The sequence below is a fragment of the Bidens hawaiensis genome, unplaced genomic scaffold (genome assembly GCF_021521415.1).
Source record: "Bidens hawaiensis isolate Kalapana, Puna unplaced genomic scaffold, B.hawaiensis_p1.1 tig00022146_1, whole genome shotgun sequence".
NCBI classification, from domain to species: Eukaryota; Viridiplantae; Streptophyta; class Magnoliopsida; order Asterales; family Asteraceae; genus Bidens; species Bidens hawaiensis.
In genome coordinates this window covers 70757-142845 of record NW_027493428.1, presented here as the reverse complement: position 1 = coordinate 142845, position 72089 = coordinate 70757, and the positions used below count along the sequence as shown (strand labels likewise).

The window sequence follows — 72089 nt, the reverse complement described above, 5'->3', positions numbered from 1 at the left end:
CGTATAGGCAGAAAGTGAGCACTCTTGGTCAAACGGTCCACAATCACCCAGATAGTGTCATGGTTCTTAGCTGTACGAGGTAGCTTAGTTATGAAATCCATGGTGATGTGTTCCCACTTCCATTCAGGTATCTCAAGCGGTTGCATCTTTCCATAAGGTTTCTGGTGCTCTGCCTTGACTTGCAAGCAAGTTAGGCACTTACTGACATAATCTACTACATCATTCTTCATGCCCGGCCACCAATAGTCTCTTTTCAAATCTTGGTACATCTTAGTAGCTCCTGGATGGATCGAATATCTCGACTTATGAGCTTCATCTAAGATTCGACCTCTGAGATCTCCATGGCGTGGAATCCACGTACGGTCAAATCTAGTCTTAACACCATGAGTGTTTTCCATCAACTCATCCTGCTGGCCATATATCCTTTCTTTCTTAACCAACCCTTCATCTACTAACACCTCTAACTGTACCTTGACAATCTCTTCAAAAAGACTTGAGTTCATAATCAGCTAGTATGACTTCACTGTTGCAAGGACTTCCTCATTCTTACGACTTAGCGCATCAGCGACCACGTTAGCTTTACTAGGGTGGTACTTAATCTCACAGTCATAATCCTTTATCAATTCTAACCATCTTCTCTGCCTCATGTTCAATTCTTTCTGCTCGAAGAAGTACTTCAAGCTCTTATGATTTGTATAGATAGTACACTTAGTACCATATAGATAATGTCTCCATGTCTTGAGAGCGTGCACTACAGCTGCTAGTCATGCGTCGGATAAGTACTCTCATGGACTTTCAACTGTCTGGACGCATATGCTATAACCTTCCCTCGTTGCATCAAAACGCAACCCAGCCCTTGATGCGAGGCATCGGCACAAACAACTAAATCCTTGTCACCATCGGGTAGAGCAAGGATTGGTGCTTGGCTGGGGTCCAAGGATTGGTGCTTGGCGGCAGCCCCTAGCAGGGTCCAAGGGGCAGAGCCCCTGGCTGGGGTCGAGCTGCCAGGTCAGCTTGGAAAAAATTTATTTTCGTTAACTGTCTTAACGCATTTCCTATTAGGATTTTAAGTTACTATTTTATTCACCTACTCATTCATTAGCCCGACTCGTTACCTTAAAATGCATGTTAAGCGAACTTAACTTAAGCGAACTTAAGACTCGGCGAACTTAGAGTCCAGCGAACATATGGTTCAGCGAAGTTGATAAGGTAGTCGAACTTGCTTGTAGCGAACTTAACATCAAGCGAAGTTAGCCAGCGAACTTGACTTTTGAACGAACTTATTTTCAAGCGAACTTATCTTGGCGTAGTTGGCTTGTAGCGAAGTTTAGCTACATCGAACTTATGCAGCGAAGTTATACAGTAAGCGAAGTTCGTGGTCTGCAGCTTACTGGTTCGCTTCGTCGTACATTTCACAACTTAAATACTCATTTTATGATTTGGCCTTAGCCCTAAACGTTCCCTTGACCATTTGCCGTCCAATCTTGACCCGTTTATAACATAAAGCACGAACCTTTATAGTGAACGTTTAGAGAATGGATCTAGGATTTCGTTTTAAACGAGCCGTTTAGGTTCGTGGGTTCGTTAGGTTCATTTTATCATCAAGTTTACAACTTTACGTTTCGTCTATACTCGATCTACTCCCGTTCTAAGTTTCAAGGCTAAACGGTTATAAAAACGTAAACTTTAAGATCATGAACATACCTTTAGTGCTCGTTTGGATCTCGTTTAACTTGGTTATGAACTCTAGATCTTGTATATAGCTCATGTGATAAAGATCTAATACATGCTAGCGTTCGTTTGGTTTCAAATCCCTCTCGTCTCTCTCTCGGCCGAATATGGTGTAGGATGTGTGTGTTTTTTTGAGTGTGTAGAGATTAAGATTATAAGAATGAGGATTTAGGGTTTTAGGATGCTTTAGGGGATATTTATATCCCTTAAAGCCCATGGACCTAAGGCCCATTCCCTTTAATCCATCTTAATTAATCCAAGTCCATGATCTTTATTAATACTAATTAATTATTCAGGCCCAATGACTAAACGCGACTTTCTTTTATTAAATACGATATTTTAAGATGTTACAACCGAATTCCAGCATTAATGATTTTAAATACATAGCTTGACCAAAATATAAATATTATCTTTGTTGCTTAATTTGTTCTTAACTAATAAATAATTAATATTCATAACATATATATTTCCAATTAAATACGGAATTTTACTAATTACGTACTAACAAACTTTTAAAGCTTTCCATATTCTTCAATGTCAACAAACTTTCTATTTGTTTATATTTGACCATTTTTAATTACGCATAAATGTTAAAATTAATGTCTAAAAATAAACCCCCAAATTAATAATTTCAATTTTCTATTCGAAATTCAAATTAGAATCATTATTGTAACTTACTTTTAATTTTAATGTTACTGAAAAAATTTAGTAAGCGTTGCTTAAATACGGAATTTGAGATAAATCATTTCGAATTTATATTTAAATTTCAAATTTCAAATAGTCACTATAATTGCTTAATTTATGGTTAATAGTCATAACATATTTAAATCCGATTAAATACGGAATTTTACAAATTAAATACAAGCTTTTAAAACTTTCCATAGTCTTCAATCTCAACAAACTTTCCATTCTTTTATATTTGACCATTTTTATCATGACTAAATGTAAAAAATAATGTCTAAACGAAACCCCCGATTATAATGCTTGAAAAATCAAAAACCTTTCCATAATTTTTTGAAGTTGACTAATTAATCAATTTTTTTTATATTTTGTAATTATTTTGAAACAGGTTGTTTTAATTTTAAAAGAATATCAAATTTGTTCGGTATGAATTCGTGTCATCACAAGTTACTTTAAGATATACTATTTTTTTTAACTAAAAAGACATATTCATTTTTCATATATAAATCATTTCGTAACCAAATTTTACAAAATATGAATATTCAAATTAAACCGAAACTGACACACGTTAATATTCAAATTTAATATTCAGATTTAGACAAAAACTGACATCATAATTATTTCTATCACATCCTTACAAAGTTTATCTAACATCTATAAATAAAAACCGTGTAATAATTTTGTCAAACAACTTCTATTAAAACGTATGATATAATGACTATCTCTATATAATTCTTATCATAAAATTCATTCTTTCATTCCAAGGATGTGTATAAAGATTTATGATTTGTTTATAAGCTTGTGAATTGTATTTGTACCTTTATTTCTCTTATTAACAATACATTGAATTTGATTTTGTGGTGATTTTAGTTTTCTTCTTTGGAAGTATAAAAATTACAACACATTTCTTTCTATTTCGATGATTGTTTAATAAACAAGACTTTATGACTTCATATATCATGATGTAGTATTTATTGATATATCTTTTTGGCCTCATGGTTTAAGTTAGAAAGATGTTTTAAGTTGGCAATTTACTTTGTATGTTATTTTGTTTTACTAAAAACAAACCTTCTAATGAATGTAAAATTATTTGTTTTTATAAATATTACACTATCAATTTATTATTATTATTACTATTATTATTATTATTATTATTATTATCATCATCATCACCACCACCACCATCATCATCATCATCATCATCAATGTCGCTATATATATTTAGGTTATTGACCCGTGGGCGTCACGGGTGGAAAAATATAAATAATGTAACATACACACTTTTCTAGCATCAAGTGAAATATGAATAATGTAAAAACATAACATTCAACTAAAATAACATCCATTTTACAATTACAAATTAGTAAATAGTTTCTTATAAACCACATTTGTAGTTTTATTTGTAACTTATCTTCCTTGTTCAATATCTTTCAATGGCTAGCAACATGTGTATCATATGCGTGAAAATTGTATATAAATATATATAGCGACATTGATGATGATGATGATGATGACGATAATAATAATAATAGTAATAATAATAATAATAATAATAATAATAATAATAATAATAAATTGATAGTGTAATATTTATAGGAACAAATAATTTTACATTCATTAGAAGGTATTACAATGTTGTTTTTAGTAAAACAAAATAACATACAAAGTAAATTGCAAACTTAAAATATCTTTCTAACTTAAACCATGAGGCCAAAAAGATATATCAATAAATACTACATCATGATATATGAAGTCATAAAGTCTTGTTTATTAAACAGTCATCGAAATAGAAAGAAATGTGTGGTATTTTTTATACTTGCAAAGAAGAAAACTAAAATCACCACAAAATCAAATTCAGTGTATTGTTAATACGAGAAATAAAGGTACAAATACAATTCACAAGCTTATAAACAAATCATAAATCTTTATACACATCCTTGGAATGAAAAAATGAATTTTATGATAAGAATTATATAGAGATAGTCATCATATCATACATTTTAATAGAAGTTGTTTGACAAAATTATTACACGGTTTTTATTTATAGATGATTTAGATAAACTTTGTAAGGATGATAGAATTAATTATGATGTCAGTTTTTGTCTAAATCTGAATATTAACGCGTGTCAGTTTCGGTTTAATTTGAATATTCATATTTTGTAAAATTTGGTTACGAAATGATTTATATATGAAAAATGAATATGTCTTTTTAGTTAAAAAAAATAGTATATCTTAAAAATAACTTGTGATGACACGAATTCATACCGAACAAATTTGATATTCTTTTAAAATTAAAACAACCTGTTTCAAAATAATTACAAAATATAAAAAAAATTGGTTAATTAGTCAACTTCAAAAAATTATGGAAAGGTTTTTGATTTTTGAAGCATTATAATCGGGGGTTTAGTTTAGACATTATTTTTTACATTTAGGCATGATAAAAATGGTCAAATATAAAAGAATGAAAAGTTTGTTGAGATTGAAGACTATGGAAAGTTTTAAAAGCTTGTATTTAATTTGTAAAATTCCGTATTTAATCGGGTTTAAATATGTTATGACTATTAACCAAAAATTAAGCAATTATAGTGACTATTTAAAATTTGAAATTTAAATATAAATTCGAAATGATTTATCTCAAATTCCGTATTTAAGCAACGCTTACTATATTTTTTCAGTAACATTAAAATTAAATGTAAGTTACAATAATGATTCTAATTTGAATTTCGAATAGAAAATTGAAATTATTAATTTGGGGGTTTTAGACATTAATTTTAACATTTATGCGTAATTAAAATGGTCAAATATAAACAAATAGAAAGTTTGTTGACATTGAAGAATATGAAAAGCTTTAAAAGTTTGTTAGTACGTAATTAGTAAAATTCCGTATTTAATTGGAAATATATATGTTATGAATATTAATTATTTATTAGTTAAGAATAAATTAAGCAACAAAGATAATACTTATATTTTGGTCAAGCTATGTATTTAAAATCATTAATGCTGGAATTCGGTAATAATGCTGGAATTCGGTAATAATGCTGGAACATATTTTAGGCATCAAAAATGCTTTAATTTTATACGTATTTAATCTTGATTAATTATGTCATAAATATTAAGCAAAATTTAACAAACAAAGACTTGTATTTTAAGTAAGATTTTAAAGAAAAGTCAAATGACTATCTTCATTTGAAATTTAAATATCAATTGAAGTCATTAATTTGTATTTTAAAAGGTAATTCTGTAATAAAGCTGGAAAAGGTTTTATGTAAAAAGCATATTAAAAAAATAATGACAATCATGTTTAAAATTGATAGAAATTTTCTATAACATCCACGCATATTAACAATCAAAACATGTTTACAATTAGTAGAAATTTTCAACAACATCCACACTCATTTGAGACAATTTGCTAATTCACAATCTTGGACCACCAAAAGCTGAAATGAAAAAAATTAAATTAATGTTACATAATAATTTTATAATTTATATATACTAAATTAAAAATTAAAAACACATATTTTGGTTTAGCAAGAACTAACAGTGGATTTAACCGGAATATGTAAGACAATAATTCTAATGACCACCTAAATCAACCATATCTAAGAGAATAATTGTAAATAGCACCTAAATCAGTTTAGGAATGCAAGGCTTCCTTACATAGGCTTGCATTCTGTTGCCCTGCAAATTATTATTAAGATTAGTAAAAGTTGTAAGAATAATATAGTAAATTAATGAATGTGTTAACAATACCATTTCGTCTTGAACAATCATTTCGATGGACCAATATTGCCCGGGCTTTGAGTTGTCCTTCAGCCGCCAAAGTTTCAAAATACAGACCTTTAGGATACACTCACTGTTAAGAACATCAAGTTGGTTCAACATGGTGATATTTGTTGGCTCCATCTTGCTAGAAAAATTTAACAAAAACACAAAAAAAATTAAAATTAAATAACAATAACACTTTTAAGCCTAAAAAATGAAATATGAAAATGGAAGATATATAAACAAAAAAACTAAAAACCTTGGCACAAAGCTACTCGTTTTTACTAAAGAGGCTTTGATAGTGTAAGAATTAGCCTATCAAATGTACATATTTATATGAAACGAATTAGGGTAGAGAAAATTATAGAAGGAATGTATAAATGTAATTGATTAGAAACATAAATTTAGGAAATTTCAAAAATTTTCAAAAAAATTATAGTAAGAAGGAATAGAATTGATATCGTAATTAATGGATTTTCAAATAATATGCAATCTTACATAATTAGATTCGAAATACAAATAATATATTTCTAAATTTTTGAATTTTATGTAATGGTAGTTCTGTAAAATGCAATGTTACATAATGTAAAAATGTAAGTTACTAATTATATAGTACGTATTGTAATTCATATAAGGTGTGAAATTTTTTTTTACTAATTTAGTTATATATATGTAACTCAATTGTTAATTAGTAAATCGTAATTCTGAGTCAATGTTGACAATAATAAGTGAATGGGTGAATGGGTCAAAAATGGATTTGTAACTCAATTGTTATTGTTAAACAATAATAATCAATGAATTTGTATTTTAATTCTTAAAAGTAAATGACTGTAATTAAATCATTGGGTCAATGGGTCAACTAACGTAATTATAGTAAAACTTAATGATTGTTAATTAAATAAAATTTACATTCAAATTTAGACCATAATTTAGACAATAATTAATTCAAATAGGAATGGTGGAATATCAAATTTACAAATCCGTAATTAAAACTTTCCTTAATGAAATGGGTTATCATTTCCTAATTTCCTTAATTTCCTTACGAGTTTGACAAATATAATTTAAATAATATAATATTTTAACAGAATTATAATATTTTAAATCGGTATCTCTATATATATATATATATATTATCCGTAATCTCTATATTAAATCCGTAATCTCTTCTATTGATGAAATAACAAATAATTAATTAAATTATTTATTATATATTATCTATAAAATTAACACAGGTGGTGAATGAAATCAACCAAAAAATAACAAAGGTGGTGAATGAAATCAACCAAAAATAATAAAATTCTCAAAAATAAATTTTGAATATTTCGTATTCAAACTATAGTTACGATTTTAAAATATTACATTTATTAGAATATTTGGTGTTGTTATTTAACTAATCTAAATTTACACTTTTAGCTAAATGTAATATTAAAATATTACATTATTACATTATTATTTAAGTATTCAAAATGAAAAATTAAAGATTAAAGGAAAGAGGAAAGATAATAATTAAAGAGGATTGATGAATCTTATTTTAATATATTATTGATTTATTTTATTCACTTGAAAATTAGAGAATGCATTGATATACATGGAAAGTATAAGAATCAACCAATAGGAATGGGGTATATGGACTTAAAGCTTATTGCTTTAATAGTATAGTTAGATATACAATTTTCACGCGTATGATACACATGTTACTAGCCATTGAAAGATATTGATCAAGGAAGATAAGTTACAAATAAAACTACAAATGTGGTTTATAAGAAACTATTTACTAATTTGTAATTGTAAAATGGATGTTATTTTAGTTGAATGTTATGTTTTTACATTATTTATATTTCACTTGATGCTAGAAAAGTGTGTATGTTACATTATTTATATTTTTCCACCCGTGAGGCCCACGGGTCAATAACCTAGTTTTATAATATACTTATAAAAAGAAATTTCTTATATATTGTTTATCTTTTAACATCTTTTAACATTGATGTGTAATAAATGTTTAAAATTGATGTGTAAATAAACACGGGTATTATCTTAGAGTAATAATCATTATAGTTATTGAATAGTAATAAATGTCTTAGATAAAGTTTATCTTTTGAATGAGATAGAAGTTTTGTTGAATCAACATTGTAGAATTGTTTTATTGATTTGGAGAGTAATTTCCTTTGTTTGCCTATTATTGTACTGATGGTATAAGTTATAAAATATTTTAACTTTTCATTTATCTTTGTTAGTCTTTGTATGTTTTTGTATTTGATTCAAATAAGTTATGATGTCTTATAATTCATGTAAAAATATCATTTATTTATAAGTACAACATTTGCATTTCATTAAATTTATATGATGTTACATATACATTAAATTTATATGATATTACATATATATTATGTTTTAAATATGTTCCACCATGTGTAACACGGGTACTATCCTAAATCAATATTAGAATTTAATGATATGTTTCTTTTAAGAAATTTGAATCACTAAAAGTTTGCTAATGTTAGAAAAGAAATGGCACATTTGGATTTGGAAAATAAAGTTAGTGAGAAGGTAAAATGGTTGTTAGAATGTGAGAACTATGAGTCAAATTTCGATGATCTTCTAAACTCTTTGGAATCTGAAGATTAAATTTAAGGTAACACTTATTCAATAACTTAGTTATGTTGTTGATTACTCTAAATTTTTATTCATTGTTTACTTTGTGTTTTCTATTTAATGTATTAGCTTAGTTCATAACTAGAAACTTCTAAAAAAGTACAATAAACTTCCATAATCGTTTATTTTGTTTGTCATGTTGTGAAGGTAATTTGTTTTTTTGTTGAAATTTTGAAGAAGTTGATGGTTGGTAAATTTGACTCCGACATGTTTAGATCTTCTTTTGGTCTCTTCTTTTTATGTGTATATTTAGTTTGTTTTAGTATTAAGCTTGTATTAAGACAATCTGAATAATCAATAGTTTGGTTACTAAGTTATGTTTATTATGTGTGTTTGTTTAATATGACAATGAAAAAATATTATGATTATGATGACCAGATTGTTGTATTTTTTTTAAAAAAAGCATCTGAATTTTTAAGATTGTAGTTATAAAGTTATGTTAAATTTTATGATTTTCTAAATGTTTTCTTGTAAAATTTTATGATTGTCTATATTTTTATGGTAATAATTACATTCACATATTTTGTATTTAGTTTTACATAATCTTTTGGGGATATTAATGTTAACGTAAACTCATTATAACATACATTAACATCTTAGTTTAATACTTAATCAGGTTGTTATTTTAAACACTGGTTGAAATTATATAATACAGTTTAAAAACTAATCGGTGACTCGATTTGACAGAAAATTTTGAAGTTCATACTAGGATAACACGGTTTAAATATTTTCATGACTTTGCTAATATAGACAAGTTTGTATAACTATTAACTTTTTATATAAATAATGTTACTCTCTAATATTTTGTTTAGACCATCTTAATGTTAATATATGGTTGTCTATTTATGAAAATTTATGATTGTCTATATTGATTTTATTATTTATCTATTTTCAACTCATGTGTAACACGAGTACTATCCTAGTATTTCCAATATTTGAATATATCCAACCTTAATCAAGATCCATAATCATTTTAGCCTTTAAAAATAAAGGGTGTACATGCCATTTTGATTCTCACTTTACAGCGTCACGTCAGCGCCACATCATACTCCACTCCATCATCTTTTACAAAACCATGGAAATGGTTACCAATTCACCACTCCCATTCATTTTCAAATAAAATAATTAATATAACTAAAATTTATTTAACATAAATAACAATATAGTTAATTTTATTTAAAAAAAATAATTATAACAACATGATATCACCATAAACTTGCACCCCAATCTGTTTTAGTATCTGTTGTTATATTAACTACAAAAATAAAACGAATACACTATATGAAATAACTGGGCCTAGATTAGTAAAAGCCCAACCATTGTTCTCAATTTGGCCTACTGTGTAGTCTATATAAACTCCTTTTTAACTTATCTTTGTATTTCAAAATGAGTCAAGATCTAGGGTTTTTGTTTCTTCTACGGCTCTACCTCTGTTGATTTCACCCAGCTTCTACCTCAGTTCGTTGGATAATAATATCAAAAAGTAAATGGGTGAGGGTTATTGGGCGGCAGTTTCATCACAACAATTTTACCGTGTTGTGAAGTTGGGCGGCACCAACAACACCGGGGTGGTGTTTGCCTCCGGCACCGCTCGCCACCTCAGCACTTCAGCGACAAAACGGGTTCCACACCTTATAGCCTAAGGACTTACGAGTTTGTTTCACCACTATTGTAAATGCTCATTTGTATACCATAGATGGGCCTTATATTTGGTAAACACATCTGTTGTAAATAATAATTGGGTTTCCAAACGAGTACTCTAATTCTTAAGTCACTACTAAGCAGGCTACATTTGAAGATGGAAACTTTTTTGTGACATGTCCAATTTGAAACGTTTAACGATCGAAATAAATTTTTCTATTCACACGCACGCACGCGAGCATATAAGGTGCCAAAACTAACATCCTTTTTGCAATCGCGGGGAATAGCGAAACTAAGTAAAATAGAGGCCCTGGTTTTCCATTTCGCTTTAGGCCTCCAAAAAGGTTGGGCCGGTGCTGGTTGCATTGTCTATGTCAGGAGTCACAGTTGTCGCATGAACTTTTATTTCACATTGTTTACATTTGATGGGTTGTGCATGTTTGAGCACGTGGTTTATTATTTTAAACCATTTACTTTACGCTTCCGCAAAACTTTAATTTGTATGGTTTGTTTTTTGTATTCTCATGTTTGAATGAGACCTAAATAATATTTTGAATATTTGAATTGGATGTTTGGTATAAAAAATGACCTAGGTCCTGGTATGTCACACGCCTCGCGGTTAAACTCCATTAGTCGAAATTTGAGGGTGTGGTATACAACAAAGGCAAATTCAAACTAAACATCTTTTTGTTTTTTTAACGAATTAGTAACATGTTGTGTATAATGAAAGAGTCAAAACAATTTAATGCTAAAAAGGTGGTGCTTTCTTTGTGTAAATCATAATATAACAGTCATTACTATAAGATTAATATTTACTTAATGTTTTTTATATTTTTCGCCCGTGTGTAACATAGGACACTATACTAGTAACTTATTATTTTTTTATGACTAGACAATCAATCATATTTTGTCAACGCAAATTTGCGACTAATGTATGAAATATTCTAAGATACATATGAAAAAAAGGTTGAGTAGTTACTTTTTGACGGGTAGATTGCAAAATAGTCCTTTGATTGTGAGAGGACGGTCCCTTCGCGTCAAACGTAAAATGGGTTCAAATCTACATTGTAAGACCATCGCCACCCATGCGGCTTGGGTGGGGGGCTTCACTTCATGGCAACCCTTTGACGCTTAAACAAGATCCATTTTTTTGACCGTTGAGTACGTTCCAAAGTATATTTTATTGTTTTTTTATTTATTTCAAATAAAAAAAAGTTTTAGGGTACTTGTGAATATGTGATATCATTGATTTTGTGATTTATAGATACTTGAGGGTTGAAATGAGGTGACTGTACATGATTGATCGGTGCTAAGATACTGCCCACGAGTGCCCATTTCCCCTCTTAAGTCCATCTTATCTCTATACATTTGATAATCCTTCAATGGATGAATCACCTTTTTTCTCTTTAATTAACCGTGAATTTCATTAAAACAAACCACACTCCCCTACCAGTCTACTACCAAGTAGCTAGTCGGGCAGGTAGAAAACAACATATAGCAATGTATATAGACAATATATCTATGCAAATTAAAAGTTTGCGGCGGAAATGCGTAGAAATTGTCAACGCATTCCCGACACAACCTATATTATCATGTAATTGTAGGACATAAAATACATAATTAAAATGACGTGTCGGAAATTCCAAAACACTTCCGACGTATTTTTGTATTTGTCAGAAATTTGTCAGAATAAACGACAAAAGAACTAGGAATTCGCTTTCCGTATGAAATATGTAGCAAATTCTAATGTGAAAATTTGCGTCACAAATTATTGTAGCAATGGTACCCATTTTCTAGTAATGAGAGTGTGAGAGCAATTCACTCAAATTTATGGTAAAATTAATATATAACTTTATTAATTAAAAAAAAAAGTTAATTAGAACAATACACTTAATTGCTCAAATATTTTAAATTGAAAATTTACTCTTGGGATAATATTGGTACGCTTGAATGACAAGGAAAATGATATAATTGATTGTGTGGAAATGAAAAAAGTAATGGTTGATTGCTAAATGGAATGAAATCATCAATTACACATAGAATTCAATTCCATTAAAACCATCCATTCTAACTCCCTTATTTTTTTCGTTCCATTTCTCCTTCACTTTATTTTCTCAACACCACCACCACCACCACCTAACAACAACCACCACCACTACCATCTCCACCACCACCTGACCGCCACTGTCGCCATCACCGCCTTAACCACCACAACCATTGTCACTGTTGTCGCCTAACCATCACCTCCACCACCACTGGTGCTGTCACCCTACCATCGTTATCACTACAATTCTACCACTGCTTGACCATTGCTAGAACCACCACCACTACAACCACTACCCCTGTCAGATGATTGACACCACCAACACCGTCGCCGGAGCTACCACCACAACCGTCGCCATTGTAGTTTTTTTTTGTAAAAAAAATTCATTTCATTTCCATAGATTAATCAAACAAGACAAATAAAAGGTAATGTTTCATTTCATTCCCCAGTTCACTCCATTCCTTCTCCTATTTCATTTCCCCTTCATTCCATTACCTCCAACTAAACGTACATTTAGTATGTTTATAGGGAAATTTCCCAAAATAGTCATATTTGATCAAAAATAGCCTAGGTTTACAAAAATCTTCAAAATAGCCACCTTTTCCCGTTGGATCAGACGGAATTTTTACACCGTCCGACAGAATTTTTGGACCTCTAAAATTGCGTCACGCGTCAAAATATTAATGGATCCGATGGAATTTTAGTGGGTGTGAGGGAATTTTTCATCTTTTAACTTTCAAACCCTAAACCTTCATAACCAACATGCATCTCCATCTTTCTTATTTCTCCACAAATCAATAGTGCAAATCATTTAGTTGGACAACACAACCATGGTGTTCAATTTCACTCTAGAGCTCAAAATAAAAAAAAACGAATTAAAAAATTTATGGTTCGTTGGACGAATTAAGCATTCGGATCCGACAGAAGCATGAAATGAACTATCAGATCCGACTGTTTATTAATACGTCAGTTTGTTTCATTAATTCGTCGGATAAAGCGGAAACTGTCGGATCCGACGAAATAATATGCTTCATGGCGCGTCCTGATAGGCTCATTATTCCATCAGATCAGAAACGATTTCCGTCGCATCCGACGGAATAGTTTGACTATTTTTGGAATTTGTTTTGTTCTTGTGCTAAAACTAGAAAAAGTGGGTAAAAAATGACTAGTTTATAAATTTTCCCATGTTTATAACCTATAATATTTTGGGACAGAAATGAGACTTGAATACTTTTGTAAGTCAAATACTCAGATGATTCTGATACGATTAGCTTGTATTGTTGATGAAACTCTCGCTTATTGAAGTTAAACAAAATAATAGTTGTATTATAAGTTATAAGGGTTTGTATGTTATTTATTTAAAGTATGTTTAGGTTAATAGTGTCTTTGTAAATAGATTAGGGGTCATTTATGTAATTATGTTGAAACGGTTATTGTTAAACGTCACGACTGTATTGATAGGGTTTATATATAACCCATCGATCCCTTTGAAATTGTATCAGACAATATTTATTATCAATAAGAATTCGTTCATCATCATCGTGTTCTTGTTCTTGTTATTATATTCAATTTTTTGATCACCATAGTTTACAATAGTGGCATCAGAGCAGTTTATCAAATTCGTTCTGGGAAAGTGCTGCCATCAACACAAATCTATCAGAAGGTTTTGTTCAAGAATAATCTATTAAACCAACAAGGAATTCGAATCATTGATCAATTACTTTGGTCCAACTGGAAGGGGATGTTTTAATTGATTGTTCAAGAACAGTAGCAGGCAACGCTAACAATCAATCCTATTGTTTCATCGTCAATTAATCAGGGCTGTTTATCATTGCAGAAATCAGCAATTGATTGGGGTTGTTTGTCATCAAGAGTTTCAAATCAGAAACAGAGAGAGAATAATCATCCATCAAAATAAAAGGTTTGATTGTTACTGTAGTTTTTTTTCTTCATTCGATTAGAAATTTGGTTTTGGTCAGAGGGGTTATTGGATTCACGAATAAAGGAATTGACAATTGTTTATCAAAGCAGCGGCTTATTGTTATTTGAAATTGTTACTGCACTTTTATTTGGAATTCATATTCGTTGGGAATAAGAAATAGACAGAAAGTTGGTGTTAGTTTGGTTTAGAGGGCATCATCAAAGTTTTTGTTATTTTTTGTGTTGACTGTTAAATCAAAAAAGAATAACAAAAGAAAAAAAAGTTTTGCCTTTTGTTTTCTTCGTAAGAAAAACCAACGGTGGAAGAATTTGAGGAAAAAGGGGTTTTGTTTTTCTCAACATCAAGTTAGTACAAGTCTTGATTATTGGGTAGAAAAACAAAATTGATAGGATAAGGAAACAAACGGTTAAGGTTTTTGGTCAAAGGGAATTGTGATCAACGGCGAAGAAGCGGGTTTGATTGTCAACAGCAGATAAGCGGGTTTGATTGTCAACAGCAGATTGGCGGGATTGGCATCAACAGCAGGCGGGTTTGGCTTTCAACAGCGAAGCGGGTTTGATCAGATTAGGAACCAAAAGGATAAACAGGTTTTGTTTTCTTAACATCTTGTACAAGTATTATCATAGTTGACTAGTACTTGTGGGAAGAATTGGTAAGTTTTTTAGTATAAGGGTTTATTAGTTTAGAATAGAAAGTAGGCACGCACTATGGGGGACGAATCATCTAACAAAGAACCGGTTGTGATTAAGGAAGGAGGAACGTCAATGACTTTCCGTCCAATTCTAAATTCCAAAAATTACACAATTTGGGCTGTAAGGATTCGAGCAATTTTTAATGTCCATGGAATTTGGGAAGTAGTGGAACCAAATGTGGAAACAGAAGCGGAAGTGGATGAAAAGAAAAATAATATGGCGATTGCATTTCTATACCAAGCACTTCCATAAAATATGGTTTTGAAAATTGCAAATCTTACTTCAACAAAAGATATTTGGGATGCATTAAAGGTTCGACACGTGGGGGTTGATAGAGTTAAGCAAGCACGCACTAAAACACTTGAGTCGGATTTTGAATAATTAAAAATGAATGTTAACGAATCACTCGATGTTTATGCCGGAAAGATTAGTCAAATCGCATCACAAGCAAGTAGTCTTGGGCACACTTTGGATGATAAAAGATTAGTTCGAAAGCTTTTGGGGTCTGTACCAGAAAAATACATTCAGATAGTAGCAGCGATCGAACAGTTTGCAAATCTTAACACGATGCCGTTCCAAGAAGCAGTTGGGAGGTTGAAGGCTTTCGAGGAATGCACTAAGAAGCAAACTAAGGTGGAAGACGTGTCAGGTAAACTTCTATTTACTAAAACGAATGAAAAGGAAATGGGCAAACACCATAAATGTGAGCATTGCGGTTGTGGGAACTCATATCGGGAAGGCTTTGGACGTGGCCAAGGAAAAGGTCGGGTCCGGTAGAAGTCGAGGCAATGGTCGAGTACAACAGGACAAGCGTCACATACGGTGTCACAAGTGTCATGAACTTGGGCATTACAAAAATGAATGTCCAACATGGGAAAAGAAGGAGGAGGCGAATCTGATCCAAGAGGAGGACGAGGAACCAACTCTACTTTGAAGAAGATTGAAGGCCTCACTTGAACGATATTTAGTTTAAGGGGGAGTATTGAAGTTAAACAAAACAATAGTTGTATTATAAGTTATAAGGGTTTGTATGTTATTTATTTAAAGTATGTTTAGGTTAATAGTGTCTTTGTAAATAGATTAGGGGTCATTTATGTAATTATGTTGAAACGGTTATTGTTAAACGTCGCGACTGTATTGATAGGTTTTATATATAACCCATCGATCCCTTTGTAATTGTATCAGACAATATTTATTATCAATAAGAATTCGTTCATCATCATCGTGTTCTTGTTCTTGTTATTATATTCAATTGTTTGATCACCATAGTTTACAACATCGCTGATCAATGATTAAGGTTGACAGTGGGGAGTTCGAATCTTATATATATTAATATTATTACTTCTTTGAATTTTAAAAACAAATATTATTCAATTCAAAGAACAACAGGCTTAGTTGACCACCACCATTCTTTAAAGTCCTACTCTGAATTTTCTCCATGCCAGTTTTTCTTCTATCTCTATATATGTTATAACATGCAACAACTCTCAACCTCTACAATCTTCACGGAACCATAATTTCGCAACTCGCCAACTCTATACGATTCAATCTTTCTTGAATATGAAGGAATCGGTACGCCTTTCATCTATTGTTATTAATCTTATGATCGTATTACTCGTGGCAGGCAAATCTGAGGGCGATCCCAGATCGCAGATCGTTAAATTAGTTTGTGATCAAAAGCAGGCCAACGATCAAACCATAGCCATCCCTAACTTTCTCCAAACCATGACAAATATAGTCACACAACTGCGATCATCACGCAGTGGAACAGCTGTTACAGGCACAGGCCCTGATGCCATGTACGGACTTGGTGAATGTTATGGCGATCTTTCAACAGATGATTGTATTTTATGCTATGCCGAAGCACACACTGTTCTTCCCACATGCTTTCCAGCATTTGGTCGAGTTCATCTTGATGGTTGTTTCATGAGAATGAACAATTATAGTTTCTTTGAAGAATACTTGGGTGTAGAGGACACAACATATTGTGGGGATACAATGTTAACTGGTGGTGTGTTTCAGGATTCGGTGCGACGTGCTGTCTCTAATGCTGTAATGGATGCACCAAAAAACAGTGATTTTTTTGCACGAGAGTTGTCTTCGTCTGCTTATGTGCTGGCTGATTGTTGGAACACCTTGAACGAGACCTCTTGTAGTGATTGTTTGCAGAGAGCATCTGAATCCATCTTAAAATGCTTGTCGTCGTCTGAAGGGCGTGCACTCTATACCGGATGTTTTATGAGATATTCGAATACTAATTTTCTCAATCAGGAATCAACTCCTGTCAGCAATGGAGGTAAACTTGAACATTTAATTTCCTCTTAACGAGTTCATATTTTTAGAAATACGATATAATTAAAATAAAAGAAAACCGCATTGTATTTAAAATAACACACGAACTAGGAACACTAGGATCCAGCATGCTCATATGTGTCATTTAGTGTCACATGCATATTTTATTTTATATTTGGTTTTGTTTATTTGTGAGAATTAAAGGAAGTAGTGGGTAGTTACACCCACGAACCCATGTTCACCATGTAGAGTAGGTTATGCATGTAGGTTAGGTTTTGCTTTCTGCACACGTACTGCATCCCTTTTAAAGGGGTTTTCCTTTCATTAATGGACATGAAGAAAATTGATTCCAAACTTCTCTTTTAAATTCTCTCTAGTTTCCTTATATATTTCTTGTCTCTTTACATGAACCGATCAAACCACAACAATGGTATCAGAGCCAAAGTTGATCCACCTCTATGGATACTCGAAAGAAAACCAATGCCGAGTTCCAACAAGAGACTAGCGACCGGTTGGCTCAACATGACTCGATGTTTGAGCGAATTCTAACCAAAATGAAAAGTCTTACCGCTGCGGTGCAAGCTCTACGGGAACAAAATTCTGGCCGATCACCCGGCTCGTCCTCCGGTGGTTCTGTGGTTAACACCACCAAGCCCTATCTCAAACTCCATTTTCGCAGGTACAGCGGAGGGGATCCGACTGGGTGGCTGTATCAAGCCGACCAGTTTTTTTATTTCCAAAAGGTGGCTCCAGAAGACCAAGTTCAATTGGCTTCATTCCATCTTGACGGAATTGCTCTACAGTGGCATCGATGGTTAACCAAGCATCGGGGACCTTTAACGTGGGTCGAATTTTCTCAGGCCGTATTAGCTCGTTTCGGGCCGACCGAGTTTGAAGACCCCTCTGAATCCTTATCCCGTCTCAAACAGACCACTACCGTAGCTGTTTACCAAGAGGCTTTTGAAAAGTTATCCCACCAAGTCGACGGGTTGCCGGAATCGTTTTTGATCGGTTGCTTCATTGGTGGTCTCAAGGAAGATATTCGTATAGAAGTGAAGCTCAACAACCCGAAGCAACTCCATAAGGCTATTGGAATAGCCAGGTTGGTGGAGGACAAAATGAATCTGGGTCGCGAACTTTCTTCCGCTAACAACACCTCGAATCCTTTTTCGGTTAACCAACTGGCGGTTTCCACAACACAAGGCATTTTGGGTCCAACTCCAACTCAACAATTAGCACTGCCAGCTCCTAACTCGGTCCGTCGGCTCTCAAGTGCAGAGGTAAAAGAAAGGCATACCAAGGGTCTATGCTACCATTGTGATGAGAAATATGTACCGGGCCATAGGTGTACTAAACCGCAATTGTTCATGATTGTCGACTCAAAGGATGACCCTGGTTTCCACCTTGAGGACAAGGTGTGTTCGAGTGGGGTGGAATGTTATGTGCCATTTAGTGTCACATGTATATTTTATTTTAATGTTTGCATATTTATATTTCTGCATATGTTTTTATTTGGTTTTGTTTGTTTGTGAGAATTAAAGGAAGTAGTGGGTAGTTACACCCATGAACCCATGTTCACCATGTAGAGTAGGTTATGCATGTAGGTTAAGTTTTGCTTTCTGCACACGTATCATATCCTTTTTAAAGGGGTTTTCCTTTCATTAATGGACATAAAGAAAATTGATTCCAAACTTCTCTTTTAAATTCTCTCTAGTTTCCTTATATATTTCTTGTCTCTTTACTTGAACCGGTCAAACCACAACACATGCACGAGGTCCATGGTTGTGTGCTTATATATGTTGGTCCAAACTTAGGCCACATACATTTTTATCATGCATTTATTCAAAGGCATGTTTTCATGACTCAGATGACAATAAACTTACCATTGCTCATTTGCTCCAACTATCGCTACTAAATTATATTTAGAATAAAAATTGAAAAAAGTTTTTTTTTTCTTTTATGTAATACAATAGTTTCACAAAAATGATAAGGAATTAGTAACACAAGAATACGAAAAGAAAAAGAAATCATTTGATCAATTGGAGTGTGGTAGACGCGTAAAATATAACAACAAATTTCAAACTGATTTTGAAGATTTCTTGAATTTTTATTTAATAATAAGATGTCACAAGCTCACTCAAAACATTAATTAGTTGTTGCATGATGAATATCTTAATTGTTGTATCATGTAATTTCGTAGCTGTCAATTTAATGACAAATACTAGCTAGATTCTTTCCTAACAGAAAAACCCTTAGTATAATTTAAATACAAAATAAATATATCATTTTCCATTTGAAAATTGCACGACATGATGGACTGCAATTTCTTCCTTATTCATTAAAAAAATCCCTAAACAAACCAAAATGATATAGAAAAGAAAAAACCTAATTAATCAGCCATTAACTGAGCTAAATAGTGTTCTTATGATGCGAACATATCATTCTTGCCATAATAATGGTGTATTATGTATTGATCAGATGGAAGTGCGAAAAGTCAATTGATCCAATTGATCTGCAAAAACCAGCAAGAGAACAATCGAACCAAATTCATCCCCAATTTTCTCAAATCAATGGAAGACATCAACACCAAAATGCAAACTTCACATACCGGAACAGTAGTTACAGGCACCGGACCTGAGAGCACCTATGTACTTGCACAATGCTACGGCGATATTTCCACAAGTGATTGCCTCTTGTGTTGTGCCGAAGCACGCACTTCTCTTCCTAGTTGTTTACCCAACATCGGGGGCAGAGTTTACCTCGAGGGCTGCTTTATGCGATTCGAGAATTATAGCTTCTTTGGTGAGCTTAAAGGGAAGGAAGATAGAGTTGTTTGTGATAATATAACACGAAAAGATGATGATTTTCAACAAGCAGCGTCGAAAGCTGTGCAACTAGCGATGGAAACTGCACCCAAAAAATGGAACCTGTATGCGGGGACCCAAAACGAGTCGGCATATGCAGCCGCTGATTGCTGGAGTTCATTAAGTGTAGAATCGTGTGCAGAGTGTTTGCAGAAAGCAGGTAATTCGATGCTAGGTTGTTTGCCTGGTTCAATGGGGTATTCCTTGTATACTGGTTGCTTCCTGAGGTATTCAGACACCAACTTTTTGGTGTTTACAAACCCTGATCGTAAAAGACGCTCTAAAGGTATGTTTTTGTGATTACTCTTAGTTTGTTTTATGTGTTCATGCATATTAGTTATACAAGTATTCAACAAATCTGAATAATATTCATATAAATCACCCTAGAGTTACAAAGGAAGTTAGAATATATTAGCAAATGATGTACCTTTTAGTTTTGAAATATCACGATTAAGACATGTTAATTTAAGTTTTTACACAAATAGCCAGTTGACTAAGTTTTTGTAAACATAATTACATGAAACAATAACACATTCAAAAGACGCATCCTGTTGTATCCAGGCAGGATGGTGTAGGTGGAGTGCAACCGCAAGTGTTTGTTGTGACAAGATCCCACCTAAATGGGGGGGGGGGGGGCATGGTTGTGATTCGACATGCTATGTTATATGAATCAGATTGTAAGAACATCATGAAGACACATATGCGTAAGCTGTAAATAGTAGGGATGAGGATCATGAGGTGATGTAGTGAGTATGCGGGCATGCAAGCTGGTTAGACCCAATAAGAAATGAAGTTTTTTTGGGTGAGATTAGGGGTGACTACGTACTATAGCAGAAAAGATAAGAAAGAGAAGGTTGAGATGGTTTTGGTGTGAATAGGAGACAGACCAAAAGTATAGGAGATGTAGAAACAAACCCAAATTAACGTGGGAAGTTATGTAGGTTTTATTGGACATCAAGGATATGGTCAAGAATGGGTCTTCGTGGAGATGTGAGATTATTGTTATGGACTTTTAGTGCTTGTGGTCTTTGCATATCATCTTCTTCTTGTCTTCATTTTCATATGATGTTTTATTCGTTACTAGTATACTTTAATCATATGTCTATTGTTGATAACTTGCTAATCTTATATTTTGAGTTTTAGTTGGTTCTTTTTGTTTCCAGTTCCTATGTTTCGATCTTACACACTTTTCTAGTCCCTATATGTTTTTTTTAAGAGCCCTGGTCTCCCTAGTAACAACATCTATATCCTTTGGGATGGATGTATGGTTTGCCCACATCTCACACTCCCGGCCCAAAACCTTGTCAATAGCTTTGCTATTGATGAGATTCTACTAGGTATGGTTGTTGTGGTGATGGTGGTTTGTGTAATCTTGAATACAGTTATTAACAATTAAAAAAAAGTGAATCTTTGATTTTGTTGATGTACACTTCAATAAAATAATTCACCTCTTTTTGGCCCGAGTAGGGAGAACCTTGATTATTGTATCGGCTATAAGTTCCATGGTAGCATTCATGGTTGCAAGTATTATGGTTTATTATGCATGGAAGCACAAAAATAAATCGAAAACAAGACAAGGTACGTGCCTTTACTTTAAAACTGCCACAACCAGAGTCAATAAAGTGTTACTAGTTTGTCTAATTTAACACCGCTCAACTAAGATTATATTAGCTATTTGGTCAAGAAACATTCTGAACTCCTAAATATTATAGGTTCTAATGACACTAAATTGTTGAAGTTCTTGAACACTAGTAGTTTGAATGTCAAATACTCCACGATTGAGAAAGCCACTAGTTCTTTTGATGAGGCTAACAAGCTTGGGCAAGGGGGATTTGGAGCGGTATACAAGGTAGCATTACACAGTCAACTGTTTGACCTTATTAAACCAAACTTCCATATTCATGTTTTTTTCATACTTTGAAGTTGCTGATTAGTTTATGTTGTTCTATGTTAATCATGAACTCGTTTTTGTATGACTAATAAATATTTTTTTTCTACCTAAATTTTTGCAGGGTGTTCTTCCAAACGGAAGAGAGATTGCTGTTAAGAGACTTTTCTTTAACCATGGACACAGAGCAGGGTACTTCTACAATGAAGTCAACATAATCAGCAGTGTTGAGCACAAAAATCTGGTTAAACTTGTAGGATTTAGTTGTTTGGGGCCAGAAAGTGCTCTCATTTATGAATACCTACCGAATAGGTGTCTTGAACATTTCATCTATGGTGAGCACTAAGCATAGTAATATCCTAAAATTTTCCCAAAAAAATCAGTTAATCATGAAAATGCATCTTTTGTTTTTAATTTTTTAACTTGAGCAGATCCAATTAAAGGCAAGGACCTAAACTGTCCAAAAAGATTTGATATTATAACTGGGATTGCAGAAGATTTGGTTTACCTTCATGAAAATAGTGAAACAAGGATCATTCACCGGGATATAAAAGCTGTTAATATCTTGTTGGATTCGAGGAATTGCGCCAAGATTGCTGATTTTGGGTTAGCTAGGTCTTTTCAACAAGATAAAAATCATATAAGCACCGGGATTGCAGGAACATTGTATGCACCATTTCATCGGTTTCCTTATTTTCCCAAAAATAAACTAATTTTAATATATATTTATATTCACTCTTTATTTCAATCACCACAGAGGATATATGGCTCCATAATACGTAGGCCACGGTCAGTTAACTGAAAAAGTGGATGTATATAGCTTTGGTGTGCTAATTCTTGAGGTAGTTACTGGAATGCCAAATCGAGGACCGCAAACACCAGAGTATACTCACAGTTTGGTTTCAATGGTAAATACGATTACTTCTGCATGTTTGAGTTTCAATAATAATTTCACATAAATTAAACTAATAATATTGGCTGCAAATTCGCATTGATATAGGTCTGGAGGCATTTTAAGCAAGGGTCAGTGGATGAGCTTTTTGACAAGAACTTAATGTTACAGAATTATAGTAATAATGACATGGAGGAGATAAAGAGTGTGGTACATATAGGACTTCTTTGTATACAAGAAGTTGCATCACTTAGACCAACCATGTCTATGGCCTTACAAATGTTATCCAAGAATATTATACCCCTACCTACACCTGCAAACCCACCTTTTACACCTGAAAGCAACATACAAGTGGATAATTTTAGTTCAAATCTAGGTTTAAAACTCAAATTAAACAATCATGTTTCTGTTCCTACAGTTTCTGACACTTCTTTTGGTCCGAGGTAGGTGTTTGTTAGAAAAATCAAGTATGAATTAGGGGTTACCAGATTTGGATGATGATAAAACATTAGGGGTCACTAGATGTGGATGACAATAAAACATTAGGGGTTGAAATTGTCTGTTGATCTGTTTAACATGTATTTGGATAAACTAAATATTTGATATATTGATGTATTTAACCATGAACAGTTAGTTTTGATATAGTTGCAGGGACCAACATTGAGAGATTGATCTGTTTTAGTCAGTCTTATCATCATTTTGCGTTTGATAGTCATAACTATAGGGGAACCTAGATCTCAAATTGATAAATTAATCTGTAATATACAACTTCTGAACAATCAAACCATATACATTACAAACTTAAATTAAGGCTTATGCACGACTTTTACAAACGTAAAGTGTACGTACTAGTTAATATATATCCATCAAACCGCTATATATATTTGTGTTTGTACGGTAATATATTTTTTGTGTTTGTATAGTGTTATCTCTACATTTTAGTAGACTAAGATATGATGCTTTATTAGAGTATTTTGTCAAAAACTTAAGTTAGATCATGATCAATAGACTGTAAATTAGTTTTTTTTTTCTTTTCCTTTCAAAAAAAAGAGCATGATCAAATAACTAAAAACAAAGATATTAATTTGGGATTTCTTTTACCACTGTACGACTACTCATGACTATAACTTTTAGGATAGAAATGTTACAAGAATACTATTCTAGAATCAACGTTATGATATAAGTTGGATTGTATTATGTTGAAAGTCATACATCAATACTTTTTCAAACCTACCAAACGTCAATGGTTAGCTTAATATAGTTGACAATGGAGACTCACTTAAACATATAATTAGAACATGACTAGGGGACTCCGTAATGCCTGTCTAACTCGACTACCATCTTTCACACTACAAAGTTCTATCCAGATTTGTTTCTTCATGTTAATTAGTCTTCTTCTAAATATCTGCCAACACAATCAAAATGTCATAATAGTATAATACCCAACAATTTTCAACTATCTTCAATCTTTCTTGAAGATGAAGGACTTGGTACATATATCATCTTTTGCTATTAATCTTATCATCGTATTACTCGTGGTAGACAAATCAGAGGGCGATCCCAGATCGCAGATCGTTAAATTAGTTTGTGATCAAAAGCAGGCCAACAATCAAACAGTAGCCACCCCTAACTTTATCCAAACCATGACAAAAATAGGCACACAACTGCACTCATCACGTAGTGGAACAGCCGTTACAGGCACAGGCCCTGACGCCATGTACGGACTTGGTGAATGCTATGGTGATCTTTCAACAGACGATTGTATTTTATGCTACGCTGAAGCACGCACTGTTCTTCCCACATGCTTCCCTGAATTTGGTCGACTTCATCTTGATGGTTGCTTCATGAGAATGAACAATTACAGTTTTTTTGATGAAAATTTAGGAACAGAAGATACAACATATTGTGGGGAAACGATGTTGGCTGATAGTGTGTTTCAAGATTCAGTGCGTCGTGTGGTCTCGAATGCTGTAATCGATGCACCAAAAAACCGTGATTTCTTTGCACGAGAATTGTCTTTGTCTGGTACTGCAAATGAGTCTGCTTATGTGCTGGCTGATTGTTGGAACACTTTGAATGAGACATCTTGTAGTGATTGTTTGCAGAGAGCTTCTGAATCCATCTTGAAATGTTTTCCATCATCTGAAGGACGTGCAACTTATACGGGATGTTATATGAGATATTCGAATACCAATTTCCTAAATCAGGAATCAACTCCTGCTAGTAATGGAGGTAAATCCTAACATTTTATTTTCTTCTTCAAACTAACTTGAAGGCTAATGTCGCTCACGGCTTCGGATAGGTACATGTAAAACCAAAACTGAACTTGATATTCGAAATTTTTTAGAAAACATAAACCCAACCAGAAGGTTTTTGGTTGGGTTGGGTTAGTTCGGTTCGGTAATGCAGGTTATTTATGCTATGGGCAAGTTAATTCGGTTTCATGCACACCCTACTCTAATATACACATACTCGCCCTACATGTATGTAAGAGACTGTTTCCAAGACTCAAACATATTATCTCTATGTCACATGATAACAACCTTACCATTTTTCTAAAGTCGTCCTTCCTAAATCATACCTTAAATCACATATAAAATAAAAGTTGGAAAAAATATCTTTGTGAAATACAATACTTTATAAAATAATAAGAGTCAAATAACCCAATTAATTAAGAAATCATTTACGTATTGGTGGGATCGAGTTGATGCGTGAAAGTGACAATAATATTAAATTGATTTTGAAAATTTCATTGAATACTTATATCTAATAATGCAATTGGGAGTTGTCACAAACTCACTTGATTCATTAGTTGTTGTCTTGATTTCTTAGTTATCGTATTTCTTATTTGTGAATTTAGTTACAAATGCTACTCTTTTTTCCCCCTGTAAAAGAAAGTTAAACTATCCACATGAAAATTATTCTCACAACAGTTATTACTCTACAAGTCTACATTTCTGTTTTCACCTTTGTCCTGCCTAAAACGTGGAGGATTTAATTCCTTACAAAAAAAAATTCCTAAATAATGGTTTGTATTGATCAGATGGGAGTGCCAAAAGCCAACTGATCCAGTTAATTTGCGAAAATCAGCAAGGGAACAATCGAACCAGACTCATCCCCAATTTTCTCAAATCAATGGAAGATATCAACATCAAAATGCAAACCTCACATACCGGAACAGTAGTTATAGGCACCGGACCAGAGAGCATACATGTACTTGCACAATGCTACGGAGATCTTTCCACCAGCGAATGCCTCTTATGTTGCGCCGAAGCATGCACTTCTTGTTTGCCCAACATTGGGGGCAGAGTTTATCTTGAAGGATGCTTTATGCGATTCGAGAATTACAGTTTCTTTGGTGAGGTTACAGGGAAAGAAGATAGAATAGTTTGTGATAATATAACACGAAAAGACGATGATTTCCAACAAGCGGCATCGAGAGCTGTGCTAGAAGCGGCGGAAAGTGCACCTAAAAATAGGAACCTGTATGCGGGGACTCAAAACGAATCAGCATATGCAGCCGCCAATTGCTGGAGTCCGTTAGGTGAAGAATCATGTGCAGAGTGTCTGAAGAAAGCAAGTGATTCAATGTTAAGTTGTTTGCCTGGTTCAATGGGGTATGCCTTGTATACTGGTTGCTTCATGAGGTATTCGGACACTAACTTTTTGGTGTTTTCAAATCCTGATCGTAAAAGTCGCTCTAAAAGTAAGTTATTGTGATTTCCCTTAGCTTGTTTTATGTATTTATACATATATACTTTACAACTCTGTAATAAATCTTACTGGCAGATTAAGATGGATAAAACTCATCCCCTAGAGTTACACTGGAAGTTAGAATAAATTAGCAAATGATGTAACTTTTTAGTCTTGAAATATCATGAGTGTAGACACGTTAACTAAAGTTTTTACACAACATGCGTGACTAAGTTTTTGTAAAATATATAATTACATTTAAGTATAGCACAATCAAAATTTGGCATGATGCTGCCACATGTCAAACCCCCCCCCCCCCCCCCCCCCGGTGCTGCCATGTATCATCATATGAGTGGAACCGAGTTATAATCTATCAAACTTGGTCGTTTTTGTAGATTTCGTATCACATGTCGTTTTTTCATTGGATTAAAACTTTTGTCTTTACATGTAATACTTCATTTTTTGGTCAAATGGTTATATGTTTTAAATGGTTGATCAAATGGCTAATTAGTACAAAAATAAATGGCTAGATACATATGTGTGTGATCTTAAACATTGTTACTAATGTTAGAAAAATGAATGTTTGATTTGGTTGATGGTGTATACCCCAGTTATTTCTAACAGATTCTACTATTTATGGCCTCTGTAGGGAAATCAATTATTATTGTATTGGCTGTTAGTTCGATGGTAGCATTCGTAGTTGCAAGCCTTATTGTTTTGTATGCACGGAAGAACAGAAATAAATCAAAAACGAGACAAGGTACATACATGCCTTCACTTTTAGTATTGCCAAAAACCAAGTGGATTATTACTCTCTTAATCGTAAATTTTGTTACCGACGCTAATTTCATGTCACTGTTAGCTTGATGATCAAGTAACATTCTGATTCCTGTATATTTTAGGTGAAGATGACACTAACTTATTGGAGACCCTCAATAGTAGTAGCTTGAACGTCAAATACTCCACGATTGAGAAAGCCACAGGTGGTTTTGCTGAGGCTAACAAGCTTGGCCAAGGAGGATTTGGAACAGTATACAAGGTAGCCTTAAAAAGTCAACCGTTTGACCCTATTATATATTTAAACCAAACTTCCTTGGAGTTGTTGCTTAGTTTATGTTGTTCTATGTTAATCACGAACTTTGTTATAGGGTGTTCTTCCAGACGGAAGAGAGATTGCTGTCAAAAGACTTTTCTTCAACCACCGACATAGGGCAGGTGACTTCTATAACGAAGTTAACATAATCAGCAATGTTAACCACAAAAATCTAGTCAAACTTGTAGGATTCAGTTGTTTGGGGCCTGAAAGTGCTCTCGTATATGAGTATCTACCAAACAAGAGCCTTGATCATTTCATATTTGGTAAGTACTAAGCAAAATGATTTCCTAAAATTTTGCAAAAAAAAGAATAATCAGTTATTCAATGAAAATACACTTCTCTTTAACTTGATCAACTTGTGTAGATCCAATTAAAGGCAAGAAACTCAATTGGGCAAAAAGATTTGATATTATAATTGGGATAGCAAAAGGTTTGGTTTACCTTCATGAAAATAGTAAAACAAGGATAATTCACCGGGGCATAAAAGCTGCTAATATCTTATTGGATTCGAGGCTTTGCGCTGAGATTGCTGATTTTGGGTTAGCCAGATCTTTTCAACAAGATAAAAATCATATAAGCACCGGGATTGCAGGAACAATGTACGCACCTTTCATTGGTTACATTATTTATCTTGCAACGATTGACTTTATTAGATACATTTTTGTATCACTCATTCTTTTTCCATATTGTAGAGGATATATGGCTCCAGAATACCTAGGCCACGGTCAGTTAACTGAAAAGGTGGATGTATATAGCTTTGGCGTGCTAATTCTTGAGGTAGTTACTGGGATGCCAAACAGAAGATCACAATCATCAGAGCATACACACAATTTAGTTACAATGGTAAATATGGTTTTGCATAACTATGTTTTAATTTAATAGCTGTATATAAAACTGACTAATTATGGCTGTGAATTTTCATTGTAAATAGGTATGGAAGCATTTTAAGCAAGGGTCAGTGGATGAGCTATTTGACAGGAACTTGATGTTGCAGAACGAGAGTTATGGTATGAAGAAGGAGATAGAGAGTGTGGTACATATAGGACTTCTTTGCATCCAAGAAGTTGCATCACTTAGACCAACCATGTCTATGGCCTTGCAAATGTTATCCAAGAATATTATACCCCTACCTACACCAGCAAATCCACCTTTTACATCTGAAAGAAGCATACTGGTGGATGAATCTGGTTCAAATGAAGGCTTTAAACTTATGTTAAACAATCATGTTTCAGTTCCTACAATTTCTGAGATCTCTTTTGGTCCGTGGTAGATGTTTGTTTGAAAAATCCAGTTTGAGTTAAGCGATACGTTTTGGATGACACTGTAACATTAATTAGCAAAGTCCTTACTTATATATATGAGGTATTAGTATGATTTGTAAAAAACTTAAAACATTAATCAGCAAAGTCCTTACAAATAATTCATAGTTCGGTTAGTCATTTTATTATTTATAAACGAATATATGATGTATGAGATCATTCTTGTTAGAAAATACATAAATAAAAACATATTTGTATGGTGATATCTCTACACTGTTTTTACAGCGTACAATTTTCACACTTATATCTTGTTAACAAACTAAAATTTGTATAAAAGAGACATAAACTAAAAACAATTTGTTTGCCAAATACAGTTTCTATAACTAGTATTAGAACAAATTTCTCTAACTTTATCAAACTTTGATATAACACTTTACTAACTTTCGTAAAAAGAAAATGAAGTTAGGTCATGATCAATAGACTTAATTAAACAAAGATTTTAATTTGGGATTTCTTTTACCGAGTAAGGATCAAATAGAAACCATTTTTTTAGAATGATAGGAACTAATGAGAAAATTACAAATGAAATTTAATAAATAAATGCTACAACGACATGATGGTACTATGTCAAATTAGTCAATGCAAGTTCTATATTTAAGCATGAAATCCGATCGGTCATAGAACACACTTATTTTATAACAACACTAGTTCATATAACAACACAATCATATAAAAACACAATAATTTTCTTATGTTAAACACTAGTTTTTATAACAACACAATCATATAACAGAATAATATTTCTAATATAAGAACACTAGTTTATATAACAACACAGTCATATAACAACACTTTTATTATATAACAACAAAATCATATAACAACACAATAATGTTTACTAGGGTATAGACCCGTATTACACACGGGTGGAAAAACATGTCAACAAACATAATAAATTTAAAGGGATATTGGTTTTTAATACTCCCAATTTTCCCTCATTGGTAGATAATACTCCCAACTTTTCATTTGTCACCCACAACTCCCAACTTTCACCCTATATATTTTACTGTACCACTCCCCGTCTAAATGAACACTAACCTCGTTAATGCTTTGGACTAAAAATATCATTCAAATTAGTTGAGGGGGTAAAACAGAAATTTTATTTTTAACACACAACTTCCATTTACGGTGACCTCGCTTTTCCGGCGACCTCTTTTTTTCCGGCGAATTTGAGTTTTCCGACTATCTCGTCTTTCATAAAATGGAGATGGTTCAGAGGTGTAAAAAGGTGATGGAGATCATGAAGATTGTGCACCGGTGGGGATATGATGAAGATGGTGCTCGCCGGAAATCTGCAACTCGATTTTCCGGCACGCAGGCGATCCCGGAAGGTGGCTGGGTGAGACACTGGTGGTGACGGGGGGCGGGGGTTGCGGTTTTGGGGCGGTGGGCGGTGAAATGATGGACACGGTGTTCGCCGGAAACCTACAACTCGTCGAAAAACTCAAATTCATATGTGAAGCTCGGTGAAATGATGGATATGATGTTCTGAAAGACGAGATAGCCGGAAAACTCAAATTCTTCGGAAAAATGTGGTCGCCGGAAAAACGAGGTCACCGAAAATGGAGGTTGTGTGTTAAAAATAAAATTTCTGTTTTACCCCCTCAACTAATTTGAATGACATTTTTAGTCCAAAACATTAACGAGGTTAGTGTTCATTTAGACGGTGAGTGGTACAGGAAAATAGGGTGAAAGTTGGGAGTGGTGGGTGACAAATCAAAAGTTGGGAGTGTTATCTACCAATGAGAGAAAGTTGGGAGTATTAAAAAGCAATATCCCAAATTTAAATAACAAATTCAAGCACACAAAACTTTTTCAAATTTCAGACCAAAACGTTAACTATTTACAATGTCTAGATATTAAAAGTTTAAGGTTACGATAAGTTAGTGTACACCAAACCACAAAATAACCTCAACAAAAGACCTAAACATGTTTTTTCATATTAAACCACCATCAAGTTCTTCAAATATTCTAACAAAAGAAACTCATTTTGCTTCACCACCTGAAAATTTAAAAAAACAATATTTTCCAAATTAAATATACTATTAAAATAATAACATGCTTAATAATGAAAGCCCGTGTTACACATGGATGAAAGTTATAATAAAAGTAAATATATATATATATATATATATATATATATATATATAACATGTAATACGTAAATTGAGTTATATTATATAATGATTTTTATTTATGTCTTTTATAATAAGTTTTTGATATATTTATACACTATTAATTATAAACTATAATTTGCAAACCAAACCTTGGTGTTTGATTTATTTTAAAACATAACATTCATACCGATATTATTATACATTCTATGTGTATAAAAATAATTTTAGAACAAACTGTTGTCACATATTAAAAAATGTATTTCTATAACGTTGGAAGAATTAGAGACGAAGACTCAAACAATAATTAAAATTTCAATATCTTTCAATGGCTAGTAACCAGTGTATCATATGCGTGAAAATTGTATATAAATATATATACTGACAATGATAATAATAATAATAATAATAATAATAATAATAATAATGAATTGATAGTGTAATATTTATAAGAACAAATAATTTTACATTCATTAGAAGGTATTATATTGTTGTTTTTATTAAAACAAAATAACATACAACAACAAATAACGTAAAATGGCAACTTAAACATCTTTCTAATTTAATCCATGAAGCCAGAAGATATACCAACAAAAACTACATCATGATATATGAAGTCATAAAGTCTTGTCTATTAAACAATCATCGAAATAGAAAGAAATGTGTTGTAATTTTTTATACTTACAAAGAAGAAAACTAAAATCGCTACAAAATCAAATTTTATGTATTATTAATAAGAGAAATAAAGGTACAAAATAATTCACAAAATTATAAACAAATCATAAATCTCTATGTACATCCTTGGAATGAAAGAATGAATTTTATGATAAGAATTATATAGAGATAGTTATCATATTATCATACGGTTAATAATAGAAGTTGTTTGACAAACTTATTACACGGTTTTTATTTATAGATGATTTAGATAAACTTTGTAAGTATGTGATCGAATTAATTATGATGTCAGTTTTTGTCTAAATCTGAATATTAATTTGAATATTAATGTGTGTAAGTTTTGGTTTAATTTAAATATTCATATTTTGTCAAATTTGGTTACGAAATAAATATGAATATTATATTTTTAAAGTGTGTAAGTTTCGGTTTAATTTAAATATTCGTATTTTATCAAATTTGTTTACGAAATGATTTATATATGAAAAATGAATATGTCTTTTTAGCTAAAAAATAGTATAGCTTAAAAATAACTTGTGACGACACAAAGTCATACCGAACAAATTTGATACTCTTTTAAATTAAAATAACACAATTCGAAATAATTACAAAATATTAAAAAAAAGGGTTAATTAGTCAACTTGAAAAAATCATGGAAATGTTTTTTATTTTTGAAATATTATAATCGAGTGTTTATTTTATACATTAATTTTGACATTTAGGCATAATAAAAATGGTCAAATATAAGAAAATGGAAAGTTCGTTCAGATTAAAGACTATGAAAACCTTTAAAAGTTTGTGTTTAATTTGTAAAATTCCGTATTTAATCGGGTTTAATTATGTTATGACTATTAACCATAAATTAAGCAATTATAGTGATTATTTAAAATTTAAAATTTAAATATAAATTCAAAATGATTTTTTTCAAATTCTATATTTAAGCAAAACTTACTAATTATAATGATGATTTTAATTTGAATTTCGAATAGAAAATTGAAAATAATAAAAATGGTCAAATATAAGAAAATGGAAAGTTTGTTGAGATTGAGGGCTATGGAAAGCTTTAAAAGTTTGTGTTTAATTTGTAAAATTCTGTATTTAATCGGGTTTAATTATGTTATAACTATTAACCATAAATTAAGCAATTATAGTGACTATTTAAAATTTAAAATTAATTCGAAATGATTTTTTTCAAATTCTGTATTTAAGCAAAACTTACTAATTATAATGATGATTCTAACTTGAATTTTGAATAGAAAATTGAAATTATTAATTTGGGGGTTTATTTTTAGACATTAATTTTAACATTTAGACGTAATTAAAAATTTTCAAATATAAACAAATGGAAAGTTGGTTGGCATTGAAAAATATGGAAAGTTTTAAAAGCTAGTTAGTAATTAGTCAAATTTCGTATTTAATCGAAAATAAATATGTTATGAATATTAATTATTTTATTAATTGAGAATAAATTAAGCAACAAAGATAATATCTATAGTTATAGAAGTTGTATATGATAATAATATGATTTTAAAATAAGTTAACTCGACAAATGTAAACATTGTTGATTGTATTCCCGTTTGAATATAATTTTAAAAAATAGTTATAGAAATTATAAATGATTATAATATGATTTAAATATAAGTTAAATTGAAAAATGTAAATACCGTTAATTTTGATAGGGATATTGGTTTTTAATACTCTCAACTTTCCCTCATTAGTAGATAACACTCCCAACTTTTGATTTGTCACCCACCACTCCCAACTTTCACCCTATTTTCCTGTACCACTCCCCGTCTAAATGAACACCAACCTCGTTAATGTTTTGGACTAAAAATGTCATTCAAATTAGTTGAGGGGGTAAAACAGAAATTTTATTTTTAACACACAACCTCCATTTCCGGTGACCTCGTTTTTCCGGCGACCTCATTTTTTCCGGAGAATTTGAATTTTCCGGCTATCTCGTCTTTCAGAACACCATATCCATCATTTCACCGAGCTTCACATATGAATTTGAGTTTTTCGACGAGTTGTAGGTTTCCGGCGAACACCGTGTCCATCATTTCACCGCCCACTGCCCCAAAACCGCAACCCCCGCCCCCCGTCACCACCAGTGTCTCACCCAGCCACCTTCCGGGATCGCCTGCGTGCCGGAAAATCGAGTTGCAGGTTTCCGGCGAGCACCATCTTCATCATATCCCCACCGGTGCACAATCTTCATGATCTCCATCACCTTTTTACACCTCTCAACCATCTCCATTTTCTGAAAGACGAGATAGTCAAAATACTCAAATTCGCCTGAAAAAAAGAGGTCGCCGAAAAAACGAGGTCACCGGAAATGGAAGTTGTGTGTTAAAAATAAAATTTCTGTTTTACCCCCTCAACTAATTTGAATGACATTTTTAGTCCAAAACATTAACAAGGTTTGTGTTCATTTAGACGGGGAGTGGTATAGGAAAATATGGTGAAAGTTGGGAGTGGTGGGTGACAAATCGAAAGTTGGAAGTGTAATCTACCAATGAAGGAAAGTTGGGAGTATTAAAAATCATTATCCCATTTTAATATGATTATATAATATATTTTTAATATCATTTGAAATGAATTTTCAACATACGTATGTGATTCGTATATGACTATCTAATTATATAACTATAAATAAAGATAGAAGTTATTATAAACCATAGATATGTTCAATATTATATACATAATTATGCATAAACTAAGGATCAATTAAAAATATTTTTTTTTATTTTATACATTCATTTTGACATAATTAAAAGGTTTTAATCTTCTTACCACTATTATATGCACAAATTAAGGATCAACGGTTTTTTTACTTTAAACCATAATTTTGTAAAAATTAAAGATTTTATTATAATCTTGCATTTAAATTCTAACAATATTATGTAACGATTAATTGATACTAATACGAGTTTTATTTTAACAATTAATTTTGGCATAATTAAAAGATTTAAATTTTCATTTTACCACTATTATGCTCATAACTATGCATAAATTAAGGATCCGAGAATTTTATTTTAAGCATCATTTTTGACATAATTAAAATATTTTAATATAATCTTGAATTATTCATATTAATTACAATGAATAATTATATATAAAAAAATGAAATAAATAATTACTGGGATATACCAATTTACAGTTCATTATAATTGACGGAAATATTACAATACCTACCAGAATTGGGAGTTTAGGATTTTAGATTATTATGTAGAAGAAATTCATCAAATTCAAACAATTTCAAACAACCTCTGTGATAAAAATAAAAAAATAATTAAAAATGTATAAACAAAATATAGAAGAAGATGATAACAACAAATAATCAATCGGAGAAACGGGACTTAATGAACAAAAAATTATTGTATAAACAAACATAAAATGACAATAAACAATCATAAAATTAGAATCGAACAATATGGGGGAGGATTATGGTACCGGATAAACGGAAGAAAATCTTCGGGATTTGATGATTGTTACGAATTGTGATTGATGTTTGGGAGAATTGGTTAAATGGCAAGAGGGAGAAGAAAAGAAGAATGTGAATTAGGGTTTCTAATATTATGGTTTAAATAATAGGAAGGAGGTGAGTTGACAATTGGTAAGATAGAAAAGTTGTGACATGACATCCATGTGGCATCTAAGTGGACACCTTAGTTGAATGACATGTGGACAATTGATCCTAGTTAAATGACATTTGTACAAATTGTATTGCTTTAATAGTATTTAAATATTATACAACACTAGTTCATAAGCATCATATAACATCAGTACTAGCACATATAATAACACATTAACATTTTTTATTTAACACCACAACAACACTCCCCAATCGTATAACAACACAACAATATCTTTTAGCAATTTATCATCACAAACGCTATTTTAATCAACCTAATTAGCTGGATACAAACCCAAAAAAGCACATAGATTTCATTGATTTTATACAAAAAAAAAAAAGAAAACTATATATTCTCTTTTTCCCCAAACATATGAAGGTCAGCATAAAAAAAAGTAATTATATGGAATTGAAATTTTGTACATATTTAATTGAATAAATCCATGTTTAAATTTTGAAATTAAAAAGAATGTGCCCATGATTTTAGTCAACTGATGACTAACCGTTAATGGCCGGTCTTTCAGAAAAAGTCTGATTTACTCTTATTTATTATTAAAAAACTTATTTTTAATTAATATTATGTAACCACCCTTTTTAGACCCTTGATTAATTAAATGAACATACCAGATTGTTTCTCACGTTTCTTATGAAAATATTGTTTTCTATAATAACCACTCACTCTAAGACTATTGATGCCTTGATGGCTACAAATCTTGTAATAAAAATGTTACAAGAATACTTTACTAAATCAACATCATGGTATGAATTGTATATTAGGGTAAGTAATGTTGACCACACATCAATGTTAGCCTACCCAAGTAGACATCGAAGGGTTTAATTCATATTCATATCATTACTCATGAATTATTTAAGAATTTTAATTATTATTAACTAAAGAAGAAGAGACTTATTCGAAATTTTGAATATGTATACAAATAGAACAAGACAAGGGGAAGCAGTAGCGCCTATCTTAGTCGACTACTCAATTGTGATTTTTTTTTCTCTCCATATCAATTTTTCTTCGATCTATATATTCAACGACTCTCAACATATACCGAACGAAGACTCACTTGCTACGCCTATCTTCACGAAACCATGATTTTGCAACTCTGTCCGATTCATATATCATATGTTGTTATTCATCTTATTATAGTTTTAGTCGTGGTAGGCAAATCAGAGGGCGATCCTCGATCCCAGATCGTTAAATTAGTTTGTGATCAAAAGCAGGCCAACACTGAGAATGAAATCATAGCCGGCCAGAACTTTCTCCAAACCATGACAAAAATAGGCACCCAACTGCGATCAGCACATAGCGGAACAGCTTTTACAGGCACAGGCTCTAGTGCCATGTTTTATGCTATGCCGAAGCACGCACTCTTCTGGCCACCATCTACCCTGAATATGGTCGTATTTATCTTGATGGTTGCTTCATGAGAATGAATAATAACAGCTTCTATGACGAAAGTTGGGAGGCAGCGGATACAGCAAGTTGTGGGGACACGATGTTAACTGGTGATGTGTTTCAAGATTCGGTCAGACGTGCAGTCTCGAATGCTGTAATGGATGCACCAAAAAACAGTGATTTTTTTGCACGAGAGCTGTCTTCGTCTGCTTATGTGCTTGCTGATTGTTGGAATACTTTGAATGAGACTTCTTGTAGTGATTGTTTGCAGAGAGCTTCTGAATCCATCTTGAAATGCTTGCCATCGTCTGAAGGACGTGCACTTTATACAGGATGTTTTATGAGGTATTCAAATACCAATTTTCTAAATCCGATATCAACTCCTGCCAGTAATGGAGGTAAATCCATAATATTTATATTCTTCATGAGTTCATGTTTTCTCAAATCAATGGAAGATATCAACACCAAAATGCAAACATCACATACCGGAACCATAGTTACAGGCACAGGAACTGAGACCAGTTATGTACTTGCACAATGCTACAGCGATATTTCCACTACTGAATGCCTATTATGTTGCGCCGAAGCACGCACATCACTTCCTAGTTGTTTACCAAACGTTGGTGGTAGAGTTTATTTAGCGGGCTGCTTTATGCGATTCGAGAATTATAGCTTCTTCGGTGAGGTCACGGGGAAGGAAGATAAGTCTTTTGCGATAATATAACAAGAAAAGATGATTATTTTCAACAAGCGGCATCAAAAGCGGTGCAACAAGCTGTGGAAAGTGCACCTAAAACATGGAACCTCTATGCGGAAACCCAAAACAAGTCAGCATATGCAGCTGGTGATTGCTGGAGTTCCTTGGGTGCATAGTCATGTGCAGAGTGTTTACAAAAAGCAGGTGGTTCGATATTAGGTTGTTTTCCTGGTTCAATGGGGTATGCCTTGTATACTGGTTGCTTCATGAGATATTCTGACATGAAGTTTTCAAATTCTGATCATAATATAAAAACGCTCCAAATGTAAGTTATTGTGATTACTCTTAACTTGGTTTACACACACATACACGTACTGGGGATATTTTGAGAACTTGATGAGTTATAACTTTAAAAACTCAATATGGACCAAACAGTGTGTGCCGAGAATAAATCTGATTAATAAATTAATCAAAAGAGAAAATAAAGATTTTTGATGATTAGACAAGTTTAAATGCTAGTTACATATGTGTAAAAAGTCGATTCGGTGTGTAAGAAAATACTGTAATTTTTTTACGTTACTTACACTTACATATTACATATATGTAAAAAATGTTTTATGTTGAGTTCTTTCGAGTTATTAAAACTCAAAGTGGTTCTAAAAAAATGATCAATCATATATACATATACACACATATATAGGGGAAGGTTAAGTACGTACAAATGAAATTAACGTGTTAAACATGAGAATCAAGTAGAGTAATTATATATACAAGTAGAGTAATTATATAATTACATCATAAAGTAATTATCATAGAGTAATTACATAATTACTCTACTTGTATATATAATTACTCTACTTGATTCTCACGTTTAGCATGTTAATTTCACTTGTATTTGATCCAAACCATATATATATATAGAGGGTGGGGTTATACTAAGAAGTGAACTGTGTCTAAGAAGTATATAAAGTAATCTGGTGCGTTAGATATGTTGATCAGATGGTGGATATAGAAAGTGTGTTTAATGTGTGGTGTGTTTTATTTTAGTTGCGGTGTGTTTTATTAGATTTAATGGTGAAAACACACTTCCTATGCAGCGGTTTTTGAACGTGGAATCTATTAATCACGTAACAATTATCAGTGTTCATGGTTCGGTTTAAAACCTCGAAACCATTTAAATTGGTCATCGGTTTGGTTTCCCGGCTGGGCTGTTTACTTTCTTCCTTTATCCTTTTAAGTATCATATTTTGACTTAGTTGGAATTGATGATATGGTTATATTAATAATCATTTTAAGCAAATTTTATTATCAAATCTTAAACTCTTAAACCAAACCAGAATCTGACAGTTAATAACAGTTTGGTTTCAATTTTTATTGGTTTAGTTTTTGTTTAAAAACAATCAAAACCAGCATTGAACGCCCCTACGTAACATATTAATTTTTTCAATTGAAAAAATTATAATAATATTATATACAAATTAAAGAGAATAAAATACTTTTTTTATGGTGCAATATTTTTACAAAAATATTAACGTATGAAAAACTTATTATCGTTTAAAAATCGTGAGTGAGAAATTGGTTTAAAGTTGAAACTAAAAACATGATATGGCTAAAGATGAGGGGGCAAACTTGTAAGTTGAGTGAATTGTGTTTAAAAGACAATTTTACCCTTAGTTACACATGTACTTCATGCTTTAAGTGTTGTAAATTACTTAAAAATGGGTGTCTTAATTTGCCCTTGTTTGGTTTATTATATAAATATATATATATATATATATATATATATATATATATATATATATATATATATATATATATATGGGAGGGTTATCCTAAAAATAAATAGTTTCCTAGGAAGACTAGGAATAAATCATAGTCATTGGATCATGTTAATCAATGGTTGAGATTTAAAATTACCAATAACCGACGTAGTTTCCTAAAATTACTCTTTCATCATTATAACCGACATAGTTTCATAGAATTGTTTTTTCACCATCATTTGTAATGTTAAATGTCAAAATTTTGTTGGTTCTTACTATTCCTAGGAAACTCCTTATTTTTATTTGAACCCTTATATATATATATATATATATATATATATATATATATATATATATATATAGGATCAGAATCATGTGAGAACTATTTTGAATTGAAAACTTTGAGAACTATTTTGGACCACAAAAACCCAAAAATTAAAAACAAAAATCATAAAACATAAAAAAACACAAAAATGAAAAAAGTAAAAAAATCAAAATTCTTATATGTGTGTGTGTGTATAGAGAGCAAGGTTATAATAAGAAGTTGGTTATTTCTAATAAGTGTAGGAAGTGTGTTTTTACCATTTGATCTAATAAACACACCGCAACTAAAATAAAACACACCGCATAATAAACACACTTTCCATATCCACCATCAGATCAACATATCTAACGCGCCAGATTACTTCTTACACTTCTTAGAGATACTCCACTTCTTATTATAACCCTACCCTATATATATGCCTAGGATATTTTATATATATATATATCCTATATATAGATATATATATAAATAAACATTGTTACTAATATAAAAAAATGAATGTTTGATTTGGTTTATTTACACCCTAATTAACCAATTCTCTTGTCTATAGCCTCAACAAAGAGAACAATGATTATTGTATCAACTGTTAGTTCTGTGGTAGCGTTCGTAGTTGCAAGTGTTATAATTCTTTTTGCATGGAAGCACAGAAGTAAATCGAAAACAAGGCAAGGTATGTATTTGCTTTCAAAATCAACACAACCCGTTTAAATAACTAGTTTCTTAATCATAAATATTATTATCATTCTATCTAATTTACTGCCACTCAATTAAACTTCGTTTTTTGATGAGCGTTTTGGTCATAATACATTATAATTTTTTAAATGTCCCAGATTCTAATGACACTAAATTATTGAAGCTCCTGAATGGTAGTAGCTTGAACGTCAAACACTCCACGGTCGAGAAAGCCACAGGTTCTTTTGATGAAATTAACAAGCTTGGGGAAGGGGGATTTGGAGCAGTATATAAGGTAGTCTTAAAAGAGTCAAATTTGTAACCTTATTAAAGATTTAAACCATAATCTACAGAATTTTTAATAAGCTCATGTTGTTCTATGTTAATCATGAACTTTGTTATAGGGTGTTCTTCCAGATGGAAGAGAGATTGCTGTCAAGAGACTTTTCTTTAACCATCGGCATAGAGCAGTTGACTTCTTCAATGAAGTCAACATAATCAGTAGCGTTGACCACAAAAATCTGGTCAAACTAGTAGGATTTAGTTGTTTGGGCCCCGAAAGCGTTCTCATATATGAGTTTCTACCAAACAAGAGCCTTGATCATTTTATTTTTGGTAAGCATAATAATTTAAAATTCTCATAAAAAGAATTATTCAATGATATATTTTTTTCAACTTGTGCAGATCCAGTTAAAGGCAAGGAATTAAACTGGGCAAAGAGATTAGATGTTATAATTGGGATAGCAGAAGGTTTGGTTTATCTTCAAGAAAACAGTAAAACAAGGATCATTCATAGGGATATTAAAGCTGCTAATATCTTGTTGGATTCGAGGCTTCATGCTAAGATTGCTGATTTTGGGTTAGCCAGGTCTTTTCAACAAGATAAAAATCATATAAGCAAGGGGATCGCGGGAACACTGTATGCACCATTTCATAATCTCTCTATTTACTCAAAATAAGTGATTTTTTAAATTTACTTATCATTAGCTTTTTCAAATACTATAGAGGATATATAGCTCCAGAATACGTAGGCCATGGTCAGCTAACTGAAAAAGTGGATGTATATAGCTTTGGTGTGCTCATTCTTGAGGTAGTTACTGGAATTCCAAACCGAGGACTAGAAACATTAGATTATACTCACAATTTGGTTTCAATGGTAAGGATGATTTCTACATGACTATGTTTTAATAAAATAGTTTCGTGTAAAACTAACCGAGTGACTATGGCTACAAATTTTCATTAGGTCTGGAAGCATTTTAAGCAAGGGTCTGTTGACGAGCTTTTTGATAGGAACTTGATGCTGCAAAATCACATTTATGATGACATGAGGAAGGAGATAGAGAGTGTGGTACATATAGGACTTCTTTGCATCCAAGAAGTCGCATCACGTAGACCTACCATGTCTATGGCCTTGCAAATGCTATCCAAGAATATTATACCCCTGCCCGCACCAGCAAATCCACCTTTTACACCTGAAAGCAACATACAAGTTAATGAACTTAGTTCAAAAAAACTTAAGTTAAACAATCATGTTTCAGTTCCTACAGTTTCTGACATTTCTTTTGATCCGAGGTAGATGATTGCTTGAAAAATCCAGCCGGAAAAGGGTTACCATATTTGGATCATAATAGAGCATAAGAATTTGCAAGTATGAGGGATTTAGAATGATTAGTAAAACAAAACTTGAGCGTTGCCAAAGTAATTTAAGTAATTTATGGATTCTTGTTGTTCGATTATAATTTAATTTGGAAAATTGGTTTTAAATACTCCCAACTATGATGTATTGGCAAATAACAGGCTCAACTTTACACTTGGCTGGTGATGGTCCCAACTAAAGGAGTATTTTTTTTAACAGTACGCGACTAACGGATTACTAACTCCGTTAGTATGATGCTGAGTTGGCCATCCTAGCTATTAAAAACCATCTGACGTGGAACGCTTACGTGGCTTTGAACTCTTTATAAACATTAGGTGACATCTTTGAACAAAATCATAACCCAAAAATCACCCAATTGAGAAAATGAAGAACCCTAAATGTTTATAAAGAGTTCACGGCCACGTAATCGTTCCACGTCAGATGTTTTTTAACAGCTAGGATGGCCAACTCAGCATCATACTAAAGGAGTTATTAATCTGTTAGTCGCGGAATGTTAAAAACAAATACCCCTTTAGTTGGGACCATCACTAGCCAAGTGTAAAGTTGAACCTGTTATTTGCCAATACATCATAGTTGGAAGTATTTAAAACCAATTTTCCTTTAATTTTAGATAGGTATAAGTATATGAAAAACGTGTGTGTGTGTGTGTGTAGTGTTTAAATAAAATGCAAATGAAATTATAAACATGAGAATCAAATATAATATTTATATATACAAGTAAGATAATTATGTAATTTAATCATAGAGTAACTATGTAATTACTCTATGATAAAATTACATAATTACTCTACTTGTATATATAGAATTACTCTATTTGATTCTCACGTTTAACACATTAATTTCATTTGTACGTTAACATTCCCCTATATATATAATTAACATGCAAAGGCCAAACAAGATTTAACAGGTATATGATCTAAAAATATAGAGATTTTTCTTTAGTTAGGGTGTGTTTGGGACTCCTTATTTAAGTTGAAAAGGCCTTTTTGTGATAAGTTGAAAATGACTTTTGATTTTCTAAGAAGGAGTTTCCAAAAGAGTGTTTGGATTAACTTAAAAAGCCAATAAGTTAATAAGTTGTTTTTTTAAAAAGTCTTTGGTTTAGCATATTGATGTAAGGGTGTAATGGTTAAAGAGATATGGGTGGAATGAAAGGTTGGAATGGAAATTCCAAACGTATAAGTTGATAAGTTGCCAAATCTCAACTTATTGAAACCCCCTTTTTTAGCCTTGTTAATAAGGAGAAAAGTAAAAATCCTTATGTGTCCCCAAACACTTTATAAACATAAAAAGGACTTATTAAACATTCATAAGTCATAAGGAGGAGAAAATAAGGAATCCCAAACACACCCTTAATATCCAAACATTACGGCCTTCAATAAGATTGTTTATTGTTACTACTATCAATCTACAGTTAACAAAAACTATTTGAATATACCAATCTCATCACTACATCAATCTACAGTTAACAAAAACTATTTGAATATACCAGTCTCATCACTACATGTATCAAGAAATAAAGCAACTCAGTACGTTTATACATTACAGTAAATTGTTTTACTTTATACATTTCAAGTAGTTATGTATATATCTATATCTATCTATAATCTATAATAAACAATCAATCAATCATACCCAGTAAAGTCCCGCCAACAGCAAAGTTATTGGTAGGGTCTAGGGAGGGTGGGATGTAGGCACACCGTACCTCTATCCAAATGGATAAAGAGGTGGCTTCCAGAGAGACCATCAGCTCTAAAATACATATATATAAAACAATACAGAGGAAATCCAAGTTCAACAGTAATAATATATATATATATATATATATATATATATATATATATATATATATATATATATATATATATATGGAAAGAATATACTAATATTATATATATGGGAAGAATGATACTAATAATAATAATAATACTAATACTATATATGTGGCCAAAAAAGGTAAATAGAAGTCCTAAGGAATTCCTTTCTTCCTAAAAATCCTTAACCTTAATTCTACTTCTCCAAGAGTTCCTATCTTCAACCATGTCCCCGGAAAGGTTTAAGTTTATCAAATCATGTTTAATCCTCTCATCCCACGTCAATTTAGGTCGTCTTCTACCCCTCCTCCCTTCTATAGTAATGTTTTCTACGGATCTAACAGGATTCGTCGTCTGTCCTCTCTTCACATGTCCAAACCATCTCAATCTCCACCTCTTATCTTGTCTGCTATGTTTGCCACCCCTAATCTCTCCCGAAACACAACGTTTCTTTATTTGGTCTAACCTTGTGTGCCCACACATCCAACGTAGCATTCTCATTTCTGCTACCTCCATCTTCCGCACTTGTGCCTTCTTGATGGCCCAGCAATCCGTTCCATATAGCATTGCAGGTCTAACCGCAACCCTATAAAATTTTCCCTTTAGTTTAGATGGGAAACTCTTGTCGCACAATATACCTGTGGCTGCTTTCCATCTACACCATCCTACCTGAACTCGATGGGTCACATCACTGTCTAATTCCCCATCACTCTGAACAAAAGATCCTAGGTACTTGAACTTCGTTACCTGCGGAACCGCCTGCCCCTCAATGGAGATCTGTACATCCTCGTTGTCATTTCCACCACCAAAATCACAGTGGAGGTACTCCGTCTTAGAGCGACTAATCCTTAAACCTTTTGTCTCTAAGGTTGTTCGCCACTCCTCAAGCCTCATGTTTAGATCTTGTTTTCTATCAGCAAGTAACACAATATCGTCTGCGAACATCATGCACCACAGAAGCGTCCCCTGGATCGACTTTGACAACTCATCCAAGACTACTGCAAAAAGAAACGGACTCAGCGCTGACCCCTGGTGAAGACCTACCTCTACTGGGAAGAAATCAATATCCCCCACTGACGCACGGACACTTGTTGCGCTCCTGGTATACATATCCATAATTATCTCTATGTATTTCCTTGGTACTCCTCTACCCTCCAAGCACTCCCAAAGCACCTGTAGTGATACACTGTCATAGGCCTTTTCTAGGTCAATAAACACCATATGCAGGTCACGCTTCTTCTCCCTATACTTTTCCATCAATCTTCTTAAAAGGTGTATTGCCTCTGTGGTGGAACGTCCCGGCATAAAGCCAAATTGGTTCACTGTAACCTGAGTTTCTCGTCTAAGTCTAACCTCAATCACTCTTTCCCATAGCTTCATAGTATGGCTTAGAAGTTTGATTCCCCGGTAGTTACCACAGCATTGGGCGTCTCCTTTGTTCTTATAAATAGGAACTACGACGCTACTCCTCCACTGGTCTGGCATCTTACCAGATTTGAGGATAATGTTGAATAGAGTAGTTAACCATATGACTCCTTCCTCCCCCAGACACTTCCACACCTTGATGGGTATGTTGTTTGGGCCAACCGTCTTAGCCATTCCCATCCTCCTAACAATCGTATGCACCTCTTCTCGTTTGATCCGTCGACAGTAGCAGTTATTCGGTTGTTGTCGTTGGACGGTTGTGTTGTCTTGTTCTTCTTGGTAAGCTCTCCCATTGATAAAAAGATTATGGAAGTAGCTTTGCCATCTTAGCTTGATGTCCTGCTCCTTAACCAATACATGCCCATCTGTATCCTTTATGAACTTCACAGGCCCTAGATCTTGCCTTCTACGCTCCCTGGCTTTGGCAATCCTAAACATAGCATGTTCCCCCTCTTTTGTTTCTAAACGTTCATACATCCGTTTATAAGCTGCGTTCTTTGCTTCCGCCACTACCTTCTTTGCCTCTCTCTTGGCCTTTTTGTAGATCTACCTCAATTCCACTCGCTCCTCCTCATCCGTGCACCTCATAAGATCCCTAAAGCATCGTTGTTGTCCCTTATCTTGTCTTGTACGGCCTCATTCCACCACCAAGACTCCTTATGCCCACCTGTCTTTCCTGTTGTGACCCCGAGAGTCTCCTTTGCTATTTGAATGATCTTTGTCGCCATATATTCCCATATATGAGTTGAGTCCCCATTTAGTCTAGCCCGCGTCTGCGGTATTAATTTATCCTTAAACAGTAAGAGATTTTCGTCCTTCAAATTTCCCCATCGAATTCTTGGTGTACCTTTCTTCTCTCGAACAATCAGCTTTTTTCTGAAGCCTATATCTGTCACCAGCAGTCGATGTTGAGCCACAACTGTCTCCCCATGTATGACTTTGCAGTCCTTCCACCAACGTCGGTCTTCTTGCCTCATCAAAAGGTAGTCAATTTGCGTGTCGCGTCCGCCACTGCTAAAAGTGATCAAATGAGAATCTATTTTTCTAAAATAAGAATTTATAATACCTAGGTCATGGGCCACCGCAAACTCTAGGAGATCTGTTCCGGTCTCGTTCCTATCACCAAAACCGAAACCCCCATGTACGGCTTGAAAACCATCATTAGCCTTACCAATGTGTCCATTAAAATCACCTCCTATACAAATCCTTTCACCCCTAGGTATGCCCCCCACCACCGCGTCTAGGCAATCCCAAAATTCTCTCTTTTCCTGATCCCCTAAGCCTACATGAGGCGCGTAGGCGCAGACTACCGCCACTACTTCCTCTCCTAGTACTAATCTCAACACCATAATCCTGTCATTATGCCTAATCACCTCCACCACACTAGTGTGTAGTTCCTTAGCCACTAGAAAGCCCACTCCATTCCTAGCTCCATCAGACTCCGAGTACCACAACTTATACCCATTACACTCAGCCCCCTATGCCCTTTCCACTTAGTCTCCTGGAGGCATGCTATCTGAACCCTGCGTCTTTTGAGCACATTTACCAATTCTAGCAACTTACTATTTAGAGTTCCTACATTCCAAGAAGCCAAACGTAAAATATACTCCCTATCTTTACCCTTTCCTACACTCCTCGTTTTAGGACATGGTCTCAAGTAATATTCATGGTTCCTACGCTCTATGATTGCATCTACTCGCACAAACGCAAGCTATAGAACACCCGATCAAACTGATAATAGTAATAATAATAATAATAATAATAATAATAATAATAATAATAATAATAATAATGGGTAGTAATTATAAATAATAATAATGATGGGTAATAATAATAATAATAATGGGTAGTTATAATAATAATAATATTATTAAAATAATAATAATAATAATAATAATAATAATAATAATAATAATGAGCACAGTGAAGAAAACTTGAAGGAACGGCAGATCTGTTGGGTTTCGTTTGCCGGAAAAGGAGAGCCGGTGGAGGAAAAGGCCGGATCACCAAAAAATCCCTCGAACGGTGACAAAAAACAACCGCAAGGTTCTCCTTTTAGAGCGACAGTTTCTTCCTGCCGGTTGAAAAGTCGTCTGAAAACTTGGTCGTCTGGATCTAGCTTGTTCGTACGACCGCGATGCTTTGCCGGAACTATCTTTCTGGTCTGGAGATGGTCCAAAGATCACCTGAGCTTAGAGACCTGCACAAACAAGACCCCACCTACCTTTTGCCCTGTGAAGCTTCTGGCCGAAGCAAGGTCCAGCTGGAGAATATGACAGTAACATGCTCTATCCGTAGTAGAGACTCTTAGCAAGCTCTACCCGACGCAAGCTCTAGCTGTAGAATAAACCTTCTGCCGGAGAAGATGGCCAGAGTAGAGGGCCGGAGTAGAGGGTTGAACGGTCGTATGTACGGAAGGGTTGAACGGTTAGATGTTATAATCTATAATAAACGAAACTTTTAAAAACTCTCTGGTTGCTCTCTATTTATTCTAAAACCGTCAGATTGCTTTATTTGTAAATGGAGGTTTCTCATGCATTTGACCCGAATTCATGGGTATGGGTCTTACCAAACTCAGATAGCCCTTAAACGGGTTATAACATCTCATTTAATTAAAAAAATAATATCAACAAACATATGATGTGAAAATCATATAAAATAGGAATATACTAAAAACAAATATATGATTTTTAGAAGATATTATTTATAATTAAAAAACAATTTTATAGTAAAAAAAATAAGCGGGTCTTGGATCTCATCATACCTAGATAGCTTTTAAACCGGGTTATACATCTCATTTATTTGTGAAACCCTTTTATCATCAAACACTAAGTATATCATTAACTTTCTTACAATAAATAAAATTAAAATCCAAAAAAATATATAAATATAAGAAACGAATAATGTAAAACAACCCCCGTAATACAGGGGGGGGGGGATAAAAACTAGTGTGTGTGTGTGTGTATATATATACATATATATATATATATATATATAAAAGAGTTCAAATAAAAAGAAAGAGTTTTCTAAGAATGGTAAAAACCAATAGATTTTTGACAAGTGACATTACAACCTATGTTGAAAAAACAATTCTAATAAACTATGTCGGTTATAGTGATGAAAGAGTAATTATAGGAAACTATATCAATTTATGGTAATTTTAAATCTTAACCATTGATTAACATGATCCAATGGCTATGATTTATTCTTAGTCTTCCTATGAAACTATTTCTTTTTAGTAAGGGTTAAAATAAAAATACACAGTTTTGTAGGAAGAGTAGAACCTACGTATTTTAAGTATAACTCTTTCATATATATATATATATATATGTAACATCCCGAAATTTCCAAAATGATATTAATTATATTACTTAATAATAGAGGGAAAGTTGACTCGGGTTCGGGAAATAAATAATAGAGTAGGAGTTGGTATGAGTCGGGCTAGTGTTAGATTATTTGAGATGGGTTAAATGAGAATGAGCCTTAGGTCCATGGGCTTTAAGGGATATAAATATCCCCTAAACCACCATAAAACCCTAAACCTCATCTCTTTCCATTCTAATATCTACACATTCAAAAACACACACACCATAAACGAGCAGGATCCGAGAGAGAGTAAACGTTAGTTGGTGCTAGATCGTCGTGACGAACCAAAGCAACACGACCAGCTCGTGTTCGTAAGTCGACTGTTCAAGGTACGTTTATGGTTAGAAATCATTCGTATAGGTTCGGTTTGATTTGAGAAATGGTAGATCTGAGTTTGTATGGTAAAAACGAATCCAACAAAGCTAAACTTACTGAAAATGGTTATGATTTGATGGGTTAATCGATTGATAAAAAGGACCCGTAACCTATATGCCTAAATCGCACCCTCTAAACATCGATGTTAGGTCGATTTGATAGTTGGGGTTTGTAGGCGCTGGTCAGACGATTCCATGGGTACCTAAATCGAGTTATTTGGTTAAGGAACGAATGATTTAAGAGCGAACAGAACCTGCAGACGACAACTTCGCCTGCAAGCTAAGTTCGCCTGATGAACTTCGCCTGCAAGCTAAGTTCGCCTGATGAACTTCGCCTAAAGCTAAGTTCGCCTAAGGTTTAACTTCGCCTAAAGCTAAGTTCGCCTAAGGTTTAACTTCGCCTAAAGCTAAGTTCGCCTGATGAACTTCGCCTAAAGCTAAGTTCGCCTAAGGTTTAACTTCGCCTAAAGCTAAGTTCGCCTAAGGTTTAACTTCGCCTAAAGCTAAGTTCGCCTATGGTTTAACTTCGCCTAAAGTTAAGTTTGCTTAGAAAATAAATTAAAAACCTAATGGAAAATGTGTTAAGACAGTTAATGTAAATAAAATTTTTCCAAGCTGACCTGGCAGCTCAACCCCAGCCAGGGGCTCTGCCCCTTGGACCCTGCTAGGGGCTGCCGCCCCTAGACCCCGCTGCCAGGGGCGCTGCCCCCGGACCCCCGTTCGTTGTGGGTAGTAGTTAAGACTGGAAAGATGATATGAGTAGTGATAGTTGTTTGATACGTGTACTTGTTATACAGTCAGCCGTGCACAGCTGAAGAAAGGGATTACGATTAACGGTGAACGTAACCGTGTTCAGGTGAGTTTCTAGCCCCATTCCTTGTTATGTTTTCGGGGCTGTGTGCATACTCGATGTGTTGTTAATACATTTATCCTAAGTGATAAGTGTATGTCATATGTGATATGTGTGATAGATATGAATGATTGTTTGTCGGTACGCGAACGATCTTCGGATATTGCGCGTACTGTCAGGTTAAAAATAAAGGTACGAATATTATATATCGTAGATGTATGAATATTTCAAATGAATACTTGTCGGGGCGTGAACGATCTTCGGATATTACACGTAACGACAAGGGGTATGGTTGTTAAATGAATGAGGTAAAGAATGCCTAGAGTGTTATTATGTTATAATGTAAGTATGTGTATTTAGGTACACGAATGGCATGTGAGTTCTACGTTCGACATAGTAAGTTAGGATGGCAAATCCCTCTAGCTTCTGTCGGGCATAGACTCGGCTGGTGATGGCGTAGTTAAGGACTGCGAGCCTTATACGTGAAGTAGATGATATATGTAAACGTAGATAAGGACTGCGAACCTTATACGTAATGTAGATAGGTGTCAGCATAGGAAAGGACTGTGAACCTTATACGTGCTGATTTTGTAGCATAGGGGAGGACTGCGAACCTCGTACGTGCTATGAATTAGGTTGCAACATAGGGAAGGACTGCGAACCTTGTACGTGTTGTGGATGTATTTCAGCATAGGAAAGGACTGTGAACCTTATACGTGCTGATTTTGTAGCATAGGGGAGGACTGCGAACCTCGTACGTGCTATGAATTAGGTTGCAACATAGGGAAGGACTGCGAACCTTGTACGTGTTGTGGATGTATTTCAGCATAGGAAAGGACTGTGAACCTTATACGTGCTGATTTTGTAGCATAGGGGAGGACTGCGAACCTCGTACGTGCTATGAATTAGGTTGCAACATAGGGAAGGACTGCGAACCTTGTACGTGTTGTGGATGTACTATGGTATAGGGAAGGACCGCGATCCTTGTACGTACCATAAATGGTGAACATAGGTAAGGACTGCGAACCTTGTACGTGTTCACGACCTTGAGTACAGGTATAGACGGTGAACTATGAACGTACTCTCGGTAGACTGAGGTTAGTGATTGTAGATATGTATGTATGTATGGTAGCAAGTATGTATGTAGAACAGAAGGGTAACTAGTGAAGTATGGATATGTATCTACGGATATGTATGTATGTGTATGTATTGTATGGCATTCGATTAACTAGAACTCACTCAGCGTAGCTGACTTTTAGTATGCACGCAGGTGAGCTGATTATAGAGTTAGCATGAGGATGACACACGGCATGGATTGAACGGCTGGCATCTGAAGAAAGAAGTAAAGATGTTTTAAATATAAAGTTTTGTGTTATGGTATTAAAGAAAAGATTTAATGTTTTGTAACAAATGATTGATGTTTTATATTCCGCGAAAAGTTTTAATAAACTCTGATTTGAAGAACTGTGTTTATGAGTAAATCCGACGCTAAAGTATGGTCACCGGGTTCGGGGCCTTACAATATATATATATTAAAGGGTTCAAATAAAAAGAAGTTGTTACCTAAGAATGATAAGAACCAATAGAATTTTGACATTTGACATTAAAACCTATGGTGAAAGAACAATTATAAGAAACTATGTCAGTTATAATGGTGAAAGAGTAATTGTAGAAAACTATGACGGTTTTTTTGTAATTTTAAATCTCAACCATTGATTGATATGATCCAATGACTATAATTTATTCCTAGTCTTCCTAGGAAACTACTTGTTTTTAGGATAACCCACCCCTGTATATATATATATATATATATATATATGTGTGTGTGTGTGTGTGTGTGTACCATTTTGTTAAATTAAAAGGTTAATAGAAACTAATAATTAGAAATTGACGGTTTAATTCGACAAACAACAAACCATTATTGTACGGCCCGGTTGGCTTAACACAGCTAGTTTAGGATCCGAAACTTTTATCGAAATTTGTCACACCAGATCATGAAAACCACCAAAGGTATTGTACTACTATTACATAAAGCAATTTATTGTGATATTAGAATTATCTACGTAACTCTTAGCTAGTCTTAAATACCTTTAAAACAAAAACCCTCTCAATTTTCACTTAAACCTTATCTTATGTAGGTTTGGTAGTTAATCAAAATATAATCTTCACATCGTAATTGTAATTTATGATAAAATACATGTATTCATATTTGATGCCAAATCTCTATACTTGTTGTGGTGTTCAACAGGTTAAAATAATATGTTAATTGAAAAAGAAAAATTATAATCATCAAAAGATTTTGAACTATACCAATTTAGTATTATTTTATCTAATCTAGACGACTAATAAAAGATTAATTACATTTGGTATTCTTTCATTTAGAAATCATGTGTTTCCAATCTTCTCTATAGATTATTCAACGACGTTGGTCATGAAGAGGATTACAAATAACCAATTAATTACTCGGAATAATATTAAAATCCTTTGATATTATATGACTCATGAGTCTGGAGGTTTATATATTATGTAGTTTAACAATGTTCATAGCTCAACTTCGTCTTCCTCAGGGCAAACTTCACTCGAACAGCACGTTTCTTCAACCTCTATGCTGGAGTCGCCTACTACGTTAGTCACGATTATCAAAAAAGGTAAGAATTCTCATGTGTTGACTCAATCAAATGTTTACTTATATGTTTATGAATATGATGTTTTTGTTGTTGTATGCAATTCAGTTTAAATCTTTTAACCTTATGAAAGTTCATAAGATCATTGACTATTAGCTGTTTGATCCTTTATTTGTTGGGAACTTCGGACTTCAAGTAACAAGTCGGTGAACTTGGGAAACCTCTGTTGACAAGTAGGTCATAGTTGGTTATGCTACCCATTACAATATGTATTCTGCTACACTCTAATTAAAATTGGTAATATCTTGACTAGTAAGTTAGGGTTATCTATATAAACCGAGTTATGGACATGGGATGCTACCGAGTTAGGTTCGTTAAGAGAAAACACGAGTTACATGCAATAGGAGATTTTGAGTGATACTTTCTTCATAATATATTGAGAGTGGTTCAATATTTGTTTCGTGTGTGTTTTCGTGTTTGACGTTTATCGATCAGAAGAACAAAGATATCGATCAAAGTTGTGATCGGTAACAAGGAGACCGAAGACGTCAATCAAGCAGTAAGAAACCTGGGAAATTTTTGAGGTGTTTGTTGATCAAAACAGTGATGGAAGGAGGAACATCTGAAGTCGATTAACCATGGATGGAAGAAGTCGTCCTCTTGATCTCCGCCATCGCTCCTTCTTGAGTTTCTATCGCCGTTGGTGGTTATGTTTCCTCTGTTTACCGATTAAACAAAAGGAAGTAAGTTCCTTTGAAGACGTAAATAAGGGTAGGCAACTTTATGTTTGGTTATTTGATTGAAAAGGTCAAAAGGAGTTTTGTTGGTGCTGACGAGGAATTAAGAAAAAAATAGTTGGGTTTTTTTTTGGTTGGTTGACCATTAACTATTGTTATCTAGGTTGAACAACCATGTTTGATTCGGAGTTTATTTTTATACGGGTCAAACGAGTTAGGTTCTGACCTATGGCTTGATTTGTTGGATCAAAATGATTAAAGAACAAAAGAAGATTAAGGAAGACTAGCTAGTGTTCGTTCGATTAGATGACAAGAATCACAACCAAAGGAGTAGATATGCGAATTCATATGAGCGACGGAATGGTCATGGACAAGGTCACAGAGGTGGTTGAGTTCGGGAGAGCCAAAAGAACACGTCTATGGATCAAGAGGAGTTCTGAGAGGTATCAACCGACATGTTAAGAACCAAGATGGTTGTGAAAGCCATGGGTCAAATCCAACAGGTCAAAAGAGACAAGTTTGGAGACAAAGATCTATTTCGAGTCGGAAGTTAAGGGTTGATTGTTGGTAATTTTGAATTCTTTATCACAAGTTAGTGAACTTGAATGACCAATATTGACAAGTAGTTCATAGTTGGTTATGTTTATAATTACATTATGTTTCCTATAACATTGTAATTAAATAGGTAATATTTTGGCTAGCAAGTTAGAGCTATGGTTAGACATTATAAAACACATGGGATGCAACTGAGTTAGGGTTCATCAAATGAAACATGAGTTACGTGTAATAGGGATTTTGAGTTATATTTTCTCTATAATAAATTGAGAGTTATTCAATTTTAGTTTTGTGTGTGCTATTGTTTGCTAAGTTATATCAATTCGTTCTTGATTATTTTCTGTTAGACTAGAAAGTACTTTGTAACTATTTATACAATTGTCATATAATATAGGGTGGTGAATTGAATATATTATAACTATATATTCATTGTCAATGATATTGCATAGGATAATTTTGAGCCTTATCAAGTATCATATTCCAATATATTCTATCAATATCCCTTTCACATGAGATAGCAAGCTTGCTTTCAACTTTTAACAAAAGGCAAGGAGTTATTGGATAACATGATCATTACATTGCAGTGGTTGGTTGGCTGCTTAAGATCAATATACATACTGTCATTATCATATATAATATGTGTTTATAATAAATGGTGACTACAATTGTGTGTTTGATCGATTTAAGATGGATTTTGATAAACCAGATATTTGATATCTGTAAACATGTGCAGTGAATTCTGATAAAGATGAATGGACCAACATTTAGAGAGTCTATTTTGATCATCATTTTGCTTCTAATAGATGCATCACAGGGGGATCCTAGACCTCAAATCATTAAATTAACCTGTAATAGACAGATTCCGAGCAATGAAAGCTTATACATTCCAAACTCTTTCCAGTCTATGGAGAAAATTAGCCCCGAATTACAACGTTCTAAAAGTGGAACATCATCCACAGGCTCGGGGCCTAACAGTAGCTTTGCACTTGCTGAATGCTATGGTGATCTTTCTATGGAGGATTGTAATCTATGCTATGCAGAAGCACAAAGAGTTCTTCCCACTTGCTTTCCTAACAATGGTGGACAAGTTTTTCTTGATGGTTGCTTCACACGAACGCAAAACTATAGCTTTTATCAAGAATATGCAGGAGCAGATGACATAGTGATTTGTGGAAATACAAAGAGCAGTCATGTGTTTAGGGATTTAGTGAGGCAGGCAATCTCAGATGCTGTAAGGGATGCACCAAGAAATACAAACTACTTTGCACGAAAACAGGAATTATCTGACACTGCAAATGTGTCAGCCTATGTGTTGGCAGACTGCTGGAACACTTTGAATGAAAATTCTTGTACAGAGTGTTTGGACGGTGCATTTTCATCGATCTTGAAATGCTTTCCATTATCTGAGGGACGTGCACTCCACACTGGATGTTTTCTGAGGTATTCGGATACCAATTTTCTCAATCCTGAATCAACCGAGTCCAATAATCAAGGTAATTCGGATGCTTAGTACCATAATGAATAGTTTTGAGATTCTTTGTACTAAAATTGCTAATTATGAGCTGCTTTAAGAAACTCATAAGTCACTGATCTAAGGTGGTATCAAATTTATGGTATCAAATATATCCCTCCAAACCAAGTTGCAAAGTTTTGAGGTATTCTAAAAATTGCTATCTTTTCTTTTTCTTTTTATTCTAATAACCAATGTTCACCTTTCAAAACACAAATTACTCCTCTTAAGGAGGTGAACCAAATACTTTAAAAAGCACATCGTGGACATGATTAAAATGCTAGAATTTAGGAGTTGTATATGAGTTAAATCGACATCCACTCGGCTCAAGTAGTATTCTAGATCAGCTTGAGTTCGGCTTAATATCTTGAATATTTATGTCAAACTTATATTTGATTACCAAACTTATTTCAAATGTATGTAACAGGGATGAATGACAAATACTACCAAGTTGTCCCACCTACTTGTGGAAATGAAAGAGCGACCTCTGCAAATTTCATTCCGTCCTTTGTCCAGGCAATGGAACGTGTTAGCGCCAAACTTAATGAATCAAATTTTGGAGTAGCATCTGTAGGTGCAACTATATATGCACTTAGCCAGTGTTATGGTGATATTCCTATCACTGATTGCCTATTATGCTATGCCGTAGGGCGGACTGCTCTTCCTCGTTGCTTACCTAGTACAGGTGGCAGAGTTTATTTCAACAGTTGCTTTTTGAGATATCAAAATTATAGTTTCTTTGAGGAGTATATAGGACAAGAAGATAGAAGTATATGTTCCAATACAGCAAGAAGAAACAATGCCTTTGAACAGTCAGTAAGGAAGGCGGTGGCTCAAGCAGTGGAAACTGCCCCTAAAAGCAACAACTACCATGCTAGAATACAGATTCTTATAACTGGGACTGAAAATGAGTTGGTTTATGCACAGGCTGATTGCTTACGCACAATAAACACTGGTTCTTGTGAGAAATGTTTACAAAAAGCAGCCGAGTCGATGTTAGACTGCTTGCCTAGGTCAGAGGGGTATGCATTGTTTACTGGTTGCTTCATGAAGTATTCTGATTCCAATTCTTCAAATCCAAATCACAACAGACTCTCTAAAGGTAAATAAAATACTCTCAAAATCTCACTCTTATTGTGGATACAAATTATGGACTCCTAAATTTTTTTAAATTGTGTACGTTCATTTATATGTTTCTACGAAAATGCCTATTAATTAAAAGATAAATAGCGGTATTGCGTGATATTGATGATGTTGATGATGATGATGATGGTGAAAGTGATAGTGATGGTGACGATGATAGTGGAAGTATGCTAGTGATGCATTAATTTTAGAAATGCAAAATCATTTTCAAGGGACTGAACATGAAACATAAAGATTTAATTCTTTTTTCTTAATTATTCCAAGGGGAAATTGAAATTCTTTTCTTTTAATGGCGATATTTGGATACGCCATTTATTGAATGGGTGATATGTTGCATTTTTCTTTGTTGATTGTTCTTTTTTATGGCAATTGCAGGGAAGATATTGGCCATTATAATGTCAGTTGGTTCCATTGTAACATTCCTAGTTTCCTTTTATGCATGGAAGCACAGAAGTAAATCAAAAAGAAAAGGTACCCGTTTTCACTCGTTTTTTTTAATATTTAATTAGCAATAGAAGTTGTGAAACATTATGATTCATCTAATATTCCAGGTTCTGATGACATTAAATTGTTGACTATGTTGAATAATAGTAGCTTGAACTTTAAATACTCCACAATCGAGAAAGCCACAAATTATTTCGATGAAGCCAATAAGCTCGGGCAAGGGGGATTTGGAACAGTGTATAAGGTAGGCTTTCAGAGTCAACCATGTGTCCTAATCAAACAACTTTAATTCCTTATTCACGGCTCCTTGCATAATTTAGAGTCGTAGTGTCTTTGGTTAATCAAATTACTTGAATCACATGACCAGACTCTACATAATGAACATTGCCACAGGGTGTTCTTCCAAACGGAAGAGAGATTGCTGTCAAGAGGCTTTTCTTCAACCACAGAGATCGAGCAGGGGACTTCTACAATGAAGTCAATATCATTAGCAGTGTTGACCACAAAAATCTGGTTAAATTGATAGGATTTAGTTGCATAGGTCCTGAAAGTATTCTCGTTTATGAATATCTACCCAACAGGAGTCTCAATCATTTTATCTTTGGTAAGAACTTTGACTCCCAAATTCCCCAAAGCCCCATTTAATATTAAGTGTTTACATTCTATCATTCAATTATCAACTGATGACAATGAAGTTTGTTTTTCTCATCTATTGTATTTGTTTGAATTTGTACAGATTCGGCTAAAGGTAAGGAACTAAACTGGGGAAAAAGATACGACATCATTGTAGGGGTAGCAGAAGGTTTGACATACCTTCATGAAAACAGTAAAACCAGGATCATTCACCGCGATATAAAAGCCGCTAACATCTTGTTGGATTTGAGGCATGATGCTAAGATTGCTGATTTTGGGTTAGCCAGATCTTTTCAACAAGATAAAAATCATATAAGCACCGGGATTGCAGGAACACTGTATGCACTACTTATAGGAATTCTTGTTAATATACAACCAAAGATAAGGATGTTTGATTTTACTTTTCATTACTTGTTTTGGTTTATTATTGCAGTGGATACATGGCTCCAGAATACATTGCATATGGAAAATTAAGTGAAAAGGTTGATGTATATAGCTATGGCGTGCTTTTACTTGAGATTGTTACTGGAATGCCGAATAGAGGGATGCAAACATCGGAGGACACACGTATCTTGATTTCTATTGTAAGTACAATCATTTCGTATAGCATTCTAAGAATTTATTCTAAAATTAATGTAGAATCTAATAATTTCCTCATTTTTGACAAGATAGGCATGGGAGCATTTTAAGCAAGGGTCAATGGAGGAGCTTATTGATGAAAATTTGATGTTGATCACCAGCCGCAAAACAAAGAAGGAAGTAGAAAGAGTGATGCATATAGGGCTTCTTTGCATTCAAGAAATTGCATCGCTTAGACCAACCATGTCTATGGTTCTACAAATGTTATCTAAGAATATAGAACCACTGCCTTCACCTGCAAACCCACCTTATGTAGCTGATAGCACCATACAACTGAATGAGTATGGTCCAATGCATAGAGTAAACAATCCAGGTTCACTTCCCACCGTATCAAATAGTTCATTTATCCCGAGGTAGATGTTTGTTTAGATTTATTACCAACACAAATGTACCTACATTTTGGAAAAGTACTCTACAATAACAACAATTCATTGTTGTAAACCAGTTTGTAATATTAGGAATAAAAAACAAAACCAGGACCATGGCAAGTGTGTGTCATGTATAAATAAGAACAATCAGAGTTTTCTATTTATTATTGCCCTCTATCGTTAAATCGATTTTGTGGCAATTATTTAATCAAATGTTGTGCATAGGGTTTCATGAAGCAACACATGTAGATTCTCTTATCACCACTGCATTTTGTAGTCATAAGTAGATTTCACAACTAAGTTATTAGGATTTCCAGTAACTAAAGAATTGTGCTCGGATCCTGATATGGTATATGATAAAAAAAAGAGTTTGTGTTTTAGCAAGCCTTTTGTAATGATACAATAGCCAATCACATAATCAAAATAAAAAAAATTAACTTGAACAGTGAGTAGCATAATCAATTTCAATACTTTCATATTTGATAATATGCTACAGAGAATTTTCTTTGTTGAAAAACTTTTTTTATTAAATTGATTATTTCTGAAAAGATAAAAGATGTTACAAGTTGGTATATAGCAATGCTTTAAGCGAGCTAGGATTTTATATTTGTACATATCTAATCAGTTTTATCGGTCGGATCAAACGATGAACACAAGAACAATGAGAGTTAGACTCTCAGTGTAACATTGGAAGGCATGGAACCCGGTATTTCAACATCCGCACGACGACTAGTAGTAGATACTAGACATGGGAGTCATGTCATCTTGACACGACTTGGACATACAGAGAAAGGGTAGATCTCATGTGAACATGGTGATAATCCCATTACATAAGACGTTTATTCATGTGATTGTGAGTATGGTCACCATGTAATTATAGAGGTAGGGTACCAAAAAGAGCCAAATACCCTTAAAGTCATCTGCGGGTCAAATGTAAACTCCTCATATGTCACCCGTGGATCACCCGCATGACTCAATAAAAGAAGAACAAGAATACGTCCTAGAGATTATGTGCGGAAGCATCCAGACACCCTTAGAAGTCATCTGCAGGGTAATATCTTAACCTGCCAAGATGGCTAGAAGGCAATGTCGAATGACAACTGTAATTAACTAATTACCTTCTAGAAGATTTACCGAGATCCTTTCTTGGAGAATACGTGACCCATCAGCCAATGAATAGAGGACAGCTAGCCAGGTTGTTATAACCGTGCACATGGCCATATATATCTCGTCCTATCATAGAGAGACACGTTTCCAGGTTGTTATAACCATGCACATGGGACGTATAACTCAACCTATCACATGAGGGCACGTGTACAGACGGTTACGAGAGCATCTTCTAGAAAGGGACAGCTGGCCAATCACATTCCCACACTCTTCGGCTATAAATACTTCACAATCTCCATGAGGTAACACATTCACACCCCACTATCTACTTAAAATACTTAAGTACTTTCTCTCCATAAGAACTGTACTTATTCTCACGCCGGAGGGTGGTTACGGGAAGACCCCCCCCCCCTCTTGTCCTTCCCGTAACGAGCTCACGGTTCTTGTTCTACAGGTTTCTGTCACTGGACTTCTGGAGGTTGTGCTCATATCGTTGGTAGTTGTGTTTGACCCATCCCTGTGGACTCATTGGATCCAGGACTCGTTAAGAGGATCGGATCCGTGTTTCTTCAGTAATATATGCCATCATGATGTTGAAAGGGAATGCCATGAACTAGTGGACAATGTGAGTGTTGCTTTAGGTCAAGATCCAAAAAGCTATCAATAAATTTGGGCTAAGAACGGTTCGGTTCTGTTGATAGGTGAAACCGAAACCGAAGTCATAGGTTTTTTGAATATACAAACCATTCGGTTTCGGTTCGGTTATATTCGGGTTTTTTTGTTTTCTTTTTCAATTCTGTGTACACATTGCAAAAAAAAAAAATGAAAACGATGATTTTAAACTTGTAATAGCGTATTAGAGTACCACAAATATATTGAATTAAGAAAACGTGTGTTACATGGAATCATATGAATACAAAGTTATTATAGTAATAAAGCTTAAAATTCAATAAAGTTCTTAATAAAAACACAAAAAGTTTAGTTTCACTCTTCATTAATCATCTTGTTAATCTTCAAAGTTTAGTCTTCATCATCTTCATTACTGTAAATTGGTTCGGTTTAGTTTTTTTCAGTTTTTTAGAAATGGAAAACCGAACCCAAACCAAAAATTCGTTTTTCAAAAAAATAAAATAAATAAACTGTCGGTTAATGCTTCGGTTAGGTTCAATTTGGTTTCCTGCTCACCCCTACAATAAACCCATATGGAGATCAACTAAAGAGGGATGATTAATAAAGTTGCAGATGAATGTAATACTACATATTCTTTCCATTAAAATCAACATTGTGCCTTTATTGTGTTATCTTATCTAACTAAAAAAGAGGATCCGGTTACAATAGAAAGGCTGATAAGCGGGCAACAAGCTGCGCCGCCACCCCATTTTGAATGGCAAAACCGATCCTACTGAAAACAAAGTTATCATTCTTCGGCGTCGTTGAGTTTTGTGCACGACCCACTGAACTCTTTTAAAAAACGTAGCAAGCATCGGGGGCGAGAGACCCAAATGTATCAAAAGAAAAAGGGATGAAGGCATGTTGATTCTCAACACATGCCTTCTCGTGCTTTGTAAATTTTTCTGCTTCTGCCTTTTGCACCGCCTGCCTAGCAACAAACCCGATGTCTCTAAGCCTGACAAGAGGGACACCCCAGTAAGGTTCACACAAGCATGTTCCCCCCCCCCCCCCCCCGCCCATCCAAACACAAGAATGTCCATTGGTCGGAGAGTAGACCTTCCTTCACGCGGATCCGACAAGAAAGTCACAGGAGCCTCTTTTTTTGCTGAGATTCCCGCCCGTTTTAACACATCACAAAGGACATCTCTGACCAAATCATGTGTATATTTAAACCCTGGGAATTCTTTGAAGTGAACTGCATGTTCACCAAAATTATCTAAACAAACTTTACGGCAGACCGGGCATGGCTCATCAACTGGGAAAATGGGGATCATTAAACGATATTTAAGAATGGCTCGGTACTACACTGCTGACATGTGTTGGCCTAACCCTTCGATGGGGGTGACAGTCAAAAAGTCTTGAGCATGAGGAGCTTGAAGACATTCTAATACCGCTCTCTGACGAGAGGACATGCCAAACTTTTCTCCCAAACTTTGGACGGTTTTACTATAAAGGGCACTCGCCAAAGCATTTTGGGCTTTTAGGGGGTGGTGTCCTTATTAGCGAACCCGCCAAGATCAAGATCAGGAATAGAGTTGTGCAAACAATCAATCGCACACCCAAAATCAGGATCTAACCCATCAACACCACAATCACGCAAAATGTGGTCCTGTAACTTCCAAGATTGTGTTCTCGAGGCTACGAAAGCATAGGTGGAAACATCCTCAGCTGAAAATAACCCTAAACCACCAAAATGGAAAGGGAAGGAGGCCAGTCTCCATTAAAAATCACCAAAAAACGGACCCCCACATACCACAATATCCTCAATCGCTGCTCGAAGCCCTTTGTCAAAAACATAGTCAGCTTCTTTAACAAACATAGGCTGACATGTTCGGAGTCCGAACAACAACTTAGCTACCCCTATACATGAGCGAAGCAAGAGAATCTCACATTGAGGGTCACACAGGCGAGAAAGACATCATTAGTTCCACTGCTCTTGAAGCTCTGGTAATGGCCAAACTACTGATGAACTCAGCATCCCGGCTAACCGCTCCTCCAAGGAGTTTTACCCCTAACTCCGATCTCCCAATCCCAATAGGAAATAAACCTACTTTTGCCTTTACCCCATTGCACGACGGCCAAAAAACTTCGGTCTTTTTAATATTAAGCTCAAGCCACAAACTTGGCCCCTCGGATCTAATAATATCCAAGGCTTTAGCCACTTCAATGTCATCTCCTATAATCGTGCCATCATCTAAGTACCACGCGTGGAAAAGTAACTTACAACCATCACGTACCCGATGAATTAGGGGATGTAAGGCTAATGCAAAGAGAAGGGGTCCTAAAGGATCGCCTTGTTGAACCCCAATAGTTGACTGGATACAATCATTTCCTACGTAGCCTAGCCGGTTGCCCGTAAAGAAAATTAACCCATTAGGAAATAGATAGGCATCTGGCACGAACCTCCTGCAGGAGTGTGGTCCTATCCACCAAGTTGAAGGCATTAGAAAAATCTACAGTAAGCAAAGCCAACGACCCATCAGAGTGGAACATATTAAGAAATCTATTTGAGCTATGAAGCACCGCCTCCGCTCCATTCGGGATCCCCACCCCGAATTGAAAATCACCAAGGTATTTTGTCATCTCTTTTCCAACACTCCTCATAGCCACTTTGGATACAAGCCTCCTCCATATCGCGCCAACGGCAATAGGCCTAATCCCATTTACGGGCTTAAGTAGGCATTAAGGGGGCAGAAGCCACAAACTCCACCAAAGAAAGATGGCATCTCCCCATTACCACAAGTTAACCACCTCAGTGATAACTTTAAGAAACCCCGCGGCAATCGCAGATCCTTCCCCACATAGGGCATCCAAAATATGTTGGGCCTTATGCCCATCTCTCCCATAAGAAGTCCCTTTAGGAACAGATTTAATACACCCTAAAACACTTTCAACGTCCACAACCAAAGGGACATCCGAGAGTAAGGCCCCATGCATAGCGAGCGGGGGCAAGATGGGATGCTTATCAAGAAACGCTTTCATAGTAGCGTCACCAAGAGGAGCAACACCCGAAGAGCACAAAACTTTAACCGCGGTCGTGAAGTGCCTGCCAGCCAACTTTTGAACACACTGCTTAGCATTGAGGCCCTCCCTCAAATGATCACCTCCGAAGGTGACCTCACCGGCACTTGATCCCATATCTATCAGCTGGTTAAAGAGCGATTGAATAATATCAACACATCCGCTTCCATCACCCCAAGTTGCTAGGGCCTGCCGAATAGAATGGCATTGTAAGGATTTCCTATTCCCTGACATACGCTCCTGTCGGCTGAAAGGCTTGACAACTTGTAATGTGCAGGGGTAATATCAAAGTCTAACCTACGCTTCAATGGACTTTGGCCTAGACACCACCTTGCACAATGAAGCAGATAAGGCCTGGGCAAATGCCATGCGACGGCTAAGAGGGATGCTTTTTACTGTCTTTAACGGGAGTGCGAAAATACGGTCAAGGAGGGTCGCGTCCAAAAATATCCCGCCCAAAGCAACCACATCTATTGCAAGTTGTGGCCGAGGAATCCCCACAAGGAAGTCTTCCACTCCTCCCGTATCAACCTTGAACTTAATAACTTTTTCTACATGGTGACAGTTCAGCTAAGGGCCTGCACAGACATACACTCACCACACAACCATTGTTTGACAACCTTTAGAGCATCTGCCAACGCAACAAAAAGATCACAATCCCCGGATACTGCCTCCCGCATAACGCATTTCTTCTCATTCGAATATAGGTGTAGCCGCTTTATATGTGTCACCAACCTTTGGATCCCCTTAGAGCCAACCAATCCATCCGGGCAACAATGGAATCCTCTAAACGGGCACGATCAAAAACCTTATAAATCGCACGTGCCCACCTCCCCCGATGGGGCTCCTTTGACAATACGAGCCCTTATCATAACCCCACATGACAAAAAAGCAAACAAACAAACTCGAGTTGAGTTTTATGAGTAAAAACCCGAACTAAGAGGAGAAATGAGAGAAACCGCCAGTTGCTCTCCCCTCCGCAAACCCAAAAAAAACGATTAACTCATTGAGACATTTTATCGAACACCTGACAGCATACCCAAAACCGAGGATTAGAGGGCAAAATTGAAATAGCAGTAGGGATTGATTGAAAAAAAAGTTGGTTGGGTGTGTTTGACTGTGAAATAGATGATAATGTATGTATATTAACTGCCGGTTTATGTTGTTGTCAACTTTATGGTTAGAGGATTCACGCACCTATGTATGTATATTCACTTCCTGAACCGAAGTCATAATTCCAGACTCTTCTATTGTTACCATATACGCAAGGCCAGCCCATGGGCCGTGCAACCGCACAAGGCCCAAATATTTTTAGGGCCCAAAATTTAAAGAATTCAGGATATGCAATAGATAAATTAGATACAAACCAAAAGTAACTAAAAATGTTTTATGGCTCACATGGTATGCTTCATTGTTTACATGATGATGTTGGACTCGGGTTCAATACCCAGTAACTGCACTTTTTTTCTAAGTTTTCCAGAACTTGTATTGCATATTTTATGGGCTACAACATTATTTTCTTTTCTTTTTATTGCTTGGATCAATTTGTTTATTTGTATTAAGATATTTTATTTTATATGTATATCTAATATGTAGCTTTTTAAAGCAAAAACTCATAACTAAAGTTATAAAATTCCAATTTCGTGTAATTCAAAGAACAAAAAGTAATAGTCTTTTTGTCCAATAGACAAATCAGAGCATTTTTTGGGTTCTCTTCAAAAATAATTTCAATATATTGGGTCCAATAATTTTTTTCTTTGTACGGGGCCTTGAGGTGCCCCGCATCCTCAGAGACAGCCCTGCATATACGTAAGTTTAGTTCTTCAATGCAAGGTTTTAAATTTATTTAACTGCCTTTAAAAGAATATTCCAATTTGAACGGATTTAAAACAATCCTTTACAATTTACATGTTTTATAACCTTCATAAACTATTAACATAATATTATTCACTGTTACCTTACGTAATAAGTTTCTGTTACTTATTTGCCTAATTGCCTCCAAGTCTAATATGTATTTACAAGAAAAAGTATGATTATATTCATTCCAAGAGATTGACTTGGCTTTGATGCGCGCAAGAAATTTCCATTTAAATTCCAGATGCCACGTTGGTCCATGTCCTCTGCATTCTCCAAATTGTTATGCAAAAGAAAATAAAATCACAAAGTAAGATGTGTTGGAAATTTTTGGAATAATAATATTAATTAGTATACTAATTAATAACGAGTCTAAGAGTAAAAATGAAAGTGATATCGATGCTCTAAAATATGTGGTTAAGAACTTGAACTTTGGTGAAATGAAAATGGGTTTGTCCCACATTGATAAAAGGAAAAACTAAGAAGTGGTTTTTAAGGAGGAGGGCTCACAAGAGTGCATTCTTTTATAACAAGACACACTTAGTGGAAGTAGAAAGCGTGCGGGGCACCCGATGCGCAATGTGGCGCTTTGATGGCGCACTTTGCACTTCGCATCGTCGATTAAGGGTCGCCTTAGTATTTTTGCAGAAATAAGCTGGTTCGGGACAAGTGTCGTGATTTGAGCAAATGTATGCCAGTGGTCGCCAAGTGTCACGTCCAGGTAGTGAGTCACCTGCCACATGTCGCAGCCTCCCTACAATCTCGCCAAGTGTCGAAAGTATGGTGCAGATTGTGACAAGTGTCATGCTCACTCATGACATGTGCCTGCTATAAATAGCAGGTTTTGGACATCACTTTAAAGACAACAAAATGCAATACCTGCTATAAATAGATAGTTCAGTTCGTTCGATATTGTTTTGTTTCGTTTAAAGTCTCGTATACTCTAGTACATGTATAGTTTGGGTGCTAGGTTAATCCCGGCAATACACACTGTTGCGGTTGTTGTACCCTGGGTGACAGACGGGTTCACCTGGGTGGCCCGAAATCTGTTTTAAGGGACCCCTGTTAAACGGGAATCCTCAGCCAACACCCATTTTACGTTACTTTCGTTAGTTCTGTACTACTGTTTTTCTTTTCTTAATTATGTAATTTTATTAGATGCAAATTTGTTTTGTTTTCTTCCTTACTTGTATTGTAATCAATATTGATAAAACTATCGTTATACTTTAATTTTGCGAACGGCGATTCTACAATCTTAAAACAGATTTCGGGAACAACAATCTGTTTATATTTGTTTTTTGAAATTTTATTGATTACTTTATTAACAAGTTTTCTTAAAGTTGGTTTTCGGTTTTATGTAAACCAAATTTAAAACTTTCTGATTTTACAATACAGAAATGGCCGACACTATTGCAGCCATCACCACAGTTAGTTTGGGATCTAAGACTATGGGATCTATGATTTCCTCCACTATGGGATCTACGGTTTATGTCACACCCCGACTTAAGGCCTAGGCGTGTGACCACAAGTTGGTACCTGCTTTGTAAATATATATCAGAGTTTATAGGTTAATATTAGCGGAAGACTTTAGGTTGAATATAATATTAATTTACATTGAAAATCTACTTGAAAATTAAATACCCAAGTATTCGTTTTACAAAATATGCGTTCATATTACAAGGATTTAGTTTATCAAAAACGAAGCCATCTTGTACGCGCTTCTGTCTTCACAAGGACTCCAATCCTTGCTATTGCTAGTTATGCTTAATTACCAGCATTGGGTTGGAAAAATACGTCAGCTATGGTTGGTGAACACGTATGACTCCAAAATAATTGAATAACGGTTACAATACAAATATAGTTTTTTATACACTCAGCAGAAGTATTTCTACTTATGGGATTTGTACCACTACCCTACACACAGAAAAGTATTCCCCGAGCCACGTAGCTCTTAATGGAGAATTAGTTATGACTGTTAGCCCGCGACCACGTAGTCTTTGACTGGTTAGGCTGAACAGTTATGTATGGATCCAGACACATGTGTAATCGGTCTAAGTTGCTTTTATTTTCTACTTTGTATTATAACATTTTAGAGATCACGTAATCTCATGTAAACGTTGACTGAATCGTTAAGACAAACACCCGTTCATCTTATCGAGCATAAATATGTTTTGACATATTTGTAAAGGTTAACGTATTCACCTGTACCGTCGGTGTGCGTTTGAAACCTTGACTGTGAATGAGAATGATATTAACCTATACATAAATAGGTTTGTATAAATATTTTGAATGGTGTTTCTTGATTAAGCTATGATTGCTAAGCTTAACCTTGAAATCGTTTGTCTTTATTTTGTGAATGAAATACTTTGTTTTTATGTAACATTTGATGTAGCATGCTTTGGCTTAGTAGGTTATAACGCGTTAGTAAGTTTCTCCAAGTAAGTAAACGGGTCCCTCGGTTGATTGGGATTTGTACGAATTACTTTTCCTTAGGCGATAAACTTACTACTAGTGATATCACCCTTACAGTTTACTACATGCCCGTCAAATATATCTTTTGTTAACATTACTTTGCTATGAAGTATTGTTTATAATAACTTGTTTATTAATGTTTATAAAATGTTTATAAAACCCTTTCAAGGTTAAAGGCCATAGCCTCGATTGATATTAAGATATAACTTAAACGAAATTCCTACCTTAACATGGATATTTAGAATGAAAATAAAAAAAGAGTCTTGACGGTAGGATCTTTCTTTAACTCGCTTAAGTATCTAATGACTTGATTATAGCTTCTGAACTTGAAAGAACTTCGAGAAAATGGAATGTCAGCTTGTTACGGCAATCAGGCACGCCTTTCTATGCTAGTGTGTGTATATTAAGGTGATTTGGGATGAGAATGGGTTATGGCCGTCTCCCCCTTTTATAGGCGTTTTCAAGAACCCTTCGTGATACGCGATGGGTTTCCCTTTAGCCCGTCGCGTATCGCGACGCCGCTAAATGGCACCTCCTTATTTGGTTGTGACACGTGGCCTGTCATATCATGCCACGTGTTGACACGTGGTTGGGCACGTGTCCAGTGACTTAGCCTGGTCATCGCGATACGCGATGACCTTTTTGATTAGGCCGTAGCGTATCGCTACACCGCCCATTTCTGGGTCAATGTGCAAGTCCATCGCTATACGCGATGGGTGAAATGGCTTCCCCGTCGCGTATCGCGATAAGCCTAGATTTTCAGAATTTTAAGTTTAGTCCCTATACTTATAAAAGTTAGTATATCTGGCTAAATCTTATAGGGTTATTTACGTGGTGTTATAGTTTCCACAGCTATGGGACCATTAGTTGGTACCCAAGCAGCCCAAGCAATGGCAAACCATGCTGAAAAACCAGAAAAGTTTTCTGGTTTAAACTTTAAAGCTTGGCAACAAAGGATGATGTTCTACCTTACCGCTTTAAATCTTGTGAGGTTTCTAAAAAAGTCTCCCCCTCAACTTAGTGAGGATGCCGACGCTCAAGCATTGGCTGCTCTTGATGCTTGGAAACATTGTGAGTATATGCGCCGTAACTATGTGTTAAGTGGCCTTGCTAATGAACTGTACAATGTGTATTGCAAAATGATGATGGCTAAAGAACTATGGGAGTCGTTAGAACGCAAGTACAAGATAGAAGATGCAGGCACAAAAAAGTTTGTTGTGGCCCGGTTCTTGGACTTCAAAATGGTTGACTCAAAAACTGTGATGAGTCAAGCTAAAGAATTACAAATCTTGATTGCATATATACTTTTTGAAGGAATAGCACTTGGTGAGGCTTTCCAAGTGGCAGTTGCAATTGAAAAGTTGCCTCCAAGTTTGGTTATGTTTAAGAACTACCTTAAGCTCAAACAAAAGGAAATGAACATGGAGGACTTAGTGGTCCGTCTTCGAATTGAGGAAGACAATCGGGCAAAATTAAATGGATCATAAGTTGATATATATGCAAAAGCCAGCTTGATTGAACATGGTCAATCCTCAAATAGATACAAAGGCAAACAGAAAGGCAAGGGTAAAGCTAAGTTCAATCTTGGACCTAGAAAAGGTGGTGTGAAGAAAAAGGTTGCAGTTTTTAAAGGCAAATGCTACAACTGTGGTGAATCTGGTCACCGTGCAAGAGAATGTAGCAAGCCCAAAACGGAGAGGGAAAACATGGTTGATGAAGACGAGATGCTTGTGGCAATGATCTCTGACCTTTCGGCTATGATGAATGAGGTCAATGTGACATCTGACCACTCAAAAGGATGGTGGGTGAACACTGGAGCTACTCGTCACGTATGTCTAGACAAGACCCTCTTTAGTAAGTTTAAAGATGTTATGGGAGATGAATAGATGTACATGGGAAATTCAACTACAACTGATGTCAAGGGAGAAGGTGAAGTAGTCCTAAAGTGGACTTCAGGAAAAAAAGCTGACACTAAGCAACTACTGTATGTTCCCGAATTGCGCAAGAACCTTGTGTCGGGATGGTTGCTTAATAAGAATGGGTTTCGTTTAGTTTTTGAAAGTAATAAGTTTGTGTTGACCAAACGTGGTATGTTTGTTGGAAAGGGTTATGCCCTTAACGGTATGTTTAAACTAAATGTAATGGCTATGACCAAATATATGAATAAAAATGCTACTACTTCTACGTATATGATTGAGTCCCAAAATGTGTGGCATGGTCATCCTGGTCATATCAATTTCGATTCAATGCGTCGATTAATTAGTTTAAACTACATGCCGTCTATCACTTTTGACTCAAAAACTAAATATAATACATTTGTTGAAACCAAACAAACAATATCATCATTTAAATCGGTTGAACGAATAACTGAACCCCTTGACATGATTCACTCTGATGTATGTGATTTTAAATCAATTCCCACAAGAGGAGGAAATAATTACTTCATCATACTTCATCACTTTTATTGACGACTGTACAAGGTATTGCTATGTATACCTTCTTAAAAGTAAATATGAAGCTGTAAACAAGTTTATCTTGTATAAAAATGAGGTTGAAAACCAAGTGAACCGGAAATAAAAACGGTGAGAAGCGATGGAGGTGGTGAGTATGTTGCACCATTTGTAGATCTATGCGCACAAAGTGGGATTGTACATAAATGTACCCCACCATACTCTACACAATCAAAGGGAATTTCGGAACGAAAGAACCATACATTAAAAGAAATGTTGAATGCCTTACTGTTGAGTTCCAGATTGAGCCCGGATATGTGGGGGGGGGGGGGGGGCGTTCTGTCAGCGAACTATATTTTGAATAAAATACCCTGCAAAAAAAAAGATGTAACTCCATATGAGTTATGGACGGGAAGAAAACTCTCATATAATTACCTAAAAGTGTGGGGGTTTCTGGCAAAGGTATTGGTACCACCACCAAAGGTCCAAAATATAGGACCAAAAATTGTGGATTGCGTGTTCATAGGTTATGCCCATCATAGTAGTGCATATCGGTTTCTTGTGTATGAATCTAAGAATCCCGAAATAAACAAAAATACTATAATGAAATCAAGGAATGCGTCATTCTTTGAAAATGTGTTTCCGTGTTTGGGAAACATGCATGCTAGTTCATCAACACATGCCAGTGAACAGGTTGATGAGATGGTTTTAGATGAAACTCATGAACAATCCGAGCCTGAAGAAGTTGACCCAAGAAGAAGCAAAAGACAAAGGACTGAGAAGTCCTTTGGACCTGATTTTATTGCATACATGATAGAGGGAGAACCTCAAACCTACCAACAGGAGGTCAACTCTTCAGAAGGACCACAATGGAGAGAAGCCATCAAAAACGAAATTGATTCTATTTTACAGAATCACACTTGGTAACTTGTGGATCTTCCTCCGAGGTTGTAAACCACTTGGATATCGTTGGATATTCAAAAGGAAGATGAGACCTGATGGCTCCATTGACAAGTATAAGGCAAGGTTAGTAATCAAATGTTTTAGACAAAAGGAAGGTCTAGACTATTTTGATACGTACTCACCCATGACTCTAATAACCTCAATAAGGTTGGTGATTGCGATTGCAGCATTGAGAAATTTGGAAATACATCAAATGGATGTAAAAACTGCATTCCTAAATGGGGAATTGGACGAAGAAATATACATGGAACAACCTGAGGGTTTTTCAGCTCCTGGCCAGGAGGGTAAAGTTTGCAAACTCGTCAAGTCCCTATGGTTTGAAGCAAGCTCCAAAGCAATGGCACAAAAAGTTTGACCAAGTTATCCTAAATTGTGGGTTCAAAATAAACGAGTGTGATAAGTGTGTCAATGTGAAAGACACATCGAGAGGTTATGTGATTTTGTGCCTTTATGTAGATGATATGCTTATCATTGGAAGTAATAACGAGATGATCAGGTCTACTAAGGATATGTTGAAGGCAAGATTTGACATGAAAGACATGGGTTTAGCCGACGTCATTCTTGGAGTAAAGATCATTCGAACCCAAAACGGTCTTGTATTAAGTCAATCTCATTATGTTGATAAAATCCTTGTAAATTCAGTGCATGAGACACGAGTATAGCTCGAACCCCTATTGATACTACCCAACATTTGTCAAAGAATAGAGGTGACGGAAAAGCATGACAAGATTATTAAGGTATTCCAGATACACAAGGAATTATGGACTACATTATGGCCAAGATCCAGCTGTTACAAAAGGATACAGTGATGCTAATTGGATATCTGACATGAAAGATTCCAAGTCCACAAGTGACTATGTGTTTACCTTGAGAGGAGCTGATATATCTTGGAAATCCTCCAAACAAACAGTTATAGCAAGATCCACAATGGAATATGAGTTTATTG

General features: G+C 34.6%; 3 protein-coding genes and 4 pseudogenes across 4 annotated transcripts; all 7 read left to right on the top strand.

The window, feature by feature from the left end:
* The first annotated feature begins 16540 nt into the window (after positions 1 to 16540).
* Positions 16541 to 20645, top strand: LOC143564686 (putative cysteine-rich receptor-like protein kinase 23). Its single transcript, XM_077051884.1, has 2 exons — positions 16541 to 17441; positions 19916 to 20645. Exons 1-2 carry the CDS (start codon positions 16706 to 16708, stop codon positions 20599 to 20601), a joined length of 1422 nt encoding a protein of 473 aa, XP_076907999.1. The 5' UTR covers positions 16541 to 16705; the 3' UTR covers positions 20602 to 20645.
* A 1158-nt stretch (positions 20646 to 21803) lies between these two features.
* Positions 21804 to 23812, top strand: LOC143564692 (cysteine-rich receptor-like protein kinase 2; annotated as a pseudogene).
* Positions 23813 to 24523: 711 nt separating this feature from the next.
* Positions 24524 to 57163, top strand: LOC143564682 (cysteine-rich receptor-like protein kinase 2). The gene is made up of 9 exons (XM_077051880.1): positions 24524 to 25313; positions 26125 to 26787; positions 27424 to 27534; positions 27677 to 27813; positions 27923 to 28133; positions 28235 to 28469; positions 28563 to 28713; positions 28802 to 29136; positions 57072 to 57163. Exons 1-9 carry the CDS (start codon positions 24560 to 24562, stop codon positions 57076 to 57078), a joined length of 2604 nt encoding a protein of 867 aa, XP_076907995.1. The 5' UTR covers positions 24524 to 24559; the 3' UTR covers positions 57079 to 57163.
* Positions 36499 to 42058, top strand: LOC143564675 (cysteine-rich receptor-like protein kinase 2; annotated as a pseudogene). The gene is made up of 7 exons (XR_013140917.1): positions 36499 to 38037; positions 40355 to 40463; positions 40624 to 40760; positions 40870 to 41080; positions 41150 to 41384; positions 41471 to 41621; positions 41709 to 42058. The product of XR_013140917.1 is annotated as a cysteine-rich receptor-like protein kinase 2 (transcript).
* On the top strand, positions 54616 to 55422 carry LOC143564688 (cysteine-rich receptor-like protein kinase 2 pseudogene; annotated as a pseudogene).
* Positions 55522 to 56705, top strand: LOC143564680 (cysteine-rich receptor-like protein kinase 2 pseudogene; annotated as a pseudogene).
* On the top strand, positions 57058 to 58383 carry LOC143564685 (cysteine-rich receptor-like protein kinase 2). The gene is made up of 4 exons (XM_077051883.1): positions 57058 to 57208; positions 57358 to 57568; positions 57701 to 57935; positions 58031 to 58383. The coding sequence occupies exons 1-4, from the start codon at positions 57098 to 57100 to the stop codon at positions 58284 to 58286; spliced, it is 813 nt and encodes a 270-aa protein (XP_076907998.1). The 5' UTR covers positions 57058 to 57097; the 3' UTR covers positions 58287 to 58383.
* The last annotated feature ends 13706 nt before the right edge of the window (positions 58384 to 72089 follow it).

Coding starts and splice junctions, on each gene's coding strand:
- LOC143564686 (XM_077051884.1), top strand. CDS start 16,706: ATGAAGGAATCGGTACGCCTTTCATCTATTGTTATTAATCTTATGATC. Junction 17,442..19,915: donor AACTCCTGTCAGCAATGGAG/GTAAACTTGAAC, acceptor TGTATTGATCAG/ATGGAAGTGCGAAAAGTCAA.
- LOC143564682 (XM_077051880.1), top strand. CDS start 24,560: ATGAAGGACTTGGTACATATATCATCTTTTGCTATTAATCTTATCATC. Junction 28,470..28,562: donor ACCGGGATTGCAGGAACAAT/GTACGCACCTTT, acceptor TCCATATTGTAG/AGGATATATGGCTCCAGAAT. Junction 28,714..28,801: donor CACACAATTTAGTTACAATG/GTAAATATGGTT, acceptor CATTGTAAATAG/GTATGGAAGCATTTTAAGCA.
- LOC143564685 (XM_077051883.1), top strand. CDS start 57,098: ATGTTGAATAATAGTAGCTTGAACTTTAAATACTCCACAATCGAGAAA. Junction 57,209..57,357: donor GATTTGGAACAGTGTATAAG/GTAGGCTTTCAG, acceptor ACATTGCCACAG/GGTGTTCTTCCAAACGGAAG. Junction 57,936..58,030: donor ACCGGGATTGCAGGAACACT/GTATGCACTACT, acceptor TTATTATTGCAG/TGGATACATGGCTCCAGAAT.